Source organism: Bidens hawaiensis, unplaced genomic scaffold, assembly GCF_021521415.1.
Source record: "Bidens hawaiensis isolate Kalapana, Puna unplaced genomic scaffold, B.hawaiensis_p1.1 tig00022286_1, whole genome shotgun sequence".
Taxonomy (NCBI): domain Eukaryota; kingdom Viridiplantae; phylum Streptophyta; class Magnoliopsida; order Asterales; family Asteraceae; genus Bidens; species Bidens hawaiensis.
The window spans coordinates 9,843-81,931 of NW_027493455.1; the positions used below are offsets into that span (position 1 = coordinate 9,843).

Genomic DNA, 72,089 nt, shown 5'->3' on the forward strand with positions numbered 1-72,089 from the left:
TTTTTGTACTATCTTTCTTATCCTCTTCCTTGTTTCGGATAAGACCATTCATCAGATAACCAGCCAGTTCCATGGCGGAATCGGCTGTTTGCAGCAAATGAGACCTCACCATATCTCGAATCTCTCTCGGTAAACCCCAAATGTAGCGGGTTACCTTGCTTGATTAAGGTGTTACCAATTGTGGCACAAGCCTACAATACTCTTGAAACTTTGTATTGTAGTCCCTCAAATTAGTTCAGACCACCTTGTGGTTGAGGAACTTGGTTTGGATTAGGTCTGCCTCATGCATTGGACAGAATTTCTGTAGAACCAGATCTCTAAATTCTTCCCATGTAATTGGTACATGGTTTTTCTCCCCTTCATCATCAACAAAGTGTTCCACCACTCTAAAGCTTCCCCTTTAAACATTTGTGATGTGTACTGAATCTTCTCCTCCTCAGTACACTTGCTTATGATGACAATCGATTTCATCTCTTCAAACCACCTTATGGATGCTATGGCACCTTTGTCACCGTAAAACTCCTTCGGTCCACATGTCTTGAAGTCTTTGAATAAACAACCTTCAATTCTTAACTTCTTTTTAAAGGTTTGGTGGAACTCTTCACCATTAGTTGAACCTTGATCACTTTCTTCATTTTGAGGTGTAGGATTTGGACGGGATTTGGATTTGTCAGTTTTGCTGGACTGTTGGGTTTTACTTTGATGAAAAGATTTTTCTTTCATTGTTGGTAGCAATGTATTCATTGCATTTATCATCTCTTGCATTTTTGTTATCAGGTGCTCATGGTTTCCTTGAGCAGGCTCAGTTTTTGTTCGGCTGCTTCTTGCATCAAAAGCTTCTTTGTTTTGAGAAGGATTACTTTGTTTCGACATTCTGAAATTATAAAGAAATCGATTCAGAACCAAAGGCTTTATTTATATACCGGTGAACATAACATAATCAGGAATATATTACAACTACTACGGACTTAGAAACAACGATACAAGAACAAGTACTATGAACTATATTCGAACGAAACGGTAGAAATACAACAGGGTGGGATTCCTAATCTTTCATATAATTCTTGATCATTTTCTTCAGTTTACTATATTCTGTAGTAACTTGTTTCCCATCTTCTTTTTCTTGCTACCTACCGTAGCCACCTTTTTCCTCAACTCATCAGTTTCGTGGAATGTCTGGTCAAGATGTTCCTCTTGGGATTGAGGTATGACATTCGGATATCCGTATCGAGGTGGTGGATCTCAATATCCCTTCATAACAATGTCATAGTGGTTTCTTGGATACGGTGGTGGGGGACTTGATACAAATGGCAAGTTGTAGAAAGCTTCAGCAGTTTCTCCTTGTTGCCTTATCTCATCCGCTTGTTCTGATATGGTAGGAACAATGCCGGTATAAAGAGGAAAACTGCTTGAAAATCCTTGAACGTAAGGATCTTGTGGATCGTAACCAGATGAAATGTGAAACATCGGATGTTGACAGCCAATATTTGGTGGACAATCAAATCTTGGATTGTCTCCAACATTATGACATCCTTCATCGATACTTATTTTCTCCGAAGCTTCCTCTTCGGGATCTTCCTCTGATTCTTCCTATGGATTAGTTTCTTCTTCGAGATCTTCCTTAGATTTGTCACACCCCAACCTAAGGCGGAAATACCGGGGCGTGATCCGATTACTCACTGCTCGAAGATACTATCATATATAAAATGTGACAATATCTAATTAATTATTTACAAAAATTACACACATTATTCAAATATACAAAACAATTCAAATACACAAATATGAGTTCATATAACGATTATCTTGATTATATCCTAAGGTCTTGTCTACGTGTCCAACTTCAATCTTCAATGCAAGCAACCTGCATATGCGTAGAAAATGGAGTTTTGTCAACAAATATGTTGAGTGAGTTTACCACCAAGTTTTGACACAAAAAATAATGTTAATATAATAAATAAGCAAAACGTATTAAGTGCGGTAATGAAATCAAACCATAAGCAAGTAAGTTGTCGATTAACCCATTGCCAAGCGAATCGGGCGCCGATATATCAACTATGAGCAAATAATAAGAATAAGACCGTTGCCAAGCGAATCGGGCTGTGGTCAATGAGAAAGAGAACCCTCTCGAAGGGGATATATCAAGCGAATCAATACAATAACACATAAGCACATAACAAGTAGATTTGATTAATCACACACAATTACACATTTGCTATTTTGATATGTATGTATATATAGATATGTATATATAGTATTATATACGCATATGTCCCAAAAACTTTTATGAAAATCGAGTAAAATAGGGGAATGATAAAACTCACCTGATCGATTAAGCCAAACGGGAATGTTTACAACGAGAACGATAATTACGCCCTTCGAGAATTACCGACAATGATCCTAATTAAATAATGATATAAGTGAATTATAAATGATATAATATGTATAATGTATTTGGGATTTCGTTGTGATTTGAGTTACAATTATGATTTGTATGTTATGGATTGAACGATTGATTTCTACGAATTATTCTTTATTATTTAATTATAAAAATCATTGTTTGTCATAAAATCGGGTTTACAAATAATTAGTTTAAATAAATATGAGTCGATATTTACTATAAAAATATACGTTTAAATATATAATTATCGTAAAATTTATATCTTAAATTATTTAACGAAAGCCGCTGGTAAAAAATATATTTTAATACGTTTTATCATGATAAATACGTTTATTAGGATTTTGTTTAAAATACATAATACATACATATATATACATACATATATATATGTATATATATATATTTTTATATATATATATACATATATATAAAATATATATCTAATAATTATGAGCGAATTTATAAAGACGTTTTTACAACGAGCACATCAATTTTAGTGTCGGTTTTTAATAAAATAATAATGATTTATTATTATTAATAAGAGATATATATACACATACATACATACGAAAACTTGTAACGAGCATATTTGACATGAGACGTTTAACTCTAGGTTGTCAGTTTATAGAAAATATTGTTTAATTAATATTTAATATTAATTATAGTATAATATATATCATTAAAACAAGCTTTAAAATCCTTAAATAAAAAAAATATCAAAAACTTGGCTGCTGGGACTCAAACCCGCAACCTATTGACCAGCTCAAGACTTTAACACACACAGACACCAGCCAACTGGGCTGGTGCGTCAGTTGGTTAGAACCTGTAAACGTTTATTTATATACACAAGCTATTTAATCCCAATTTTGATTATGAAACCCTCGATCTGAAATCACTCAATCTGTTCACCGTTTGTTTAATTATTGTTAGGGATTATATTACCCGATGATAGACGATTATAATGCACGATTCAATTACCTCAAACGATGCTGGAAACAAGGAGAACGATCACTTAAGTTGCGGCGGCAAGGTTAGGTTCGAACAGAGGGTTTACGGCCACAATCGAGGCAATTAAGTTTAGGGGTTTTGATCGTTGGTTTATGATGTGCGTCGGATAACCCTATAATAATGACCCTCACAACTAAGCTTTAAATATAAAATGAAAATCCTAAAACCACACACAACCAGCAAGTGTACCGATCGCAAGTAGTATAGACCTAGGAAGTCCGAGTATCGAACACGTGGACACGTAAGACGCTAACGATTACTAACCCTAGACAAGACCTACCTTTTAAAAATATTTAATTGATTTTTGATTTTTAATTACTTAACTGAACTAACCTAACTGACTGACAAAACTTACCAAAAATAGAAAACTTAACGGGGAACTAACTGTGTTAACTTAGGATGGAGAAAAACGTCTACCTAGGTCTGAATCAAATTGTAGGCCTAACAAGCTAATGGATTGAATGATATCAAGACACCGGTTCCTAAATATGACACGACTAAGGATCGCTCGGGCTCACTGGATTACCTCTCGGTCTCACTCAATAAGCCTAAACTACTCAAAAACGGCTAAAACGACCAAACCGGGAAACAATTGTTAATGTATTCTAATGTTGACTCACCTCTCGGTCTCACCAACACTCGACCCTAATGGCAATGAATACTACACAACCAAGGATAGAAGAACAATTCAACTTAAACCAAAATAGATCAACTAGTCGCTTAAAACACCTAAACCTGACAAGAACGAACTCGCTCTCGCGCAATCCTTATTCTAGCATGCAAAGGCAATGAGACAAGCCTAACTTCTTATCACCTCTCGGTCTCAAAGAAGGTGCCTAACCGCTGTACTTTAACCTCAAATTCACGCAACAAAACCCTACGGTTGTACCTACCGCAAACAAACCATAAACACAAAGTCTAGAATCAAACAATGCATCGATCAATCAACACAAAATTAATTAACCGACACACGGGGTTTATGCAATGAATCACCAAAATTTCCAGCCCTTAAACACAACCTATTTCATGTCTAAATCAAACTTTACAATAACAATTAACATCTATCAATCAAACATTCCAACAAGCTCATCAAACACTAACAATTATCATCATTCCTAGGTAGAACTAACAAGTTTAGCCTCTCATATTATTTGGACAGCAGCAAACACTTAATAAAATCATCAATAAACTCATCCCAATCATCTTAACAATCATTCAATGATCAACAAATATCAATAACAAGTCAATATCTCAAGCAATTGCAAAACTACAAATCAATTGACAAGTATATTAAAGATGATGAACAATGTTATGAAAAGAAAGGATATGGATGAATTCCGGGCTGTTCTTGGCTGCTACAACTGATGAGAAACGTCCACGATGCTTGGTTCTTGTGCCTTCTTCCTTCCCTAGCCGTCACACGATCAAACCCTAGCCGAACAACACTTTTTTCTTTCTTTTTCCCCTGCTGCTGTTGCGATCGACAGTCACCCCCTTTCTTCGGTTTTTTTTCTTTTTTATATTATGATATAATATGAGGCTTGGGCTTTTTCATGTTGTAGACGGGCCGGGCTTTGAGTTTTACTTGAAAACGCATGCGTAAAAGGCTCGTAAACTGCTCCAAAAGTCCGGTTTTTCTTCTTTTCCACCCTTTGCCTACAAGATAAAGAAAAATATGTAAAACCTATCTAAAACAAGTTAGAATACATAAAATGTAATACAATACATAGATAAAAGGTGCTGAAAATACGTGTGTTTTACAACACATCAAATATCCCCACACTTAAGACTTTTTCGTCCCTGAAAAAGAATATTACACAGGATCATATCCGAGTTTAACCGACAACTCTTGGTTTTATTTATTCATTATTATTTTCAATATTTTTTTTCTTTTTAAAGTATTAGAAAAAGTGACCCGTTACCCAAATATTTCTTCCAACTTTCACCTAATAAGCTAGATCAGGTCGATTGCCGGTATTGCTGTCCACTTTAAACCCATGCCCCTAGTACTTAACGAGGCAAATAACGCGTGACAATTCTATTAATTTGGTAATACGAGTTTAGTTAGTTGAGAACTTATGAGATTTAAAGAGGAGTTAATTATAAATTTATAGCTTTTCAAGTTGGTGATTTTGAGATTAGATTAATTCGTTTAAGATGTTCTATAATATTATAATAGTTAATTATTAATTATAATGCGAAAATATACGTATTTGAATTAAATTGTTAATAGATTAAACAGGGACGCGGATATTCCCGAATCACCGAGATAGTCCTATTCCAGTTAAATCTTTAAAATTAGATAAAATATAAAGTAGGTAATTAAATTAGATTAATTTGGGAATTCATGTATTTTTCTTTTTTCATAAAATCGTTATAAATATTAGGAAGTAAGTAATTTGAATTATCAATAATGGAAATTTGAGTAAATAATAAATTCTAAATTAAAGTGAAGCATATAATAAATTAGATTAATGCAAGGCTAGAAATGCATGAACCACCATGACTATTCTAACACTACGAATTTATCATTTAAAACGTTCAAAGTTTTCAAAAAAATCAAAGTAGGTACTTGAAATATTTACGATGAAGGTTCAATCAAAAAGTCAATTTAATAATAAAAGTTAAAATTAATTAATGGAAAATTCTTCATTTAAAAATGGAAATTCAATTTAGAGAATACATAGTTTAGTTAAATAATAAAATTTACAATAATTGAATTTTAATAATAAATATTAATAAAGTGGAAAATAAGTTGTGAAACCATTATGATATTGAGGAAAACAAAAGATAATAAAATATTTATAATTTAAAGTTGAGGATAAGGGTTTAAATGTACTTAGGAATTTAGAGTTTGAGGATTACAGATATAAATAAGAAAATATAATAATATTTTAATGGATATGAGTTAGTATAAGATTTCTTGTTCGGTGTATTTTAGCTTTGTCGAGGTTGGCGATTGGTCGATTAATAGCATACAGCAGCACTCCTTGGTGATTCTAGTAGTCGAAATGGCAATTACGGAAAACAGATGAACGGCGTTGATTACAATGATTTCCTAGATAAGACCTTCTACGAGGACCAAGGATGAAATTTTAATGAAATGATGGGTAAGTTGTGGGAATGAGTTTATATGAAATAATCGGGATGCGTATGTATATGTATTAGTATTAGTGAAGACTCGAGGACGAGTCAAGAATTAAAATAATATTTAAGTAAATAATGTTTTATAGAATTTTCCAAAAATAAAATAACCAAGCATATCAAACGAGTTGACCTCCCATGAGCTTTCCATGGCAATTTGGATGGCCCAACTAAATAAACAACATAAAGTTTGTGAATTGGCCTCCCATGAGCATTCCATGGCATTTTGATGGCCTAATTCAAATAACGTGTAATAAACAATTGAGTTGGTCAGCCCATGAGCGTGTACATGGCATTTAACTGACCTAACTAATTAACGAATTATCGAATCAATGGAGTTGTTCGGACCATGAGCGTTACATGGCATTTAACCGACTCAACTAAATATCGAATCCAACGAATCGAATATAAGTAGTTGGTGTATCTCAGGAACCACTTCGGACGATACGTTCCAACCCAAAAATCAAATCGAAAATTTATTTAAGAAATGAATAGTTGGAGTGCCCATGGATTTCCATAGATTTTTCACCCAACTAAGCATCTAAAGTAATTTGAAAACACAATTTGGAAGTATAACCGTTTAGCCGGTTATGTTTACCACGCAACCGTTTAGCCGATTACGGGTACCACTTGAAGTTATGTGGTTGTACGAGATTTGTCGTACTCTCACACTTCAAGGTGAAAGAGCAAAATACGGGAATTCTTAAGGAATTTCTCACAATAAAATATAATCTACTAAAAATTAAGAGGATTTAAAAATATTTTGAAAGTTGAGGCATAACCTCGGAATTTGTGTGTGTGTGCAACAAATAAACAAGATAAATACAATTTAAATAATTAATCTAAGCAAGCTGTAAACAATTTATTAAATAGCACATAAAGCAGTTCAGATAAGCACGTATATGGTTCCTAACATTTGTCTAGGACAATTTCTAACGACCTATCCTATAACTTTCGGTTCTAATACCAATCTGTCACACCCCAACCTAAGGCGGAAATGTCAGGGCGTGATCCGATTGCTCACAGCTCGAAGATACTATCATATATAAAATGTGACAATATCTAATTAATTATTTACAAATATTACACACATTATTGAAATATACAAAACAATTCAAATACACAAATATGAGTTCATATAACGATTATCTTGATTATATCCTAAGGTCTTGTCTACGTGTCCAACTTCAATCTTCAATACAAGCAACCTGCATATGCATAGAAAATGGAGTTTTATCAACAAACATGTTGAGTGAGTTTATCACCAAGTTTTGACACAAAAAATAATGTTAATATAATAAATAAGCAAAACGTAATAAGTGCGGTAATGAAGTCAAACCATAAGCAAGTAAGTTGTCAATTAAACCATTGCCAAGCGAATCGGGCGCCGGTAAATCAATTATGAGCAAATAATGAGAATAAGACTGTTGTCAAACGAATCGGGCGGTGGTCAATGAGAATGAGAACCCTCTCCAAGGGGATATGTCAAGCAAATCAATACAATAACATATAAGCACATAACAAGTAGATTTGATTAATCACACACAATTACACGTTTGCTATTTTGATATGTATATATAGTATTATATACGCATATGTCCCCAAAACGTTTATGAAAATCGAGTAAAATAGGGGAATGATAAAACTCATCTGATCGATTAAGCCAAACGGGAATGTTTACAACGAGAACGATAATTACGCCATTCGAGAATTACCGACAATGATCCTAATTAAATAATGATATAAGTGAATTATAAATGATATAATATGTATAATGGATTTGGGATTTTGATGTGATTTGAGTACAATTATGATTTGTATGTTATGGGTTGAACGATTGATCTCTACGAATTATTCTTTATTATTTAATTATAAAAATAATTGTTTGTCATAAAATCGAGTTTACAAATAATTAGTTTAAATAAATATGAGTCGAGATTTACTATAAAAATATACATTTAAATATATAATTATCGTAAAATTTATACCTTAAATTATTTAACGAAAGCCGGTGGTAAAAAATATATATTAATACGTTTTATCATGTTAAAAACGTTTATCAGGATTTTGTTTAAAATACATAATACATACATATATATACATATATATATATATATATATATATATATATATATATAAACATATATATAAAATATATATCAAATAATTATGAGCGAATTTATAAAGACGTTTTTACAACGAGCACATCAATTTTAGTGCCGGTTTTTAATAAAATAATAATGACTTATTATTATTAATAAGATATATATATATATATATGTATATATATGTATGTATTATGTATGTATGTATTATATATATATATGTGTATATATGTATGTATTATGTATATAAAAAATACATATATATATGTATTATATATATATATATATATATACACACACACTCACACATATACGAAAACTGTAACGAGCTTATTTGACACGAGACGTTTAACTTTAGGTTGTCAGTTTAAAGAAAATATTGTTTAATTAATATTTAATATTAATTATAATATAATATATATCATTAAAACAAGCTTTAAAATCCTTAAATAAAAAAAATATCAAAAACTTGGCTGCTGGGACTCGAACCCGCGACCTAATGACCAGCTCAAGACTTTAACACACACACACCAGCCAACTGGGCTGGTGCGTCAGTTGGTTAGAACCTGTAAACGTTTATTTATATACACAAGCTATTTAATCCCAGTTTTGATTATGTAACCCTAGATCTAAAATCACTCAATCTGTTCACTGTTTGTTTAATTAATGTTAAGGCTTATATTACTCGATAATAGACGATTACATTACACGATTCAATTACCTCAAACGATGCTGGAAACAAGGAGAACGATCACTCTAGTTGTGGCGGCAAGGTTAGGATCGAACGAGGGTTTACGGCCACAATCGAGGCAATTAAGTTTAGGGGTTTTGATCGTTGGTTTATAAAGGAGGTGTAGACGTGTTTAATTTAACTATCATTATAATTAGATAACAATTCATGAGTTGGGCCTAAATTGGTTTCGTTTATTTTAGAATAAAAATTGATTTATGATACTATTACCTAATTATGTTAGGAATTAGGACGGTTTGAATTATAGGAACGATATAGGAAGATCAATTTTGATTATAGGACGAAGATTAAGGATCAAGTAACAATCGGGTCATAATCTTGGTAAACGGATACGGGTTACTGAATTGGATTATTGGATTTGGGTAAAAGATTAATAAAATCCAAATATAAAATAACAAATAAAGAACAAGAAAAACTATAATGTAATTAATTTAATAATTTTATTGATTAAATTTCCCAAAAACGAAAACGGGTTGGGAAATATGGGTATGTTTTATAATCGAAAAATCCAAGTTGTTACAAGATTCCTTTTCGGAATTAGTTTCCACATCATCTTTATTTAAATAAACCTGTATGGTCACCTTTTCGAAAGGTTGCATCACCCTCATTTTGGGCCTCCTTGATGGACCTGTAATAGAATCATTAGGGGAATCGGTTGGGTTATAGATTGGAGTTCCAGTATGCCATCGGCTTAGGTCAGAATGACATTGCATCCAACTTGAGTTTTCCTTCTCAGGTTTAGACTTAATTGGTTCATCAACCTCCATCTTATCAAAAAGACGATTCTTCGAAGTTGGTGGATCTCTTGGTATGAGAATCGGCATTTGCACTGTGCCGGGAAAATGAACGGGTTGACTTCCGTAGGGTACTACTGGTATAACTGGTCTGTCCTGGTTGAAGAAGTCGGAATAGTAGCTATCACTTTCATCACTAGGAGGAATAGCGGGTTCCGGACAATTCGCCCTTCTACGTTCTTGACGGAGGGTCTCCATATACTTCTTGAATGACGACATCTATTATGATTAGAGTAAGAGTAATGAGGGATAGGAAAGAATACCAACCTATCTTATCCATATAATATAATATAATATAATATAATATAATATAATATAATATAATATAATATAATATAATATAATATAATATAATATAATATAATATAATATAATATAATATAATATTGAAACTTATCTCTGATCAAAGCTTAGGTACGATTATATACCTAATTCGCTAAGATTGATAGCTCTGATACCAACCTGTCACACCCCAATCTAGGGCCTAGGCGTATGACCACAAGTTGGTACCTGTTTTGTAAATATATCAGAGTTTAAGGTAGTAAAGCGGAAGACTTGATTAAAATATTATTATATTCAAAAGACGGGTGTTAAACACTCGATTGTCGGTACAAAAGTGTTTGAAGTTAAGAAACCATAATTTACATGATTTTAATATGAAAACATCAACTGAGCCATCAGATCGTCTAACGGCTATCCATCATCTCCAAACACCTATTCTTCATTACATGTAAAACAGTTTATAAAATACGTCAGCAACACATGCTGGTGAACACATTGACACCAAATAATTTTTATACTCAATTATTCCCTCGAGACATCGTAGGCCTCGTCCCAACGTGGCTTAGGAAATAACCAAGTTCTGAAAGTCTGAATTACTATTATAAACATCCAGTTCTACTAGAAACCACTCAGCGATACCGCAACATCGAGGACTTAGCATCTACCAATATACACAAGATAATCCCCTCTCGGACATTACTTAGGTCCGACCCAACGTGGTAGAGGCATTAGCAAGTGTGGTGCGGTGTGCCCACCTTCTACCCACATATGTAAGGATCCAGACAAACGTATACGATAGTCTGAGGGCCAGCGATTACCTTTGCTTATAAAGTTTTAGGGATACTTAATACCATGCAAACAGTTTATTTGACACATAAAAGATTTAAGCGTATTAACCTTTCTTCTTGTTCAGTGTGTGTCACTGATTTGTATTTTCTTGTTAACTCGGACCTATAGGACGAGTATAACGTTTTATAAATACTAGATCAACAATCTAGCTTCAGAACTTTATTTTGTTTACACAACCTTTACCTTGATATTCGTTTCTTTTATATAAATCATAAGGACCTCTAGTCTTTCCTTTATTTATTATTTATAAACTACGTTTCTTCTTCATGAAGAAACGTATATATCAAGTTTCTTTTCTTATAAGAAACATTTATAAAATTCATTATAAAATAAAGAAATAATATTTCATCTATAACCTCCTCTTATAAAATCTATATTTTCCAGTTACATATAATCAAGGTATTGGCTATACCCCGACTAGGGTCTAACCCATTTGTAATATAATAATCGGGCAGAACTCCTACCTTGTACGGCCTGCTTATAAGAAATGCCTAGGCTTTACTCGGGCAACACTTCTACTTGTCGGTGGAAAATCGAGAGGATAACTCGGTAGGGTTCTAGGACGTGCTTCGAGACAACAATCGTCGGAGTGTCGGTATGTCGGGTTTGTGGCACGAATATTGAGGGTATATGTGTGTATAAGAGGTGATGTGTGATTGAGACTTCTCCCCATGGCCGCCTATTTATAAGCAGAAAAAGTCCTTCGCGCGTCGCGCGAAGTTCTAGTAAACCGCCTTTGATATTTCTTGTCCTTCGCGTCGCGCGAAGCATCCTTTGCGTCGCGCGAAGTAGACCTATAGCTTTGGTGATTTGACAACTAGGCTTGCCACATGTCGTCCATCTGTGCGATTACTTCATCGCTACTTCACGTCACGCGAAGTAGCTCTTCAATTCGTTCGTGTCGCGCGAAGGAACACAAATTATGATTTTTCATTTTTTAGTCCCTGGACTTTCGGTAGCTCATCACGACTTGGTCTTGCTTCCATTGTTCAAAAATACTAATGCGGCTCTCAAGCGGCGCCATCAAAGCGCCACATTGCGCCCATCGCCCTTCACCCATGCCCGTGCGCGTGCGCATCGGGTGCTTCGCACCCTCCGCTATGACTAACGAGAGTGGTTAGCCACATAAGAACATTACCATGGAAAATTCCTTCCTTATAAAGTGCTTTCATTTCTTTACCACTTTCCATGTGGGATAGAGTTTTCTTACTTTATTTCCTTAACATAAGATACTTCCATTTCTTTATCTTATTTTCCCCCTTACTTATGTCATGAATATTTTTGGTCCTTCATCTTTATATATTTGTCAAAATTGGAACGAAATTTTTAGGGTGTTACAACAATGTATTTTGCTTTGAAATAGAATTGTTATTATTACTGACATAGTTGGTAAATGATGATTTTAAATTCACATTAGAAACAAAAAGTGAATTTGACACTCTTTTCTTGTCAAAACCCATGTCACTTTCTACTGGCTCACTTTCTTTTACACAACCTGCTGAACAAGATGAATCACTATTATTACTAACATGCACAGGAATTGGATCAACAACTTTTTGGAACCTCAGGAACGAATATTTTAGGCTTTGGAGCATGGCCAATACCATATACCATTTCGTGTTCAGGTGCGGTGTTTAACTAAAGTGAGGTTGGGACGTATAATTATCATTAAAAGGTGGTGGAATTACGGCATGTTAATATCCCAAACCTGTCTTTTGTTTCACACCCATTTGTGCTCTAATAATACTATTTAACTTATCAAACACCATTTCAAACTTGTCTACAGATATTTTCCTTGTGAAAGATCTAATTCTAGAGTCACATTTTAGCATTTAATTCAACTATTTGTTTTTCGTGAAACTCAACCAGCAAATTAGACTTAAACAATTTTATATTCAAGTTTGCCATGTCATCATAATGAGTTTTAATTCTAGTAGTGTATATTTTGTCAGCCTTTTTGTATTCATCATTCTGATGTTTAAGCCCTAAGTTTTCTCTAATTAATGTGGCATTATGTGTTCTATAGTTTTCAACCTTATCTATGCATACTTGAGAACAGATATGTTTATGTACCTCGGGAGTGTCAGAGGTGTCTTAGTTTCTTCTTGTTGAAGAGATTGAAGATGCTTGACTTCCATTCATGAATGTCATTCGTGCAAAGTTCAATGGGTTCATTAGCTCACCAAATTGACCCTCCCAATTTTGTTCAGATGCTTCATTATACTGGGTGATCAGTGCCTAAGAGCTTGAGCTTGAGTTGCCTTTAGTTGAATTTCCTTGACTGATTCGTGGAATTCTTTGACCCGAAGAGCTATTTTGACCCATTGGTCTCTTGCCATTCTTCTTCACACTTTCACTGTCAGAGACTTCAGTGATCTTAACATCGTTCATAGGCTGTGTTGGGTTAGTACATTCCTTTGCAAAGTGCCCAATCTCATTAAAGTTGTAACAATAGAGCTTGTCCTTTTCAAACCCAATGCCTTTGCGGTTAGAGTCTCTAGCACTGCTATTTCCATACTCTTTCATGAAGATTGAGGCCCGGTGAACAACCATGGTCATTTGATACTTGATATCCATTTTCTTAAGATCTCTCTTGTTGATTTTCGTGATATCACCTTGTTGGAAAGAGGGGGCAACAATTTTCCTTGTAGTAACTCATCATGACTAGCCTGGAAGGCATTGATTAAGGCAATGCTGGAGTCATCAACTTGATAGGTGGGTTGGTTTGAGCTGCTGGTTTTACTGCTTGCAGACTTGGTTATCCCATGAGCCTTGAGAGCTAGTTCAACGGCTTTGTTAACTGCATCTTGTAATGAGCTTAAGTTTGATGAAACTGGCTGACTTGCTGATGACTTGAAGTCTTTGTTGTTATCGGGTTGAGCAGCATAAAGTTTCACACCATCAACGGGATGAACTGTTGGGTGTGATCGGCAGAGGAAGGCTGAGCTGATTCTAGAACCAGTAGAAACTTTGGCTTGATTCAGAGAGCTAACATGGTTGTTCAGTCTGAGGTTATCATCCATTTCAAATGGCTAGATAGTGGAGGTTAAGCCAAATGAAGTTGTAGTGTTCAGATTTGTTTTTCTTTAGATAGTGATTACACTACTGTTCCATGTGTAGGGCAATGAATTCAGCAACTTTTTTGTTGATTTCTGGCATGTCATGGTTGATTCCAAAGCTTCTCATTTTTGTGATCAACTTCTCAAATCTGTCGATGAGAGTTCCAACCGACTCACCTTGAATGTGATTGAACATGTTGAATTCTCCTCTTAACATTTCCTTTCAACTGCTTCTCATCTCCAGATTACCTTCAAACTTCTCAACCAAGGCATCCTAAAGTCCTTTAGCAGTTGTGTACTCCCTTAATGTTTGAGCTATATAAGCTAGCAGACACACACTGTACTCCGTAGGCCTTTTTATCATCAAAATTTAATTTCTTGTCATTTTCAAGGTAGCCTTCAGTAGGGGTATCAACTAGCCCCTCAGAAGATTCAGTCATAGGCTTGTGATTCTCAATGGATCTAAGAAGAGCGAAGTCAGTCATTCTCACATAGACCTTAAACCTCCATTTGAATTCCTCAAAGTTACTTTCAAATATTGTCATAAACTTAGGAGGTTTAGTTTTGGTTCCAGCCTCATTCTCAAGCATTAGGTAACTTTTTAACAACTCGGGATCGTGTGACATCTTGTTTATAAGATCAGAAAACTATACAGTCTTGAAAGTGTAGCAGATCATGTCAAAAGTCTCAAGTACAAATGAATCGAATCGACTAGGTGAAATGAATCGAATTGGATGTAAGAAACAAATCGAATCGAATGGATGAAATGAATCGAATCGAATTGATGAAACAAATCGAATAGAATTTTAATGAATCAAATCGAATATAGAGAATTCAATTCGATTAGATTTTATTTGATTCGATTCAAATTGAGTTCAATTTGATTGGAATTATGAAATTTGATTCGATTGAAATTTCAGAAACTCGATTCAATTAGCATTTCCAGAAATTCGACTCGATTAGAATTTCCAGAAAGTACGAACTCCACTTTTTGCGTATGGAACCTTATCCAAACATACTTTTACCCAGATTTTTGACTTCAAACACAACGAGAAACCCGAAGAACAACTTAACACCTTTAAACACAACTGTTAAACACTTTTCAAGCTTGCATACACACTTCTTGAGCCGAACACCTACTTGTAACACTTGAAAACATTTTATCTTTCCAGAACACACTTCACAAGCACTCGAACAAGACTAAAACCCAAGGTTGTGACCCAAGAAACTCAACTAGTAGAGCCGAAAGCTCTGATACCAATTGTAGGTCCTAAATACGGGATCAAATAACTATGTTCTTAGATCAATCTCAACTACTAGCTAGCGGAAATCACTAGTAGAGAGCCGAGATCTCGGATCTTGTGGTGTTTAGTTTATTTCTAAAAATGAAAAGAAAAGAAAGAGAGAGAGATGGATAGTTGGTAGAAAGTGAAGATAAGGTTTTCAAAAATGGGTATGCTCCACCTTATATAGGTGAGAGCATACCATGCACTATTCCATTATTCAAAGCCCAATGGGCTCGCTTTACATGGCCTCAGGCCTAAACATGCATAGCGTAAACGAAAGCTATTCAAATACAACATGAAATAATACAAAAGACTAAACAACAAAACATGGCCTAACAACCACGTTTGTATTATTTTAATCAAAGTGTATTGTTTTTTGAAATTCCATCCGACACGTTTAATAAAAAGAAGACAAATCATGGTTTGAAACCACGGTTACACCATTTGTGAAAAAGTTCAAAAACCAATACCATTTTTCAAACAACTTTTATAAAAGCACCATTTTCGAAAAATAACCCATGATTTATTCATTTTCTATTTTGACAGCCACCAATAAAGAAAAATTAGTAAAACAAAAATTCGTCTTCCACAGCTTATCAGAAAGAACGAAAATGAAAGGTAATTTAAATTTTTTTAGTTTTCTTATGCGATATATTAATTCTGCTAGCCATTTTATAAGTTTGTAAATGAAGTAATGTACTTTAACTAGGGTTTCAAACCTGGAGTTATGTTGACCTTTTACGTTAGTTGTTGATGTATCTCTCTCGCTCTCAAGCTTTCGGCTTCAAGGAATCATCGGGGATTTGTTCGTTCACTATTGCCCAACCACTGAAGCTATACACCTCAGTGGTCAACTTAGGTATCAATTTCCGCACTGCCTTCTTTTATCATTATATATAAATAATTTGTAGTGGTAGTGATAGTGGTTGTTCAGTCGTGGGTTCATTCGTCCTGGTGCCACTTCAAACCGTCTATGGCAACAACAGTGGTCGGTGCTTTATGTGTTTTTAGTTCTGCCATTTGGTGTGGCAACCTATGTTGTATCCATGGCAGATATTTGAGCCTCAAGTAATTTAATTTACATTTCGAGTGTTTTTATAGTTCGGAAATATATTTTTTTTCATTGTATTTGTGTTTTGAGTAGCGTCAACACTTTTAGATGTTTATGGGTTTGAGTCGATGGTGAAATTTGGTGGCCTGAGTCAATAATGATGACCATAACCTCTTTTGAGAACGGTTAACATGTTTACCATATTAGAAAAATACCCATACTTTTTATAAATTTTACGGAAGCGGATCGATATTTGGATTGTTTGTTAATGGGCCAACATGTTGTCAACTAATCAAGTTCATTTAAGTTGATGTTATGAGGGTATTTTCTAAAATTTTGATAGATTGTTTTGGTTAATAGCGGGTCAGGAAGTGATTTTGTTTTAGGTTAAAAGCTCAATTCCAGTTCGGGTATTTATGAACTAAATGGTTGTTGGCAAATTGATTTTTAGTTAGAGGCTGCAGGTTGTAGTGCATATTGAAGCCAAAGTCGGTTCTTTAGGAGAATCAGGTTACATTATTTTGTAAAGTTAGGCTATTAGAGCCAATATCCTTGTAACAAGATGATACAAGTAAGAACACTTAACCATAGTAAAACACGATCCACAACATCGCATGAAGTAACAGATTCAATGACTTCAATTTGTGTTTTTATGCCACTAATGTAACTATCAGTGAGTAATGTAAGTTTTGTGCCTCAATATGTGAGTGTATAACACATGCGTCGTATAACATATTCACCGCATATGTTATGCATAGTATATGACTTGTGTGTGTGTGTCTATATATATATATATAGGTTTCTTATTTCTTGTATTATAACTTTTCATTTTCTGAGATAATAAAATTTTCCTTGCTTCATTTCTTCTTTTCTTTTTGTGTCATCTTTCTTCAACGATTACATGGTATCAGAGCAATGTCCTTAATTCTGCTCTTTGTTTCAACCGGTTTCTCTCATTTTGCCGCTTTTCTCATATTCTTTGATCATTCTTGTGTTTTATTCAGGAATTAATGCTCTTTAATCAATTACATTCGTTTCATTCAATCTCTTTTGATTTTTCATCTCTTTTCTACCTATTTTCATCATTCAAGAAGTTTTGACTGTTCAAATCTCATCAAAAGTTCACAACTTGTCATACTCTTAGTTTTGAACAGTTTCTCAATGTGTCAGGTCATTTCATCTTCATTCTCACACAAAATCTTCTCAAAATGTTCTTGTTACACTTATACGCCGTATAAGTGTTCTATGTAACATACATGTCGTATACGTTATACGGCGCATATCTTATACGCCGTATAAGTTGCTCTTCTGTTTCTTCTTCTCGTGCGTTTGTTTCGTTTTGTTGTGTTCATTGATAGCCTCGAACAGTTCTGTTCCTTTGAATACGTCCATCGATTCCTCAAACCCTCTTTACCTTCATCTTTCTGATCATCCCGGGATGATCCTCGTTTTGAAATTTTTGGATGGTACTAGATTCGGAGCTTGGAAAAGAGCAATATGATTTCTCTTTCAGCTAAAAACAAGCTCGGTTTCATCAATAACACTTTAACCATGCTGGTTAACGAGCAACATCTTGCAATTTGGCAGCATTGTAATGACATGATGATCTCATGGATTCTTAATACTCTCACTCTTGACATCAGTGATAGTGTCTTATATGTTGAAACTGTTCAGATTATTTGGAATGAGCTTAATTCTCGCTATGGTCAAGCAAATGGGCTAAGTTTTATCAGTTGAAAAAGAACCTTTGCCAAATCATTCAGGGTAGCTGTGATATTTCCACCTACTTTTCTAAAATGAAATCAAATTTGGATGATCTGAATGCGCTTAATACCATTCCTTCATGCACTTGTGGAGCTGCTCATTCTTTTGCTAAGAGAGATGAAGATCAGAGGCTGATTCAATTTCTTGTTGGTCTTAATCCTAGTTATGACATAATCAGAAGTAACATTTTGAAGACGCAGCCTCTTCCTTCTATCAACGGTGCATATGGTATTCTCATGCAAGATGAGAAGCAAAAGGAAATTCACAACGTCACTGATTTCACTGTATCTTCTGCATCTATGAATGCAAGCAGTGGAGGTCCCACCGGTGGTAGAACAAGGAAGAATAGAAGAACTTTGGTGCGCACTCATTGCAAGAAGAATGGGCATTCAGTCAACAAATGCTATAAGCTGATTGGTTTTCCAAAGATTTCAAGTTCACTAAAGGAAAGAAGTTTACTAGCCTTGCTGAAGATTAAGGAAAAAGTGGTCAAAATCATTCTGAATAGCAGCAAGAGATAACTCAACAACAATACAATGATTTGATGGTTTTATTGTAACAATCTAAAGTTCAATAAGATGCTTTAACTACATATGCTGCTATCATGCCACAACCATCAATCAAGAATCTTTCTAATGTATAACGTCTTGCAGTTCTTCAAAACATTATTCCAAATGGATCATTGACACTGGTGCTAATGATCAATGTGCCATGATCAAAATCTGTTTTCAAACGTTTCTTTTCTTAAAAATCCTATTTTTATCACTCTTCCTAATGACACATCCATCACAGTCCATCAATATGGGACTGTTCCTTTGACTAATGGCATTTCTTTGTCAAATGTTTTTTTCGCAACATATTTTAAACAAAATCTTCTCTTTGTCTCAAGATTATGCATTGATACTCATGGTATTGTTCTTTTCTCTAAAAACACCTATGTTTTGTGGACCCCTTCTCTGAAGAGCCCATAGGTTCTTGGTGATATGCTCAATGGTCTTTACTTTCTCGAGGCCATTAAGAATTTTCATATCAATTCTTTTGTTTCAAATAATGTTTGTAATTCTGTTTTAAGTTGCGAAACTTGGCACAACAGACTTGGTCATTTACCAGACTATAAACTGAAACAATTACCTTTCATTTATAATGCTTCTTTGAAATATATTGAGCATTGTGATTGTCCTAAGGTACGACAACATAAACTGCCATTTCCTACTAGTACCACATCAACTACTAAAATTTTTGAGCTAATCCATATTGATGTTTGGGGGCATTATCATGCAACTACATACATTTTTAATCATAGTGGATGATTAAAGCATAACCACATGGACACATTTGCTTTCGACTAATAGCAATGCCTTTCCCATACTTCAGTCATTTGTTGAAATTAGCAATCAGTTTGGCACCACTATGAAATGCATCAGATCCGATAATGCTTTTGAACTGGGGTCTGGATCTGTACAAAGTGCATATTCGTTGAGTAAAGACATTGTTCATCAGACCACTTGTGTAGATGTCCCTCAACAAAACGACATTGTAGAAAGAAAGCATAAGCATTTGCTTGAAACCTCAAGAGCTCTTATGCTTCAATCTAAGCTGTTGGTTCAATTTTGGGGTGATTGTGTGTTAACTAAAACACATTTAATCAACCGGTTTCCTACCGTAATTCTTAGCAATAACACCCCTTATGAGGTTTAAATAGGAAAGGCTCCTTCATATGAAGTCTTTTGTCTATCTTGCTTATGCTTCCACCTTATCTCATGGCAAAGATAAATTCAAACTAAGGGTTGTGCCTTATGTTTTTCTGGGTTATCCTTTTGGTAAAAAGGCATACAAATTGTATAATTTTGGCACAAACAAAGTTTTCATGTCCCGAGACGTTCTTTAAAGCTTTATTTCCCTCTATCACTAAAACCAAATACAGCTTCATTTTTCCATCTATCAATCTCATCAATCAATGCTTTGATGATCCTTTGTCTACTCCTCCTACTGATTATGCTCTTAATCATGTTCCTAATCCTTCATCCTCTATTCCTATTCCTGATCCTGCTCGAAGATCTTTGAGACCATCTGTTTCGCTCTCATACTTAAATGACTATGTTCGCAACAAATCTGAATCATCTTATCATTGTTTCCACATTATCACTAATTCGTGCTCCTCTCCTATCTCTTGCTCTTCTTTTCATCTTCTTCCTTCCAACCAGTCTCTCACTCAAGTGATCTCTTATTTACATGAGCCTACTTCTTATAAGGAAGCTGTCGGCATTCCTGAATGGAAAGATGCCATGAAAAATGAATTTCAGTCTCTTGAAAACAATAAAACTTGGGCTGTCACTGATCTCCCCCTGGAAAGAACACTATTAAAAGCAAATGGGTGTTTAAAGTTAAACACAAAGTAGATGGGACAGTTGAACGTTGTAAAGCTAGATTTGTGGTGGTGAGAGCAGATACTCAAAGAAAGGGGATTGATTACAATAAAACTTTTTCTCCTGTTATCAAGATAGCCACTATCAGAAGCCTTGTAGCTATCACTACAAAGAGACTTTGGCCTCTATTTCAGCTGAATGCTAATAATGCATTTCTTCATTGAGATTTAGATGAAGATATCTATATGATGCCACCACCTGGTATGTAGCTTCCGGATAATCAAGGGATTAAGCTTCAGAAATCTTTATATGGTTTAAAATAGGCTTCTAGACAATGGTACGGAAATTATCTTCGGCATTAAAATCAAGAGGGTGTGTGGGTTCTCAGAATTAATCATTCTTTGTTATCAAAGAATATGGGATCCTCGGTGGTATATGTTGATGGCATATTATTTACTGGGAACAATTTGGAAGAAATCAATAATCTCAAGACATTCTTGGACTCAACTTTCAAAATTAAAGATCTGGGAAGTCTCAATTACTTTTTGGGTATGGAAGTTCTTTACACTATCAACGGTGTTCTCATGTGCGAAGGAAAGTTTGCTAAGGACATGCTTTTTGAATTTGATACTTCCAATCTTTTTGTCACAAACTCACTATGCCTCATCATTTACAACTTAAAGCTTATTAGGGACTTGTTCTTGGTGACTCTTTACAGTACAATAAGCTTGTTGGTAAACTTAATTACCTTACTCACACATGACCTGATCTTGCTTCTACTGTTCAATTTTTAACTCAGTTCATGCAAAATCTAGGGATTTCTTATTGGAATGCAGCGCTTCATAACCTCTCATATGTCAAAGGCACTTTATCTCAAAGATAATTTTCAATAATAATTCTTCATTTGATTTGCAAGCATTCTGTGATTCAGGCCGGGCAGCATGTCCTAATACTCGTCAATCGGTCAGTGATTTTTATGTTTCTCTTAGGGGGCTCTTCGATTTCTTGGAAGTCTAAAAAGCAACCAATTGTTACTTTGAGCTCGGCTGAAGCTGAGTACCGATCTCTTCGACGGGTGGCTGTTGAACTTTTGGCTAACCAGACTTCTCTTAGAGTTCAATGTTCCTAACATCACTCCTATCACGCTTAAATGTGATAGTCAGGCTACAATCTATATTGCCAAAAATCATGTGTTTCATGAGTGAACTAAACACATTGAGATTGGCTGTCATTTTGTTCGAGAGAGGTTACAAGAAGGACTAGTGACTTTGGTGCATACAAACACGAAGGATCGGCTTGCTGACATATTTACTAAAAGCTTACTAGGATCTTATTTTCACTCACTATTGTTCAAGTTGGGGTTTTCTCAACCTCCAACTTGAGGGAGGATGTGAGCATATAACATATGCCCCACATATGTTATGCGTAGTATAACATATGCGCCGTATGTGACTTGTGTGTATATATATAGGTTTCTTGTTTCTTGTATTGTAACTTTTTATTTCTGAGATAATAAAATTTTCCTTTCTTACTTCATTTCTTTTTTTCTTTCTGTGTCATCATTCTTCAACGATTACACAATATTTGATGGTTAATAAGAGTGAAGTATGTTTAGCATTACCCTAGCTAGAAGTTGTGGCAAATTCACATTATAAACACAAACCCTCAAAACACAGGTTATAAAACCTAGTTGTATAACTTAATTGGAAGTATTAGGTACGGGTATCGTACGAACTCATGTCCATCAAGTGCATAGACGGCACGTGAAAGCACATAAGATAATGAATGTAAGGTTTAGAGGTGGACTTATGTCAGTGTACAAGTCTAACAAGAACGTTTTTAGCTTCATATTTTCACATAGAGCTTTTTTCAATTCAAAATTAAGAAATTCTCATATGAGGCGCGTATCATATAAGGACTTAGTACTTATCAAGCTAAGTCCAATGATCTAATTTAGAAACGACAAATCATATAAGGCACTGATAAATATATACCCGAATTTTAAGGAAACATACCTTTCATTCTTCACTAAACTCTTTTTTGTTTTTTTTTGTTGTGTAATTTTCTATCATTTTTTCAATATAAGTAATTTAAAAGTTAAAACAATTACCTAACAACATAAAAAAAATTACCTTATGAGTTTAATTGTTCAACGACCATAAGACCATTTGAGGTCTCTCCCCCTTTGGTGCATGTTCCGCTCACGGAAATGAAAGCAACATCGCCTGCATTATCGACGTGGTGTTCCTTGGCAATGCAGGTATGCTGTGTATGCCAACACCCTTGCGGAGCTGCATAACTGATGGTCTAAGGTGACACGGGATGCCGGCCCAGCACCCCTTTGCCTCCTGTTTCGACATAATCACTAATTTCAAGTTTAAATGGCGGTTCCAATTTTTAATAGTTTTAGGATCCTAAATTTCTAATTCCTTTGTTAAGTGTGATGATACTATTAGATACTGCATACATGAATTTTTTTTAAAGTGTTGTTTATTTCAAACATTTTATCACAATGGGTGTTGGGTATTATTTTTAATAATAAGAGGGGTTTTTGGGGTTAGTATTGGCGAATGTGGGAACAATAGAGGTGTAGGAGAGATCAGAATTGTAAACCACTTATCCGCCACTGTCAATTGCAATTAACTCTTATTCCCCATTAACAATGGCAATTTAACTCTTATTCGCCACTAGCAATGGCAATTAACTCGTATTCGTCACTAGCAATGGCAATTTAACTCTAATTCGCCACTAGCCATAGCAATTAACTCTTACTTTGACATAAAGCTTTACATTCTATGACTACTCTCTTACTCGCTAGTACTAACCCCAAAACCCTCTCTTGCGATTAAAAATAATACCCAACACCCTTTGTGATCAAATGCTTGAAATAAACCCCACTTCTAAAAAATTCTGCATACATATATTTGACCGTGGGTCCTAATATTGTAGCGTGAGTGAATATCATTTGACGATGTTAATATACCATATACAAGTTAAAATTGTAGAAAAAAATTATTTTTGGTAATCGGGAAAATTCATTATCAAAAAACTCAAGAAACCCTACCAATATGATGCTAATAGGATAAGGTAAAAGCCTAGTTGTGGCCGGATTATAACACCAAAAAAGATATCATAACATGTTAAGAACGCTTTCAAGCTAGTGTCTAGAGCTTGCTTCACGAACACCCAACTTTTCGCTCCATCTCATCTCACACAGAGGAGCTTCATCTCCCGGATCCGTTTCACCATAAGACCTAAGACCATGTATTATGGGTTATTCTCCTCATTTTCTATCATTCTTCCCGTTTGCGTCACTTCGGTACCAACTTAATTTTTCCTCCATCATTCAACCTCACCACTCAACCCGTGCTATGGTTCGTTCACTCATTATATATATATTAATTCAAAAGTTACGGTTACTCACATAATGTAACTGTAGCTCACTTTAATATTTTTATTATACAAGCGTTAGTTATTACAGTTATATATTAATTATAGGTTGCTGGGTTGATGCTTGATTTTATGTCACGTCAAGAGACTGTTATTGACACTTACATCACACGTGTTCTCTTAATGCTTTTGGATTAAACAAACAGAGATGCATATTGAGGTAGAGAGAGGAGGTGTGATTGCGTCTTCTTCCTGTTCTCTTTCTCGATCATCATCAATCAAACAGAGATTCCAGTTCCACCATCACCAACTGATCAATCCTGGCACAATGATCGTTTACTTCTCGCTTCCACTGTTCCCAGAGGTAAAGAAAGACAAGGTAATCGAGAGAGTGCCGGAGGAGGTAGACGCTTAACAAAAGCGGCTGCACCGGCTTTCTTCTTCGTTTCGGCGTAATCTTGATTTTCAAAATTCTTCAATGACGAAGCGCGGCGCATTCAGAACTTGAAGGTAAAGACCAACATCCCAAAAGTATATATATTTCTGTTCGATTAACATTTTAGGTTCGTGTTTTTCTGAAAGGAGACGTGTTGTACGATTTATGTATTTGTGTTTGTTACATTTATTTCTCTCAGGTTCATCCTGTCAAATTGTTGGTCAACTATTGAAGTTCTTCTGGGAGCTGCTCATCAGGTAATTAGGTTATGCTGATTCAACTTAGCATAATGAACTTATATAACAATCAAAGTAAATAACAGTTTAGGTTAAGACTCGACTGTCAATTGACTGGCCCAAATAACATTGCAGCAACATAGGTTTCTACAAACACCCAAAATTTAATATATTTTTTTTATTGTCGTGTCATGTAGAGTTCAGATTGACATGTGAGAATGTAGAACATAGCAGAAAAAAATTTATGACGGGAGCTTCTTATTGTGACAAATTTTATATATGTGTTTCTTTATTTGGTTAACCAAATTCAGGTGGCATAGTAATCAGTTTGGGTGTCTCCAACTTACAACATTATGCGGAAGAAAAAAAATGTTATTTTATTATATTTTTTTTTACTTATCCTACTAATGTACAGCTCTCTTTGCCCCCCCTCAGAAATTATTAATGTATTGTCTATACTTACATTATGTAAAATTGTTTGCAGACTGCATCGGACGTGTCGAGGAGGTAGCCCCTGTACAAAACAGATCAGGCAAAATATTGAAAAAAATCACTCTACAAGATGACAGGTAAACAGCTTAAAATGCTAAACATCCAGTAACAGCATATAACACTTCATTTATGCAGGAAAAACATCATCGATATTACATTCAGGTACAAGGAGACTTACCGGTTGGGGAGTTTGGCAGAGTAACTGCAACCTTGGCCGCTAATTTTATAGGTACTCAATACATAGCTAAAACAACCAAAACACTCTTATTCGTCATATCTTTGTTTCATATCATTATTTGTATGAAAAGCCTATATGTAGGTGTAAATTGATGGCTTTTCAATGCAGCTACAAACAGGTTATTCTAACACATTTAAAATGTTACTATATTTTCGTACCAGTCAAATGAATAATTCTTAACCCAGATCCGAACTCCAAATGGAATTTATATTTGAGTTCACTTAGTAAGATAGGTGAAAAAAAGTCAATTTTTATACATTTATAAACTAACGTCTCGTTAAAATGGAACCAAACGGGTAATTTTCTTTACACATGAAAAATTGCTAATATGTTTTATGTCGGACAAATGGGCCATTGGTTGTGAGAATTTCAAAAGGATTAATCTTGAATACTTTAGAATTATTTTATGTCAAACATTGAAGGCAAGAAATTACAAAAATTGCAACATTTCAACCACAAACTAATATGCCTATAAATCTATAATAACACAAATGCAGGTATCCTTCAGCTACAACGCACTGCTGCAAAACCTCCAATTCCAAACCTTGACGAATACAAAAAATAGGTCACACAACTGTACTTCTATCAGCTTTTGAATAATATCAACTATATAACAAGTATGTAATTAATATATACACATGATCAAAATTCACTATTTGTGTTCTTTTGCAGGTCTTCTATTTGTACTTAATTTTTCTTCCAGGATGAATTCGTCTTTTGACAAGGTATTTTCTCTTTAAAGTGTATTTCGTTATGTTAAAGTCTTCGTTAGTGAATTATGAGTAGTAGTCTTTAGATATTGCATGTTTGGCGTTACATTAGCTTTAGACTTTCTTGACTTTTGCTGTTACTAAATATTGAAACTCTTTTTGGACATCCACAGGCCCCCTCATATAATCTAATCAAATCGTAGCTAAGGATTCGCCTAACTTTTTGGACAAACAACCAAACGTGGATAACAGGCAACCTTAACCTTTTGTAATGAAGTTTTTACATACATTATGCATCTAAATTATGTAAATCTTAACTAGGAAGTAAGCAGTAGGTTTTCTCCATGGCAAAGTCTGTGTGCAAAGGTTAGGATTGTATGTTTTCTCAAGATATTAATAGTAACTAACAAATCCAACAACTGTGAATTTCTCGCTCCCACTGCGAAGCGCGGGTAAACCAACTAGTTCTCCATAATTTCATTTTATTTAATAACAAAAAGAAATAAAAAGAAAAGGAAAAAAAAACAAACAATCTGATTGCGCGACTCGGTGTTTAAATGTAACACCCTTGAAGGATCATCATATCACATAGGACCCTTGAAGGGTGTGAAGAAGCACGAATCCAAACTGGACAGTCCAGATCTATGTTTCCACAAGTATGATACACTGATTGCCTGATGAGATTAGATTCCAGCTACTTCCCTGCAAAACAGACATCGTGAGTCTCGTCACGGGAAGGACAAGATGGGGGGTATTCTCGTAACCACCTTCCGGCGTGAGAATAAGTATTGTACCATGAATGAAGATTGAAGAAGTATGAACTACAAGTAATTGCTCTGGTTAAATGTGTGAATGAATAGCTCATGAAAATGTTTCGGGTATTTATAGCTAGGGATGGGAGGAAGGTGATTGGTGGAGTTGTCACTGTCAAGATATTTCATATCTACCTGAATGGACACGTGTCGCCCATCTATAGGATATGACAGCCTGTCCCCGTTTGGGATGGTTACCAGGTTGTCCAGCTGTTATCCTTTTATTGGTTGATGTCGCTAACCACAATCCTTCTTATCTACTCTATCAAGTTTACATTACTCGCTTCTCTTTCTACCTAAAGCTTTTTGTGGTGGTGTTATCACATCCAACATCAAGTATAGGGGGTTAAAATAGAAATAAATGGGCTTAAAAGCCCCCCCCTTCTTGCTCATAGTACCAGTGAGTACGTCATTCCGTTCCGTTTATAATAATAATAAAAATCCCCAATTCCAGAATCTATCTAGGGTTTCAGTGGTGTTTTAATCAACAACAAATTGAGGTTAGTTCTTTCTAAATTCACTCAATTACGCCATGACCTTGTGATTCTATAAAACTAGTCGTCAGTCAGTATGTTGATTGCAATCTGTTCCATCTCTTTATATATATTGTTGCCTTCATTAGTTAGATTTAGACGCGGCCACATTTCTTTTAGATTGCATTGTTTTCTGTGTAAGTTTAATGCAGTTGTATGCTATTTTAGGGTTCTGAACTTGAAGAAAATAGTTGGTTAATCCTCAATGCACCTTCTGTAGTCTGTTTCAATGATGTAAGCATTTGGTTCTATTGTTTAATCACATTTTTCATAAGAGATGACAAATTAAGTTAGGGCTTGTGGCGGGCGCAGCTTGTTGCCCGTTTGCCTTCTTCCTTGTGTAAACACTATATTTTATTAAATAATATTGATATTAAGTTACAGATGTTTAAATTTGGATCAACATGATCTTCTTTGTAGCACTTGCTTGTCACTTTTGAATTATAACCATCTGTTTGGTGTGTTGGATCTGCTAAATTCATTTTAGCAACTGACTCGTTGGGTGATGTCTTTAAGTTTCTTTATAATACATGAGTTATAAGTTTTTTATATCGGTTAGATGACTTTAATTAATAGTTATGTTAGCTGTTGATTATATTTAGAGGCGATTATTTGAATGATCTCTGAATATTTGAGTATTTTTTATGTCCAGTTTTCACTATGAGCTGGGACAGGAGCAGAAGTCCTGGTCTAGCCAAGCGGTCCCACAACAGAGACCGAGCTTCATACCGCGATGCACCCTACAAGAGGGACAAACCTGCATATCGGTAAGTTTTTTAACCTAATTTTCATTTTGTCAAATTTTGAAATTTCAGTTTTTTCTTTTGGTGACATTATTTTTTTGCAGGCAAGATTATCTGTGCAACAAGTGTAGGCGGCCTGGACACTTTGCACGAGACTGTCCAAATGTCACTGTCTGCAACAACTGTGGACATCCTGGGTAAAGATTCTCATTTGCTTAGCTTTCATTTTGTAAATAAGCTGGCAGTGGTTATTTGTTTCCATGCGGTTGTTTTTATCTCTCATATTCTTGTATTCTTAGTTCCCTAATTTAAAAAACTAAGGTTTCCTATAAACAAGAACCTTTTAGCCGAGATGATCATTTTGATCCATTTCTTATAAAAAGGGGTCAAATAAAAGGAGAACCAGTCAAACAGATTCGAAGTGTATTAATAGTACATGCAACCTATAAAATCTAGGCTTGTAAACGAACCGAACGTTCAGTGAACTGTTCATGAACCTTTTGGCAGGAAGTTCATTTATGTCCTTTTATTTTATAAACGAGAGAACATGAACATTGATTTTTGTTCGTTTAATTAAATGAGCGAACATGAATACATGTTTCGTTCGTTCATATATGTTTTCTTAAATATTAATAGAAAATTTCAAATATATGAATATATTTATATATTAATATCTTTATTATGTTATGTTTTTTTTTTAATCAAAACTTTAAATTACAAGCCCATATATCATTGTCCTTTTTGGTCTTCCACTTTTTCCATCCTTGTCCTTCTGTTTGAGGTCGACACATGTTTTATGCATTTAACTCGTTTATGACATGATTAAACCCATTTATGTTCGTTTGGGTTTGTTTACGTTTGTGAACTGTTCGTTTAGATTTTTAACAAACGGGCATGAAAATGTTGTTTTTCTTAACGAGCGAGCATGAACAAAAAGAATTGTTCAATTAATTGTTTGTGCTCTTGGTCGGTTAAAGTTAAATGAACGAACATAACATGCCCTAGTTGGTGTTTGGTATAAATTGAAATCTTTTTACTTAAAGATCTAGATTATTTTTAGAAGAATATTGTTTTTTGCAATAGCAATTAACGCATTTATTATGTATGATACAGAAAAAGTGTATGTGGGTCGATTTGACCCCTTCTAACCTAAAATCATTTCAAACCCGTAGCACAGCCCGCCCATCTTTACCACCTCCATTATTTTTTATTTCAACCCGTAAGACTAATATGTTACACATTATTACTTGTAGTCATGTTGCAGCTGAGTGCACATCAACCACCATGTGTTGGAACTGCAAGGAATCAGGACACGTGTCAAGCCAATGCCCCAATGAGTCCGTGTGCCACATGTGTGGTAAAGTCGGGCATTTGGCCCGTGATTGTCGTTCTCTAAATGTTTCCTCATACGATGCTCGTCTTTGCAACAACTGCTATAAAGCAGGCCACGTTGCAGCTGACTGTACCAACGAGAAAGCTTGCAATAACTGTTGGAAAACGGGGCACCTTGCTCGTGATTGTCGGAATGATCCAGTTTGCAACATTTGTAGTATATCTGGGCATCTAGCCCGTCAGTGTCCCAAGTCAGGCGCGTCTAGCGTGGCTGGCTTGATTAAATCTGGCCCGTCTGGCTCTCTGGGCCCGATTGGTTCGTCACTGAGGGATGACCCTTTTCGAGACATGGTGTGCCGGACTTGTGGTCGGCCCGGTCATATTAGTCGGGATTGTGTGCATATGGTCATGATTTGCACTAATTGTGGTGGTCGGGGACATGTGGATATTCAGTGCCCGTCTGACCGGGTGTATACCTTGTTTGACCCTGCTGTTGTTGACCCGCGTTTTCGTAGGTACTAAACGAGTTCTATGTTGACTCAGTGCATGCTACTAGAGTAGTGGAGATTATTGGTTTTTGTATTACCAGAGGTCTATGGTGTTTTACAAATGATTGTTTGTATTCGGCTGGATCTTTCTATGATATAGCCATAGTGATTCCTTTTATTTGAATGTAGTTTGGTACGATGAAATAAATACTAATAGATAAAGTAACAGCAATACAATATGTTTCTCTCTAATAGCTTATTTGAGTTTGATTTAAAAAACCAACTTTTCATCCAAACACTAATTTTAGACACCGAATATTCTTAGGGTGCGTGGTATCGTCCCGTTATCAAGTTGATGCATGACACACCACCAGGCGGCAGCCTTCTTGCTCTCTCACAACCAATGTGATTTTAAAACACTTTTGGTGGTATTTGAAGCAAATCATATTTATGAGCCCGATATCTCTCTTGTTTACATTTGATGTTGGATTTGCCAAGGGTGTTATTTCTAAGTAGAGGTGTACAAAAAAAAATCGGTTTGGCTCAAACCGGTTTTGACCCAACCCAACTTGCCTGTTCGTATACCAGTTTGTAGACTTGTTCTCTCAAACCGGTTTGAACCCAACCCGATTTATAAAGCATGCAGAAAACCGGTTGTTTTGTCTCAGACCCGTCAAAACCGGTTGTTTTGTCCCAAGCATTCTTGCATCCGAACTGGTTCCCAACCCGATTCTGTTAGAAACTATTGTGTAATAAGCCACAACTAATGAATATAATTACCAACTTATATGCACTCACTACCTATGCCTTTTAATCAATATAGCAAAATTAGGCAAAACCAGTTGGTAATTTAACCAATTCCAGATTTTAGATTATAATGTTGTACTGCCCAAAATATTGCAAATAGTTTACATGATTGCCGTATCAAAGTCCAAACTACAAGAAGGAACTAAAACAATTTTCGTTGACAAATTAATCCAATGAAAATGCTGACCATTCCACATGACGAATTCGTTCCATATCAACTTTGCGGGTTCATTTGTTTAAAAGGCAATTATTATCACATGTAAAAAACAGACTTAACTACATAATTGGTGCCTAATGTTTCATGAAAGTAACAACATTAAATATTAACATTTAAAAGTCACTTGTTTAAATATTCATCTTTCAATTTTGTAACAAAGTTTGATATTAAGTCTAGCATCCGTTAAAAACTTAACAGAATGGGGGTCATGTGAAAAAAAACTAACGGAAATCTTGTCATTACACCTTTAACCCATACTAACATATCAACTGCTTCTTCTTCACTCCATGTTTGTAATGCAGAGAAGACACAGAGACACGTTTAGGGCAAACAAAGAACAATGGGAACGTGGGCAATCAAGACAAAGTTTCAAAACTTTAAATTCGGCATGGCTTCCGTACGTAATTTTGGTAACGATATGCTATTTAGACCCTCTGTTTTCGATGATGAGATGAAATTGAAAACAGTATTTTTTTTATTTTTTGGTTCAGGCCTTAATCCAGAGCTTTTTTCTATCAAAATTCACCATGGTGTAGAATTTTCCAACACCAACTACCACAAAGTTTGTGAAAAGGGCAAGTTCAATTATGTGGATTTGTTGGACGTAAAAAAGTTTTGTATATTTTTTACTTCAATGACATATTAAAAAAGTTTGGTAATCTAATGAAAAGAATTGTAAATGTAACGAAAGTCATTGGTAAGTGTCATGGTATACTAACTTTTTCAATATGTCATTGAAATAAAAAATTATACAAAACCTTTCTACGTCCAACAAGTCCAACTAATGGAACTTGTCCCTTTCTGGAACTTTGCGGTAGTTGCTGATGGAAAATTCTACACGGTGAATTTTGATAGAAAAAAAGCTCTGGATGAAGGCCTGAACCAAAAAAATAAAAAGATACGGTTTTAAATTTCATCTAATTATCGAGAACAAACATGGAGTGAAGAAGAAGTAGTTGATACGTTAGTATAGGTTAAAGGTGTAATGATAAGATTTCCCTTAGTTTTTTTTTTTTTTTTTCACCTGACTCCCATTCTGTTAAGTTTTTAACAGATGTTAGATTTAATACCTAACTTTGTTACAAAATTGAAAGTTGAATATCTAAACAAGTGACTTTTAAATGTTAATACCCAATGTTGTTACTTTCATGAAACGTTAGGCGCCAATTGTGTAGTTAAGTAAAAAAAATAACATAAAGCTCGATTTTATATGTAAAAAATTAAGTGTAGCATAAACCTTTTTATAGCTTTTGTTTATAAATACATGTAGAAGACATTCCAATAAAAATATTTAATTTTGTAAAAAAAAATATTTGTTTTACCTTTTTTTAGCTGCATTTTTTAATTATTTTTTTTAATAAAAACGACTTCTATATATATTTATATGTAAAAGCTCTAAAAAGATTATGTAAAAATGTGTTTTTTACATGTAAAAATGAATTTTTTATTATTTTTTTAATGTAAAAGACATGGTTCCCTAGTTCCTCATTTTTTTGTGGTTCCCTTTTGAACCTGCCACTATACACACACACACACACACACACACAGATTAGATTCATTTCATAAGTGTTTTTAATGTGAGAAATCATTATAACCAATCATAATTTTTTTTTTTAATTTTATCTTTAATTTATGTTAAATGACATAGTTGTAATCTTTACAAATATGTGAATCTGGTAACTAGTAATTGTTGGAGGTTTCAAATAATATTTTATCTTTTATTTTCCTTAAACATTTGCAAGAGATTAGTGTACGTATTATTTAAAAATTCGCAAGTAATATTTTATTTTTTATTTTTCTTAAACATTTGAATATGGTAACTATTTTTTATTTAACTTTAATTACTGTACGTAATGTACGTATTCCTCATGTTAATATTAGTGCCCCACAATTCTTCAAATTGATGTTTTTTTGTACCAATCATTGTAACTGATAAACTATTTTGTATATTACGAATAAGCACTACATATCATACATGACAACATACTATGTTTTACCTACACATCCCATAAACATAAGTTTACATTTTTTTTACATGTGTTTACCATAATACTTCAAATAGTTTTTATAAAACAAAATTTTGCATCACACTAATTACTTAGTTTCGTCTACTGCTTGTATTTATGACTAGATATGTACGCACGGATGTATGCACGTATGTAGGTATGTTTGTAAGCAAGGTACATAGGTATGTGTAGGTGTGTATGTAAGTACATAGATATGTAGGCATGTAGATATGTGTAGGTATCTCAGGAGCCACCAGATTCCTGAACATGAACACATTCACTCCTTTGAACGTCGTCTTCCTCATATCTCCTACTATAATACAACAAAATACTAATGAATTGGCGCAATTGATTGATTAAATTAAATAATGTTCCTAACATCCAGATTCCATCACAGTAGATTAATTCATAATAACATCAATAATTAACTTGTAACTATAACAAATTTTAATCTGTAAGTTATATCATGTATGCATCAACTATACAATTAATATTATTATATATTAACCTCTAGGTTTAAATAAGGAACATGAGAAAAAGCATATAACTTTCAATTCAAGTTTCAGCTAAAAATGTATTACTGTTTCTTAACAATCCTAAATCTTCATGATACGACATAGAAGGTGTCTATTGAATGCATTTATGTTGGTCCTCTAGATGGATCTCACAACTTGCCACGGATCAATACGTGTTGTTGGTTAACGGAAATCACTGACAACACTTGGATCTTGAATCTTAGTTTGTTATTACAAAAGAGGGAAAAAGAGAAGTGGAGGGAGAAACTACTTTTATTTCCAAAAGTTGTGTTGAATGTAAGGGTTGTGTTTTTGAGTTATGGAGTTGTTAGAGAGATTGGAGAAATGGGTAGGTGACCCTTTTATAGGGTCTTCATTTCTCTAATACTTACAAAATAAACATACCGAGTACGTATTACACTGACTAAAAGCAAACTAAAACGACATATACAATCCTAAAAACAATATATAATATTGGCCCTACAATCTCCCTCTAGGATTGAGTATCTCGAGGAACCTTCATCAAGTTCTTTGCTTCGTCTTTACTTCTTAAAACTTAGTACTTGTCTTGATCCGGGATCTTGAACCAAATTGGATCTTGGACAAATCTTTATTTTCCGTTCTTATCTTATTTTCTGGGAAGGATCGGCAACAGCAAATTTTAGAAACATCAGATGAGGGAGGCTCGACATCTAATTTTCTCTTGTTGACTTTCTTGTGTCGATTGGTTTCTTTCCTTGTCTTCGGATGCAATCAGTTCATTTTTAGCTTCAATCACCAACTTTCACGTTCTCGTTTTCGTTTAAGCGCATCAGCATCTACAATTCCAAGCAGACTTGATCTTGATCTACCTATCCATGTACACCTGCACAAAACTTAGAACGAATAAGGTTTGTTCACAAGACCCTCTCGAGGGTCAAAGAAGAATTCATTCACAGGCCCTCCCAATTTCAGTCTCTCAACTTGTAAGTGATTTGTTTAAATCCCAGGTTTCCAATAAACTTTGCATGCAAAACACCTGATTTTGAATAAACAAGGTTTAATAAAATATGTACGAACATAATAAAAGTTTAAAATCTTTTTAGCATTTTCATATAGTTTAATATTACGAAAATATATACATAATATTTTGAAGTTGAAACTAAAATAAAACAAAAACAAAAATAAGGTAAGAGTAAAGATGAAATTAGTATTACATATCAAACATATTTACAAAATTTTCTCACGATTTTAATATTTTTGTGAGAAAGATCACAACATGGAATCACATTATCTGTTAACGTTCTAGATCACACTTCTATTTGGACATTATTATGCCAAAAACCCAAAGTCGATTGTAGATATAATTTGTCCACTTTAAACTTAACAAATATTTGGGTGTCAATGTGATATGTTAAGGTATGTGTTAGGCACAATGCTTGTGTGGTCCCATTTAATCTGACATGTTACAGGCTCCATCATACCCCGGGCTTAATTTGCTTTAACATGTCACCTCAACTTGACTTAAACCTTTCTTATTTGATCACAGTACACTTATTAACACTTTGGACACTTTTTCTTTGTACACTTGACTTTTTGTACAATTGACTCGATCTAGAAATATTAAAATAAAGCAGAAGTTCAGGCCATAACAATCAGGTCGGATAATACCATATTATCGCGCAGAGAAAGTCCAAGGCTTGAACAAAAGAAAGAAAATAAAACAAAGCTGAAGATTCGGGGCCTTAACAATCAGGTCGGATAATACCATATTATTGCGCAGGAGAAAGTCCAAGGCTTGAATCAAAATAAATGAAGAAATAAAGCAGAAGTTAAAATTCCTAGAACTGACTTTCCTTGACTCTTTTTCTTGATTTTTCTTTTTCTTTTCTGACTCCTTTTGTTTTTCTTTTCTTTTCTTTTCTTTTCTTGACGATTTTCTTGACTCAATAAAAATTAAAAATGACATTGATTTTCATAAGACAACTGTGATCAGGTAAAGAGAGGCTTGGGTATGACATGTTTAATTACATTTCGGCCTTCATGGATATGACTTTAACGGAATCATATAACCGCATCATAACATGTAACCACTAGCATAGGCAGATATTTAAGTTTATATCACTATGACACTTACTCATTTGTCAAGCCTATCTACACATGAAGCAATGATCTTGTTGGCTTTTGATCACTCTTTTCATGTGCCAGAATCGTTAGAGATAATTTCTTATCATTTTCCAATGGTCGGATCAATTTCTAAAAATTTGAAAATTTTAATTATCCGACTCTCTCTAAGCAAGAGCTTCCTCTAAACGTGACAATTCCTTTTAGATTTTCTTAAATGTAATATATATATATATATATATATATATATTTGGTAAATCAAATAATTTGTTTTTACTTTTCTTAAGATGAATTGAAAATCTTTTTGGTGAGTCATAAATAACTCAAGTTTCTCCCTATAAAATTGTGACATATTTTAAAAATATTTACAATTTTATATACAAAAAGATAGATAGATGTATCAAAATTGATCATGCCGAACTATTCGACCATAAATTCAAAACGAGCATGATCTATGGTTTTAGTGAAAATGTCAACAAAGTTGTTGTCAGATGGACTATCTTAAGCATGCATTATCACATTGTATAACAAAGTTGAAGAGATTCAAACCGAGATCCAACAGCTGAAGCTGGATCTATCACTTGAGAGAAGCAGTTGGACGAGGTTAGTTTGAGAAACGCTCGAAAAGTTGTTGTTGAACCATTTGAACAATGCTTCCCTTCCTTGAAGTTTGTCCTCCCATGTCGCTTATGAAAGACTCAAATCCGCCATCGAATGGTTTAGCATCAAATAGCAAGGGTTCGTCTCCCATCATATGCCGGGTGCAATCACTATCTAAGTACCTAATACTATTGATAGTCCTCCTTGATTGACCCTGCATGCACTAAGTGTTTAAATAGACATGGGTTCCCAGGATACTTTTGTCCCGGGAAGGTCAACCGAAAATCGATCAAACTTGATTTTATTTCCTGAAAACACTTTATTTCTTGGTGGAGCCTCACTTGATGAAGAACAGTCATTAGGAATCCAAGCAAAAACTTGTTCCTTGGTTTTGTCAATTTTGAACTTTTCTTTTCTTGATTTTGAAACTATTTTTGGTGAATCCTCAGACTTTACAGTCTTAGGATCCTTTTTGATTTTATCCTTTTTGGATTTCCAAAAGGGTTTCTTTTGTGTTTTACTTTATTAACTTTAGATCTCACATCCATTTCACTAGGTTCACTATTATCTTGATCAGTCCTTGAATCAAGGCTACTAAAAGCTCCTCTTTGGGACTGACTAAGCCGCCTTTGAATATCAAGCTGTTGCTTGAACCAGTGCTTGCAAGGTGAGAAGAGTGACCACACACAAAACAACACTTTCTCCTAGAAGTGTCATAGAACTCATCTGAACTATAATGTGGTTGGTGCGGTGGGAAAGGTGATCCTTGGAAAGAAACATGATTATAAAACACATTTGTGTAATATGGACAACAAAATTTTGTTAATAATGACCATAGTAGTTGTTATCACAGAAGTTGTATGACTGGGGCTTTCTTAATTGATTTGTTGTTTGAGAAAATGATCGTTTACTTGGTGGAACATATTTACACGAAGTACTTGCCTTTTTATTTTCAAAAACTTTATTTTCACTTGAATTATCCTTAGTCTCACAACTTGATGATGAACAACTTGATATGTTCACCTCAACAGGCCTACTTTCGTTGACACATTTTTCAACAAAAGTTTCATCACAAACGGTTTCATAATCACAACTCGTGTCCGTTTCCACCGACCCACTTTCTTCTACACAACCAGTTCAAAAGATACATTGATATTAGATTTATCAGATGATGGGATTGGAGCAGCAGTTTGATAAACTATAGGGACAAATTTCACAGATTTTGGTATTCTACCAACCCCATATGACATTTCTTCCTCGAGAGCAGTATTATAGCTGAAGTGGGGTAAGCTGGTATAATTATCATTTAAAGGTGGAGGTACAGCAGTATAATCATACCCCAGCCCCGCTTTCAGCTTAGTACTTCTCTAGGCTCCAATGATATCATTCAACTTCTCGGATGATGATTCAAATCCTTGGATTACTTTTTCTTCTTTTATTTTATTAGAAGCATTAAGTTTTAAGCTTTCAATTTTATCTTTCAATTTAGAAATTATGTTTTTATATTACTTCTTGCTTCTCTTGAAAAATTTTAATCCTCAGATTTGCAAGATCATCACGATGAGTTTCTATTTTCTCAACGTAAATCTTGTCAGTTTTTACATATTCAGCATTTAACTGTCGAAGTTTTGCATTTTCTTTTAAGACTTCATTTTGATGATATCTATAATATGTAACCTTGTCAATGCAAGCCTGCGTGCATAAGTTGTGGCTTACCTCATCACAAGGTGATGTGTCGGGAATGATAGGACATGCATGACTGCTTTCACCTGCAACACTTGTCCCAACTTTATTATTTGTCCCAACTTTATGTTCTTTGGACTGATTGTTTATTTGGAGCTTATCTTCCATTATTTCAAAAGACTTGATGGTAGAAGCCAACTCTAAGAGTGTTAGGGTATACAGGTTTGTGGTTCTCTTTATGGTAACAACATTGACGCACCATGAGTAAGGCAATGAATTCAATAGCTTCATATTGATCTCATACAAACCATTGATGATACTGACACTACTCATTTTAGAGAGGAGTGACTCAAATCTATTGATGAGACAGGCAATCGATTCTCCTTTAATATATGTAAACATGTCGAATTCTCCTTTTAATATTTTCTTTCGGCGTTCTCCCATATCCAGATTTCCTTCAAGCTCAGGTTCGTAAGACATTTTTTTTAACTCAGTTAGATTTTTTTTTTTGCTACAATACCGAGTTGCTACAGTGTTTCGCATGAGTTGCTAGAGTACCCGATGCGAAGCGATTGCTATAGTACCCGTGCGAAGCGAAACTATTGCTACAGAACCTCCCGTGTGAAGCAATTGCTACAGTACCTCGGCAATGCAATTGCTACAGTACCCCCCGCAATTTCTACAGTACCTCGAAAGCGAGTGCTACAGTACCGGATGCGAAATTTTTTTTTTTTTTTTGAGAATAACACCCAAACTTCCAAAAAGTCAAAAAAACTTTAGTCTAAAAATCAATAAATCGGCCTAGATCTGAGATTTTAAGCCGAATCTGAGCTTAGACACAAAAATTTAAAATACTAAAGACTTAGATTTGGTGATTCTCGTGTATTTCTAAGGTGAAAGGGACTCCAAAAGAGGTGAGTAACACGAAATCAACCTCAAATCCAACAAAAACTAAGATCAAAACCCGAAAAGTTTGACCCGAAAACCACAAAAAGTCGAGCCGAAAGCTCTGATACCACTTGTTGGTCCTCTAGATGGATCTCACAACTTGACTCGGATCAATCCGTATTGTTGGTTAGCGAAAATCACCGACAACACTCGGATCTTAGTTTGTTATTACTAAAGAGAGAAAAAGAGAAGTGGAGAGAGAAACTACTTTTATTTCCAAAAGTTGTGTTTAATGAAACGGTTGTGTTTTTGAGTTATGGAGTTGTTAGAGAGATTGGATAAATGGGTAGGTGATCCTTTTATAGGGTCTCCATTTCTCCAATACTTACAAAATAAAAGTACCGAGTACGTACTACACCGACTAAAAGCAAACTAAGACGACATATACAATCCTAAAAACAATATATAATATTGGCCATACAATTTAAAATATGTACATAAAATTAACTAACCTAAGTTGAGTAAGAAATTAAGAGTATAGCCCGTCACTTCCTGAGATAGTCTCATATATATCTCCAAGGGTTCCGGCTTCTTGAGAGAAACCAGCTGCACACAACTCATTAAACGAACTCAACCCTTTCATGAACCAATCTGGTTTATAAAATGAATAGTAGGAATATTCAATGCTTGCCATCTTTAACTGCAACTAACGGTACAGAAAAAAAAACAATTTGAATTTACCTTCACTACAATATCAGAATTTGCTTCGACAAGAGAATCTTCCTTTTCCTCCAGCAACATAATAACAGAACGATCTGTATTCTCATTACGTTGTGCTGCCTCCTCAGTAAACAATTAAATTTATAAAACTTATGCTAAACTTCTATAAATCAAATATGTGAAACTTAGGTTGCATGATCTAAATCAGTTACCAATCACACTTCTGGCCATGGGCTGTAGCATTAGAGTTGCAAATCCAAGATCACCGATCTTCACTTGCCTGTTGTTCTCGTTCATAAATGCGTTGTTACATTTTAAATCTCTGCATATATTAGGTGGTTCGTGACCGTGCAAATAAACCAAGCCTTGAAGGATTTGTTGGGCGCAATGTTCTTGACCTCCTTCAAATCCACACTCTTATGTTTCTTGTATTATCTAAACACAAATTTATACATAAACGCATAAGGTTAAATGCTATTTAAATAGTACCATTAAATGCAAGAACAATTGAAAAATAACTTAGGTCTCAAACCACTAGAGGTAAACAGTTCAGTTATCATGTTGATTGTTTTCTCCTTTTCTTCTACCCAAGAAACATATGACTAGATAATGTTGTCATGCATAACCAAAGATTAAATACTAAAACAATCTATAGACATTCTTATGAAAAAATAAAATAAAACCTAAAATGAATAAAAGGAAAAATAAAATGTGTATTTAAGAAAAAAAAATGAGTTTTACTTAATTTTAATTTAATTAAGCATGTTGTTTGATCATAAATTTCATTAGGCAACAACCCATTAAAATACACAGACGATATTGATCATTAGTCTCCGTAGCCAGTTTTGACGCGTTAGCAAGCCAACTACTTTTGAATCGTTAACATACCCAAAGAAAGCATATACAATTTACCTTTGCTAGCATTAAAAGAAAACATTTACATTTATAAATAACTAGTTTAAACATTGATGGCTGACTGGTTTCAAATGGGGAATACCTTTTATGGATTTTTAGCTCTAAAGCCTGAAAATGAAAATGAAAATGAAAATGAAAATGAAAAACAGAATCATGAGTTAGATGGGTACCAAGAGAGCAAATTGACTTTGAACTACAGTTTAATTGACAAATAGAGGAAAAGAAAGGTATATTTCCTATCCAAAGTTCCACTTAGCACCTTCATCGTATCATTATCTACAATGTCTCGCATTAGCTCTCCTTAGCCCAGCAACAAATCTTCATCTCAACAATTACACCAACCCAACATGTATATGAGCTCAATATTGCAAATTAACCTCAACACATAACAAACAAGTCAAATTAGAGTATATAAAATTACTAAAGTATAAATGCATAACTAACCATCCATCCAAGTTCATCAATACAAATTAGAATATATAAAAATCTTGTTACATTTGATGTTGATGATTTCTTGGTCCAACAATGAAATCATCATTAGATTACTTAATATTCCATTCAGAAAACTAAACTCTACATGCATTTAACGAACTAACATGAACACAAATATTTGTATAACTAAGTGTCCGTGTTCGTATAAAGTTAAATGAACGAACACGAACATACCATTGTTAAAACAAAATCTAAAAACTCACTTGCAGAACAGCTAATGAATGGTATTTCAGTTTCCCCCGCTACCGCTTTGCCAATAATGTCTTACCCGTCCCGGAAAGGCAACCTGCACAATACCCAAATCCGTTTCACATATTAATTTATGTATTCATGATTTTAGAGCGCTTTTATATTAGAAATTTATAAATAAACAATTTGAACTCACCAAGAGCACGCCTTGAGGAGGGCGTTTATGAGAATTTTCTAATTAAGTTGATTGACATGCAACAAAATGGTTAATTAGAAAGACACGTGAGTTGTAATATCTAACACTAAGAAGTCATGAACTTACAAAAATTTCTTCAAGTTCCTCTTTTTTGCTTTATCAACATCAGCGAATGTGATGACTTCACCTTGTTTAGAAACTTTTGACCCATTTCCTTAAACACTAAAAAATGCATATTACCGATGAATGTCTAACAATAAAACCGAAATCACGTGAAATTGAACTTGAAAATAAATGAAATACAACCGAGAAAAGAAGAAATCGACCCAGCAAAAGACGAAATCGAACAACTTTATAAAATTTACTTTTGTGCAGCCCTTTTCTGCGCAACTGCAGAAATCGACTCTTTTGACCACTTTACAATTTTTTCAGCTTCTGATGTTCTAACTTAAACTGTAGTAAACTTAAATAGCTTTCCAAGCACATAAAATACATATCTACTGGATTTTTTGAAGAACAGGAAATAACTTCAATTAGCATGCTGTGTATTCCGATTTTCCAAAAACCTCACATTGTATTCGTTGAATGCAAAATTTTGTTTCATATTCGTTGTTAAATGACAATATAAAGGAACTAATCGAGAAATCAGATAGCATACCTTGTTGCCGATTGATAGAATGGTGGATTGAAAGAAACTACGGTAGGGTGTTTCAGAAATTGATGGAGATAAAATTAGTGTTTTAGAATGTTTTTATTCTACCTGTTTAAGATTACCAAACCCGTAACCCAATCCAAGACCCGCGAATTTTCAAATTTAGGATCAATGAGAGGGCTTTATTCTCAAATGGAGTCACGTGGTGGCTGGAGAAAAAGGGGGGTGTGACGTGAGAGCTTGGAGCGTTTTGAATTATATATAATTATGATATGATATGCAATCTTGTATATCTATAAAATAAAAAGTGAATTGAACAACTTGAGCATGATGTTATCACTTTAAATAAATATAGGCATCTTAGTTGTATGTTATGCACTTATATAATTACTAAATATTTGCGTAATGGTGTCTTATGTGTGTTGGTGTAACACTGTGCCAAATGCTTGGAGTTAAAGATCTACGACAAAGCGATGTTCTTGATTAAGAGGGTAAATATAGCATTAATCCCTCATCATCAAAGTATAACGGGTATATAAGTATAGGGTCTACAGACTACAATTCCCAAACTGTACCCATGGGAATTTCCATGTACAAATGTCAAATTAGGTTAAGCATGAAAGGTCGTATCCCAAACGTACATACCTGTTCGTTATGTATATGGATCAATGGTTATGGCCAAAATCATCAGAATCATTGTAAATATTCAGATTCTATAAAGTTCTTGTTGATTACTATTCTGTATCATCAATCTATGAAAAAATAGCAATGTATGTAACTAGGAATGTATATCATTGGCAAGACATGGATGCAGAAATAGGATCAAATGAGTTTATTGACAGCATGTAACTAGGAATGTATATCATTGACTCTTTTTTATTAAATGAGCTTATTGTTTTGTTTTATCTCGAATGGGTATTTACCTAAGTGACGAGTGGTACACGGGGTTGATTCAGTTTTGAGCCCTAACCCAAGCGAAACATATATAGGATTTCTATATTGGTTCCGTTAATCGGTACAATTTGGTTAACCAAATCCATGTGAAGATGGACTTGGTTTGATTTTTTGATACTTCATTAACTAATTTAAACTTTTAACCACTCGCTGTGGGTGTTTATGTTAAAGAGCAATAGGATCATTAGTGATGTATGTCACACCCCGACCATGACGGAAACCTCGGGGCGCAACCGATTGTTCATCGCACACGACACTATTAAGTGACAATATTTAATCAACTCATTTAAACTCATAAAAACACAAAGAGTCACATAACTTGTTCATACAATAACCGAATTCAAATCATAGTAAATAATATAATGTTCATTTTGCTAATATCATAATAGCCTCGATAACGTTTTTTTCTTCGAGTCAACCTAAAGTCAAACCTGTAACATTGCATAAATAGATTTTGTCAACACAAAGGTTGGTGAGTCATTTCATAGCTTTTGAACAATAGATATATAATATGAAATTCCACAACTTGTATACAAAACAATAAATAATAGCAACAATTTAGATAAATGAAATCGTTAATAAGAATACATTAACGACACCTTTCTATAAGGGATGCCAAATAAACTCGGATTTTGTAAGAAATCATTAATAAGAATACATTAACGACACATTTCTATAAGGGGATGCCAGATATACTCGGATTTATGAATCAACCATCCAAAAGCGGTAAACACATTAGCACTCAAGCATATAAGCATATAATCACCAAATCGAGCATTTATTTAAGTAAAGTATACAATAAAGTTTGTGGTTTAAAGCTCAAGTATAAATCATTTGGATTTGAATAAGTTTGCAATGTCACCCCCAAAATATCATCATCATCATCATCGTACTCAGTATATCCCACCAATAGCAAAGCTATGGTAGGGTCTGAGGAGGGTAAGATGTAGACAGCCTTACCTCTACCCCATAAGGATAGAGAGGCTGCTTCCGGTGAGACCCCCGGCTCGATAGTAGTTTTGCATCAAGCCTTGGACATAAGGCACATAGCACTCAATCATCGGGACCGGCTGATCGGTGCATGTACCCTTGTCTTTCGGCTATCAACGCCACTACATGATGCCTGATTAACCGTCCGTCACTTTTAACGTTATTTTCACGAGATTAGTAAAATAACGTCAAAATTAGTGCAATTTCACTTTTGCCCACCCGAGGGTTCACACATATATACATCATATGTGCGCACCGCAAGCAGGGCTATCACCCCCAAAATATAAAAGAGTGAAAACGGGGGATGAAAGTACTCATATTCAAGTAATAAATTTGAAAGATTTGATGATTTGGAGATTAACCGGAACGATGAGTTTAACGAACGAAGCCTAAAGGAGAAGAAGTCTTGTATTAGAAAAGTTGTCTTGGAAGTCTTTAAACGAAAATAAATTATAAGAAATGTAAACAATTTAAAGTTTAAGGTTTAAAATGTAAATATTTAAGAAATTATAATAATAGTCCTTTAAAAATGTAAGTTTGCTCGAAACCGGGTTAAAGTATCTAGCCCTTAATTTTACTCAACCTATGTTAAGTAATAAGATGGGTAAAAATGCAAGAAAGCAAGTCCCTTTATAATATAGATACTAAAACGGGTTTTAACGAGTGTTCGGGTGGTCGGTTCGGGTCTTGGGACTTGACCAAACCCAAAGTCAACTTTCCAAAAATAATAAATGTACGAGATAACTCAATAAATCTTAAAGAGACTTAACAAAGTATGTAGTTCTATTGTTTTAGAACTAACAACGTCCGTTAAGCGAGTGTTCGGTTTAATCGCTCCAAACTTTGTTATAAGATCAAGTTGGATTCAACATTCCGAGTACTTTGTGAAAATAATTAAAATCAGTTTATAAAATATTTTTAAAGAAATATATAAGCTTTAATGGTTAAAAACACACTTGTGTGTCTTAAGCAAGTAAACTTGGTTTAGTTCGGTTTGGTTCGGTTTTTATCTTGGAATAAGGCCAAGAATGGTTACCACATGTTCAAACATCATAGAACTTGTAAAATAATTTATAAATAATAATACCAAAGTTTTACATACAAAAAGTCAACAACAAAGTCTTTAAACGAAAGTTCGGTTTCCGGTTCGGATCTTGTTTCGGGATAAGACCGAGGTTAGATTCTACAAACCCATAACCATGGAACTAATTAAAATGATTTTAGAAACTCAAATCTTACATAAAACATGTTTATACAACTATTTAAACAAACTAGTAAACAAGAGTTCGGCTTCCGGTTTGGAGCTATTTACGGAATAACCGAGGCTAGTCTCTACAAACCCATAACCATGGAACTCAAAATGAAAATAGAACTAAGATGAGCAGAAGTTAAACAAGTATAACAAGTTTGATAGTTAGATGCGGAAATATATATAATCAAGGACTACTACGAGTCCTCCATGTAGCTTTGTCTTATGGGCCGGACACTTAACCGACCGAGAGCGGCGAAATGCCCACCGAAGGTACAAAGGGTGCTATTATATATATGTTGTATAACAATCTTCAAGTATAAATAAGTGTTAACAAGTTGATTATAATGTAAGACTATGGTCATTTTGACTTTGGAAGTCAAACTGCCCAAAAAAAATATGAAGAACACCTTTAAATGCTTGAGAATTGGAAGAGAAAGAGATGAATGAGCAAGGATTAATGAAGGGGATAGGGGTGTATATATAGGGTGGGTTGAAAGGGTCAAGCATGGGGTGTGATATCAAGGTTTGCATGCAAGAGAGGTCAAGACAAGTCACAAAACAACAAAAAAAAACAAAAAAAAAACAAAAAAATAAAAAAAACAAAAATGGGGCTGCTGCTGATCTGCTGCTGGCCAGCACGTCGGTCGCGTCCGGAAGTTCGTTTTTGATGTATCTTGAGCGTTTTAAGTCCGTTTTCGAATCCGTAAAAGGGGTTTTTCAAATTAGACAAGCGGGAATGTTTTAGTAGCATAAAATTCAATATTTTATATATTTGAAATGTTCGGGATAATAATCGGGTCGGTTTACAACATAAAAACAAATACAAAATAAATACCATTTGACCCGAAATCGAGAGATGTCACAATGTATTACTGAGTTAGGGTTATTATCTGCAACAATGGAGGTACTATGAAACATTGAAACCTGTTTTAATTCCAATGAGGTCATCTTATTTGGAATGCAGGTCCTAAATTGGCTAATTCTCAACAGAAGTGTTGTATCATGTAAAATATAGCCTTATTAGACTATGCAACAGCATCTCACACTTGATAATTCAATCATGAAAACCAATTACTAATTAACGAATTCGTTGTAGTATGTATCAGATTCAAGTAATCACTAATTAACGAATAGATCGATGATGTTTAGAAATAATGATAATTCTATCATGAAAACCAAAACATTTAAGACGGTGCATTATCACATTAAACAGTAACCTTAACAGTTTTTACAAATAAAAATTACTGAAATCTTGGTTTTGATCGATCGAGAGTAACTTTACATAATAGATACCAGAAAGCTAAACATGTACTTATCAAATGATAAAAAACGCATGTATAACTAATTAAACTGTAAAATAAAATACCTTTTAGAAAAGAGTGTGACTGACTTTAGTAACAAAGGGCATCCGGCGAGTGGTGGTGTTACTGATCGTTGTTTCTAGGATAGCAACAAAGGACATCTTCTACATCTTCAACCCTTCTGTTTTCATCACCACTACAGTGATCGATTAAAATATTCAAACTTTACCGGCAGCATGCGCACCTTTCCAGCATTTTATTGCATATTTCAAACATAGGAACTTAAGTTGGGAACAATAACGTTTTCTAGCAAAACCTAACATTGTTGCAACTGTATCAACATTAATTTCTTCGCCTAATTTCGCTTCACACAACTGTTTTAACCTATCTATACCAAATCGATCTGCAGCAGCCAACAGTTGTTCAGTTATGTGTGTTGATGTGGTGGACATTGTATCAGGAAGTGTATCTGAGTAAATAAACAAAAGCATAGTCTGCAACCCAAAAAAAACATCTCTATGATTAATTAACCTTAAGTCAATGAGAATAACAGGCATGCATTCCGTGTTTATTACTTTAAAAATGGAGGGTTCTACTTCCTTCAACTCTAGTTCATCTATGTTAGGGTTTCCAAGAAGCCCCAAAAATTGGGCTCTAAATACATCTGAGTGAGCTGCGAATATCACTTTGTGGGCCTTGAAAGTCTTGTCACCAACACGGAGAACAACATCACAACCCATTTCAGTTTCCAACAAGTACTTGAGATTCTGGCCCATGTGAGATGGTGTAGAAATGATGAAATGTCTAACAACGCTAATTTTGCAATGCATTGAAAGACAATCATCCTTTAGATAATCAGATGCTTCCAAACTAGCCCTTCTCAAGAAACGTTCCTGACCCCTGAAATATCAAGGAAAATAATCTACTAAACCAAGCACAGATTCATCAAATTATAGCACTAATTCATCAAAGTAGAAGATAAATAATGAGCCTTGTGACTTATTGTATTATACAAAGTGTGGTTGTTTATATTCTTCTTCTAATATTGTGTTTGATCATATTATGTGGTTGATCAATTCTTATATGGTATCAAAGCTCATCTCTTGATCCTGCAACCATCAGTCTCCTTTCTTCTTTCTCTATTCAAGTGATATCCCCTACTATCACAATATTACTCCTTCAAACGCCACCACCCTCTTCCACCTACAATCAAAATTCTAGCCATCTTGTTCTTCTAAAAAAAAATAAAGAAAAGACATCTACCTACATTATCATTGCAATGCTAAGTTCTTCAAACACAACTACTACTTTGTCTAAATCAGCAGTTAGGTTTTGCAACACCTATGATCTTATCATCGCCGCCACCATCATTTTTTTTGGCGAACTCCGCAAAATATATATTCTTTTGCGTCATCTATGTTTACATCTTCAACTTCTCTTTCTTAAATACCGCAATCATCAACTTGTATATATGTTTGTAATTATATGCATATCTTATTGTAATATATATATACAAAGTATGGTTGTTTATATTCTTCTTCTAATATTTTCTAATATTGTGTTTGATCATCTTCCAAACATACTGCATCTCTTTGAATTCTCTATATATATTATATTAAAGATTTGGGTGTACCAACAAAATCATATAATATGAAAGTGATTGGTACACAGTTTAGAGAGATAAAACTTACAAGAATAAAACATATAACATCATGTTCGTGATGGGCTAGCGTTTGGTTTAATTCATTCACATTATACTAACAAAAAGTTTTGCCCAAGTTTTTTGTTCAATAGCGTTGGATCCACTCAATACCCTAGTGAGCCTTCCTGATATGGGATATAAACCGTCCATACTGATTTTAACGCTATAGGCCTCACTCACCCAATAACACCATTAAAGAGAAACCCTTGAGTCAGGTTTTGAACCTCATACCTCAAGGATCACAAGGCTTAACCATGACACCACCCATACCATTGAGCTAGAAGGCCAGTTGCCAAGTGATCACATAACATTAATTATAGGATAGATAATAAATCTTGATTAATTAAATTCAAAGTAAACATGCATTAGAATCTCATACCACATACTTCCTTTGCACTTGAGAGTGTAAGGTTCGGTGTGACTATGAACCTGGTGTTGTCCTTTGCCACTCTGATCCAACAAAGCAAGGTCAAACAATGCCCGCACTTCGGAACCGTAGCTGGCCAAAACCATGAACACCGAAACGTAAATGGAATTATCCTCCGAATTCTTTCCATCCGGGTAAAAGGCGATTATCCAATCGTATCCACCCACCCTAAAGGTGTCGCTTGCTATGTATTTACCAGCACCCATTCCTTTAGCGAGGGAGTAGCCTCCAAATTTGAAAACATGAGACCCAATCACCAATTGGATTGTCGCTTCAGAACCCCTCCCGTGATCGAAAAGCATTTCCTTTCTAACAAGTAGTTCAGATTAATATATAAAAAGTTATATAAATAAATTTGATGCTAATGATCTTGGTTTGATAGACAGATTTGGTTGAGAAGGTACGGCAGGACGGGTGCGGTGGGAGGTTTTATAGGAAAAGATGGTATGCAATCTCTATTCTTTTTATGAGATTTGATATTATTTTTTTTAACAACAAAGAGAAACACCTAACCTAGCCGTACAAATTCTTTAAACGTTTCTATATTACGGGTATGTTTGGCAAAACTAGCCGGTGGTTAGTAGCTGGAAGCTAGTGACCGGTAGCTGGAAGCCGTAGCTTTTAGATATATTTAAGTGTTTGGTAGAGTAGATGGAGCTTTTAATAAAATGTATAAATGACCAAAATGGGCATAACTAAAAACAATAATATTAAATGTAATTATTTTGAAAGGTTATTTAAGTAAATAAAATACTAAAAGCTTGTAGCTCTTTCTAAACGCTACTAGTTGGAGCTTTAAGCTGGAGCTTTAAGCTGTTTCTCATGACCTAAAAGCTTCAAGCTCCTTCAACCAAACAAGACTTTTAATTGAGTATGAGTTTTTTCTTAAAAGTTTAAAGCTTGAAGCCCTTAAAAGCTCTTAAAAGCTCCTTGCCAAACATACCCTATCTCTGGTTTCAGAAAAATCTCATTCGCCCTAAGGCCTACTGATGATAAAACCCGAACTCTCTTAGAATTGAACCGGAGATCACAAAGATCCCGGTCTTCCTTTATTAAGCCACTCATGTCTTCTCCAAAGTGTTGTCTGTGAGGATCAAACTTGAGTCTCCATTAAAGAACACAGACTTCCTATCACTACATCACATTGGAAAGGACATGTGGTTTGATTTTTTATTTTAAAATTTTAAATAATACCACATGGACAGACTAAAAAATATAGTGTTAACTAAAATATGCTTTTACATGTGATACTAGTGATCTGTGTACACAGGCTGAAATTAGAAAATTCTTTCGCTAACATATATAAGTATACTAGGTTGAGTATTGCGTGTTACGGGGGTTTTATTTTGGTTTTTGTTTATAATCGTTTTGCTATTTACAATTTTATAATGAATTGTTTTATTTTTAACGTAATTTTGTTTTGATTTAATACATATGATTAGTCTGTTACATTTATTATTATATTTTTTAACATTTGGTCTCTTTCAATTGAGATGTGTAGGTTTTGTTAGATTTTTAAGGAATGAACACGAACATGTTGATTTTTTAAACAAACAAACATGACACAAATATTTGTCGTATGAAACATGGACGGTTGATGCATGAGAGAGAGGTTGACGACGGTGGGTGGTAATTGGAAGTTAACCGGTGATGGAGAAAATATACCGATGACAGAGAATATGTAGAGGGGAGAAATTAAATTAGGGTTTGATGATGAAAGGGTTTCACAAATAAATGAGATGTTATAACCCGTTTAAGGGCTATCCGGGTCTGGTGAGACCCATGGCCTACAAATATTATTATTGGATGATTAAGGGATTATTTCACAAATAAATGAGATGTTATAACTCATTTAAGAGCTATCTGGGTTTTGTGAGACCCATGACCCGTGAGAGTTATTGTTCGATTATGGAAGGTTTTGAAAATAAATGAGATGTTATAACCCATTTAAGGACTATCCAGGTTTGGTGAGATCCATACCCGCGAATTCGGGTCAAATGTATGATAAGCCTCAAATTACAAAACAAACAATCTGGTGGTTTGACAGATGGTGGGGAGTAACCAAAGAGTGACACGTAGGATTTTTTTTATAGGCATTTAGATATATAGATAGATAGATAGATAGATAGATAGATAGATAGATAGATAAAGAAAATATAAATATATATATTCATGCGAACAATTTGAGAAAGTTATGAGAAGTATGGGTTAAGTTGTTGTAAGCCCCGAATCCGGATGCCCTACTTTGGCATTGGATTTACTCATAAACATAGTCTAAACATCATAGTGAATTAAAACTTTTCGTGGAATAATTAAAAGTCAACCATATATTACATAATATTCAAATCTTGTCTTAATCAATACCCAAACTAGTCTTAAAACAAAACATGAAATAACATAAACTCTTCTTTCCTTCAATGCCATACCTTCTTCATATGCCATGTGTCCCTCTCAAGCCAGCTAGCTCATTCTATTTGCCTGCATTTATACTAAAAGCCAGTTACGCTGAGTGAGTTCTAGTTAATCAGGCAACATACGTTACATTCACATACTTACACATACGCATCCGAAGATACATTTTACATACTTAACCTGCTTACCTTTCATCCATACATACTTACATACATCATTCTTTATTCCTTTCATACTTTCATATTTTCATACTTACATTCTTTCTTGCTTTAACTTACTAATGCATACATAATTATCTCTATGTTTTAAAGAACATTTCGTCATACTTCCTCGGTATTATTAGGGTTCGGTCCCTGCTTCCTCGGATATTACTAGGGTCAGGTCCCTTCTTCCTAGGATATTATTAGAGTCCGGTCCCTTCTTCCTCGGATATTATTAGGGCCCGGTCCCTTCTTACTCAGATATTATTAGGGTACGGTCCCTTCTTCCTCGGATATTATTAGGGCTCGGTCTCTTCTTTTCGTACCATACAACCATACATACTTTACCATACAATCATACATACTTTTGGTTATATATTTTCATATACATCTACGTACATACCCTTAACTCTTTATATATCATTCAAGTATCATTTATAAACATTCATATAGCATACACTTACCACTTAAGGTAAGTGTAGTAACTAAACACATAGGAGTATGAACACATCCACGAAAAACATAGCAGAGAAAGGGGCTAGAAACTCACCTGAATCATGTTTCTCTCGGAGCTTATGGTCACACCTCTCTTTAGCTGGGCATGACTAATTGTGTAACAATTACAAGCATCACTTAACTTCTCCTAACCAGATCATATTTCTAGGTTAGCGAAGCACCTAACGAACAAGGGTCTGAGGGGCAGCGCCCCTGGTTGTGGGGTCCTAGGGGCGGCAGCCCCTAGCAGGGTCCAAGGGGTAGAGCTTCTATTAAGGTTAATAAGGCTTGGAAAGATTTTATTTTCATTACTAAGGATTTATTAAAAATTCACTAGAAAAATTAATTTTATGATTATGTCACACTTAATCACAAGCATAATCATAAGTATTCATTAAAGTATTTCCAACATCTTAATCGCATTCGCATTTCATTAAACGATTCGAATCGACTTTGAGCAATCCAGTCGAATTGAATTTGAACCAATCGAATCAGATTTAGGCAAACAAATCGAATCGAATTTAGGAAATGAATCGAATCGAATTTAGGCAAACGAATAGAATCAAATTTAGGCAATCGAATCGAATTTGAACAAATCAAATCGAATTTAGGCAAACGAATCGAATTGAATTTGAACCAATCGAATCAAATTCTTATAAATACGATTCGAACCGGGTTTTGATCAGTAACCAGGTGGTTCATCATCTTGTAATGTACCTGCCTGGGGGGCCGAGTGGGAAGGAGATAGTTGTTTATCATGATTCAACTAAAGTACAACCCGCTAATACGTTGAGATTGAATATGGTTTTATTTGTTGAAGAAACTCGGGTTGTTATAAGCATGGTTAATGCTGATGAGATAGAAGAATGCGAATTTGTTGATCATTGTTTGACTAAAGAACAAATCGCTATGCTTATTAACTTAAACAAAGAGCATGTGGAAGAATTGGAAAGACAGGAAGATGTGAGGTAGAGTACACCGAGGAAGTCAGATTTGATAAAAGTGTTCCACAGGGAATACTAATTATGATGATGTGGAGATAGAAGACGTGACGTCTGAGAAATACCTGGATATGTATACTCAGTTTAATTCTGATGATGGGATTCCGTTTTTACGACATAACACTTTGAAGCAGTCGAAGAGCGTCTGAGAAAGAAGAAAGAGAAAGATAAAGGAAAAGAGAAAGTGACAGAACCCGAGACTACACAAGATTCGGATGATATGTTTAATTATAATGTAAAGAAGATGAAGAAGATGATTGAGACGTTGTGGTATGCGGAAACAGAAGATTATTTGCAATCGAAGGCCCGCTTTTCTATATATCAAATGAAGAAGTTTGTAGCTGTGAAGACTGTTAAGGTAATATCGTCTCATGGATGCACGAACTGGAGGTTAAGGTATGTATCGTGAAGTGGGAGAACGGTATGAAGTATTTTCAGCATATTACTAATGTTCTTACCATGCCATGATGGGATGCTCGTATGTTGGAAAACAAACCATTTATGAACCGTGGGGATAATCAATTGACGGGATGCTTCTGTCATCCTCTTTTGCACGAGGTAAGGTATGGTTTTAAGTTCTTCAAGCCACATGTGCCGACCAGGAAATATGTTGATGAGATCGACGCGCATCAGCTGGAGGAAATTGGTGCTTAATGTAAAGCGCCGTGAACATTGAAGAAAGTCCCTTTAAAGACTTTTCCGCAAAGCCTTTATAAGAGATTCAGTCAGTGGTACTACGATGACAAGACTGGTGAAGAAGTAATCGTATTGGATTCTGGTTTGAGGATAGAGTTTATTCGGATAATCGATCTGATGTGGCTGGTCAATCTGTCTGAGTCTAACAACGATATTTTATTTTATAGTCAGATCGGATGGGCACATAGTAAAGATAATGAGCTGGCTATGCAATCCCAACGAGTCATTTGAGTATGTCTTGTATTTGGAATTCATAGCTGTGCAGATTGAAAGACCAGAAAATTTAATGTATCAAGACAACAAAGCTCAAGACGAGGGGGGTTTGTTGATACATTGTTTTGTCGTCTCGGTCTTTGTTTAACGCATTTGGATATTAGTTTAATGTATAGGGGTATTTTGGTAAATGTATGTAAGGCTCATTCGCCATGTTATGATAGTGAAAGAGACCTGTGTGTTTTGGACCTCATTCGTTAAAGGTGTTTAATGAATGAGAGTTAACATACGTAGTGTCATTCGTTATGATATGTATAACGAATGACTTAGCAAATGGGAGGCTCATTCATTAGGCATGTCTAACGAATGACCCATAGCCTATATATACCTCTTGTAACTTATTCTAATTAACAGAGTTCTTATTCTTTCATGAATTGCCTCGTTACTCTGTCCAAAAATTTTCTCAACACACACACTACATACAGCTAACGTATTCGAGCATTAACGCAATCATATCACCGACTAAATCATGAACAGACGAATCAACCGTGGATTCTTAAAACTCAAACCTAACCTTCAATATTCATCTTCCACTCAATTTCTGGGTAATTTGTAATTGTTATTAGTTCCTTATCATACTTAACTCGAAACACCCCAATCAAATCCATTGATTTAAGGTGTTTCGAGGTTCAAGTTTACCAATTCAATATTCTAGGGTCCATGTTCAAGATAAGATACTTTGCCTAGAATTTTCCGTTGAACTGAGTTACGTCAGTCACCTCGTTTAAGAGTTTGTTTTACTCATTGTCATCGCTTTTGTTTTTAAGGTGAGTATATCATAATGTGACATTCGTCAAATTTTGAATTTGTATATGTTTACCTGAACAGGGCTTGTAATTCAGATCCTTGATCAATAATAAAAGCACATTTATTAGTATTTATTAGCGTATTGTATTATTATGTCATGTGTACTCGTTAAACCAAAGTTCAGGGGCTTAAAGTGTCAAAAATTAATCATCTTCTCCCTGTGCTTCACTGCGGGTGAAAATTTATCCCTCGCGAAGCATGAGGGATCAAGATTTCCAATCTTAGCCAACACCTTCGCGTGTCACGGAGACTTAGGTTGATTCCCCCCATGACGTATGGCATTGTTTTCTTTATAAGTCAATTTTAATCATTTTAACACACGGTCCCTCGCACCACCAATATTGTCCGTTTTGCCTACGAAGAGATCACGAATTTGTTTTTGGTTGCCCAGATTAAGACTTCCGCATTGTAACATACGGCCCCTCGTACCATCAAATTGTCCGCTTTTCCCACAAAGAGATCACGAATTTGTTTTTGGTTGCCCTGATTAAGACTTCCCCAAAGGTCACCCAACCTACTACTGCTCCCACCTGAGCACGATTAACTGTGGATTTCTCCTCTCGTCCACTAACATTAAGCCCAAAGCGCGTTGGTGATTTAAGAGGTAGGGCATTCACTTATGTACCAATAATCTATCATGTCCACGGTCGATGTGTGATTCTCCTAGGGTGTTACAAACACCTCTTTTTGGACTCATCGTCCTTGGTTTAGGCGTGCCATCCTTGCGCAAGGGCCATGCTAATCTTTTATGTATCATTCCCGGTGAGGGCGGTGGACCCCTAAGGGGGGTGGATTGTAACATCTCACATCGGTTGGGAAGGAGACACAAGCCTTCTTTATAAGGGGGTGGGTACTTTCCCCATCATAACGCATTTGGGCGCTTAATGGTAGTGGATGAGAGGAGAACTCCACAGTTAAACATGCTCAGGTGGAAGTAGTATTAGGATGGGTGACCTCCTAGGAAGTCTCCACTTGTGCAACCAAAAACAAATCCGTGAGGCGATGGTGGTACGCCCTTGCCAAAGTGGACAATATTATGTGTGGTAGTAGCTGGGCTTTTATAGATGATATCAGAGTCAGGACCGGTAGTGCCAGGTCTCGCGAGGATGCTGAACCCCTAAGAGGGTGGATTATGACATCCCACATTGGTTGGGGAGGAGAACAAAGCATTCTCTATAAGAAGTTGGATACCTTTCCTATCATAACGCGTTTTGGGCGCTTAATGGTAGTGATGAGAGGAGAACTACACAGTTAAGCGTGCTCATGTGGGAGTACTATCTAGATGGATGACCTCCTGGGAAGTCTTCACCTAGGCAACCAAAAGAAAATCCGTGAGGCGATGGTGGCACGCCCCAGCTAAAGCGGACAATATTATGGTGCGGAGGTAACTGACCTGTTACACCGATTTCGTGTATTTTTATTTTGAAACGATTTGAATATGCCTTAGCATAAATCCTAGCATATTCAACCAAACACTTGGAGTTGGGAACAAGAGTTCCGTTATTTTCGTTAACATTTTGATGTTTTCGGGAATTTTCAATTAATGCTCTTGATAAACATTTTCTTCTTCTCCAAGATTATGGAGGCCTATATAAGCAATGCTTATCAGCCTTTAATCGTTGCTCAACCCTCTTCTTTAATCTAATCACCCTAATTGGTGTTCTTGGCCATTTTGTCTTTCAAAAGTAATCTTGAGTCTATTATTCTTTTCTACTTTAATTCCGAGTAAACTGTTACTAGTTTTATGTAATTAAAAACCTATGGATGGAAACCCCTTTCTCAATAAAATTTGATTGATGTGTTTCAATGTCTAATTGCAATCATTTAGTTTTAGGGTTCACGTCAAGTCTAAATTTGGGTTTTAACGACTTAACGAACTAAACTCGCTTTAATGATCTGACTTTTCATGTTTTTATCAGTTATAATTTATATTGGTCGTTTCGGTCCCGAATACGATCTCATATCGATATTCAGACCTAACTCTAACTGAACACTCGTTTAAACTCGTTACTATCACCTTAATTAAATAGGATCGCATATTCTTGATCGAGCCAATTTTGTTAGTCAAATTTATTAATAAGAATTGTTAAGTAAAAAAAATTAGTTTAATGATGAACTTTAAAAGTGATGAATTATAGAGTAAATATATATTTTTCTAAAAGAAGTTTAAAACCCCAAACATAACTAAAACTCTATACATGTTTTACCATTTTATGGTGTAAGTAATATTTCACTAAAGTTAGTTTATTTTATCATTTAGGGATGTTTGGTTGTTACGATCATGTTGGCTTGCTTATACTTCAAGTTCTTATTTTGTTTGCACGCCTACTTCTAAGGTGAGTCTTATACACCCCTTTTTACCTTTTATTTTGGGAGTAACATTGCGTACACAACCTCATGTTTATATCATCGAGTCCTCAACCACAATTCATAATCATGTATTTGTGTTAGTTGCTTATTATTGATTTATTGTTATATGACTATGTGCTTCTTTATTATTTGGGTTGACCACAATTCATAATCATGTGTTTGTGTACTTGAGTATTATGAAATAAAATAATAATTATTGTCACTTTTAAATTAGTGTCTTGAACTTTTGCACAATCTAAGTTACGCCCGGCATATTGCGCATTTGATCGGGGTGTGACACATACCCCTTTTTATCTTTTTCATTATTTTTGGTGTCTGGCATGTATCATTCAAAACTTTCTAATAATTATTTCATGATTTACAATTTAGTTATGATTCATGCTATAGTCAAAGTGTGTTGTCTTGTCATAAATTGTTATGCTCTATATGTTACTTTCTACATGTTAATTGTTTACGGGTTTTTTGTTGTAATGATGGAAAGTCTTAACGCAAACACAACTTTAGTAGTTTGTTGGGTTCGTAGGCCTTGTTGGCCCGGTTTATTATATGAAGTCAAAAGAGGAGACGGGTGTGGGCGGTCGGGCCCAAGCCCGGCCCGGTTTAGATTTCTTGCATAATAATTTACTAACCCTAGTTCAGTCTCTATATAAACAACATTATGTACTTGTAATATTTGTCACTCAATAAAGATATACCTAGTTGCCACCCGTGGACGTAGGTCAGTTTAGACCGAACCACGTTAAATCCTCGTGTTCGTTTACTGCTTTCGTGTGTGTGTTCAGTTTCGTGTGTGCGTTTAATCCTAACAAGTGGTATCTAGAGTTTAGGTTCGGATCACACGAAGAACACGGTGAACCAGTTCCGCGTGTCGCCGCCGCACCAGTGATCGGGGCTAGGGTTCCGCCGCGTTACCGCTAACTGCTGCTAGGGTTTCGCTGCCACCAGTTGCCACAGGTCAAATTCAGGTTGTCGATCTAGGTTTTCGGTGTTGGCAGCTAGCCGACGTATCCAGCGATCGACCGGAAGGTTGAAAAGGTCAGCGCTAGTTTTTTTTTGGGGTTTCGTAAAAATAAGGTGTTTGGGAATTTGGTGCTACGTGAGATTATACATAGGCAGATAACATAGCCGCCACCCACCTTTGCAATTGGCTTCATATATTGGTTTTCACAACAGAAAAAGACAAAAGGACACAGTATGTATATATTTTTTTGGTTGCTGTGTTTCATTGTCAAGGCAGAAAGTAATATATTTGATTACTTTGCTTGTGTTCACACCAATAAAAGAAGGCAGAAGTTTTGCGAGTCGAGATCCTACTTTGCAAAGTACGAGCAAAGAACCAGCGAATCAAGATCCTGTTTTCGTTGAAGAACAGTTTCAAGTCAGAAGAAATTTAAAGAAACTTAGAACCAGTGCCAACCACGTTTGTCAGGTTTATCGTTTCAGTTTAAAGTTTCGGTTTCTGATTTACAGTTCGTTATTCCGCTGCACGTTAAATAGGTTGATTGTTTAACAGAGTTCAGTTGAACAGTCGTTAAGTTCAGGCTCGTGTTGCTGTGTCTGTCTCTGTTTTTTATCCAGTTTTTCGTTTTAGTCATTGTTATGGCAGAAGACGGAAAGTTTTCGATACAGAAGTTTGACGGACAGAAGTTCGGTTGGTGGAAGATGCAGATTGAGGCACTACTTTGTCAGAAAGACTTGGATGTAGTGCTTGAGGATGAAAAACCAGAAAAGCTGTCAGAAGCAGATTGGAAGAAGTTAGACAAGAAAGCTAGGGCTTGTATTACATTGTCGTTGTCGGAAGATGTGGCGTTTAACGTCATGAAAGAAACCACAGCCCGTGGTATGATGGACGCACTATCCAACATGTATGAGAAGCCTTCGGCAGCGAATAAAGTCTATCTTATCCGAGAGCTAGTGACAACAAGAATGAAAGAGGGTGGGTCAGTTACAACTCATATCAATAATCTTAATTCTATCTTGTCCCGCTTAGTGTCAGTTGACATTAAGTTTGATGATGAAGTTCAAGGTCTCTTGTTATTATCCTCTTTGCCCGACAGTTGGTCGCAAACAGTGACTGCAGTTTGTAGTTCGTCTACAAATATTACTTTCGATGGGATTCGAGATCTGATTCTGGGAGAAGATTCAAGACGCAGAAGTTCAGGTGAATCATCAGGCAATATGTTAGTCACAGAAGGTAGAGGCAGGAGAAAACAGCGAGGCAGTGGGAGCAGGAAGAGGAGTCAGTCTAAGACTCGTAAGGATATTGAATGTTGGGGTTGTAAAGAGAAAGGACACTTCAGGAATCAGTGTCCGAATGGTAAGAAAGAGGTGAACGTTACAGAAGACGACATAGATGACGGGGTCAGTAGTGATGAGGCTTTGGTTTGTAGTGTTGAGAGTAGCGTTGATGCTTGGGTGATGGATTCTGGTGCATCGTTTCATGCCACTCACTGTAGTGAAACGATGAAGAATCTTAAATTTGGGGATTTTGGAAAGGTTCGACTAGCGAATGATGATATTTTAGAGGTTACGGGTATGGGAGACGTTGATTTGATAACTTCAGCCGGTACTTCTTGACTTTGAAAGACGTGAGGGTTATTCCAAGTTTGAAGAAACGTTTGATTTCAGTTGGGCAGTTGGATGACCAAGGGCACGATGTTAAGTTCGGGAATGGGCAGTGGAAAGTAGTCAAAGGGAATCTTGTGGTTGCTCGTGGCAAGAAAATGGGTTCGTTGTATATGGTCGATATGTCACCGAAAGGAGTGGATCCAGTTTTGGTGAAAGACAAAATCCGGTTCACAGAATCTCGTGGGCAGAAGAAGGTTCGTTTTGCAAGTAACAAACCCAGAGCCAAAGTGAAGATTCAGGATGAACGAGCTAGGAAGGTTAAATCAGTTGGGGGACATCGTGACAGTGGGAGCACAGGTCGTGTTTCAGTTACAGTTCCAGGTCGACAATGGATTAAGAAAACCAGTATTCCAGCTGTAAAAGTCTCTCCAATGAATTACTTGCTGAATATGGAGAGTGTTTGTTCTCAGGTTATCTCAGGATCCGGTAGTTCGTTACAGTGGGAGCCGGTAGGGACAGAGAACGGGTCAGGGGCAGTTTCAGCCATGACTGACGTGTTGGAGCTCCGGGGAGCTTCAACGGGCCTTCAGGTTAATTGATGAGAAGGCGGTGGCAACTAGAAGAAGTTTAATGTTCAGATTACAGAAGTACAATCAGGAGTGCAGACGAGAGTACTCAAGGCCTCCGAGTGGGAGATTGTTGGGTTCGTAGGCCTTGTTGGCCCGGTTTATTATATGAAGTCAAAAGAGGAGACGGGTGTGGGCGGTCGGGCCCAAGCCCGGCCCGGTTTAGATTTCTTGCATAATAAGGGTTCAGTCTCTATATAAACAACATTATGTACTTGTAATATTTGTCACTCAATAAAGATATACCTAGTTGCCACCCGTGGACGTAGGTCAGTTTAGACCGAACCACGTTAAATCCTCGTGTTCGTTTACTGCTTTCGTGTGTGTGTTCAGTTTCGTGTGTGCGTTTAATCCTAACAGTAGTTTGGGTTTGTGCTAAATCTGACGGGAATAGTCTACAGTCTATTTATCAGTCTATGCATTTCATTTATTTTGGATTCTCACTTGATACATGATTCGCATTTTTACAATAATTACTATATAAAATTTTATGATTGCTCACCAACATTCGTGTTGATCAAAATTATATTTTATACATGCTGCAGGTTAATGTTGCTCAGGATTTGAAGCTCACCTAGTTTGGTCTATAGGATATCTAGTTAACTAAATTCGTCTGGATGTTTTGTTTAGATTGTTGTTTGCATTATTCGAATTATTGTAATGCGATGAATTGGTTTCATAATATAAATAAATTCATTTGCCAATTTAATTAGTGTCATTGAGCTTCCGAACAATCAATATATCACTCCGACATATCCCGCCTTAGGTTGGGTGTTACAGTGAAGAATTAGCTGATCAATCTGAAGCTTCTAGAAGTGAACCAAGTATAAGCACAAGCTCAAGTACCAGGAACAATACTCAGAGTTTACAGTATCCAGAACAAGAAGAAACATTGTCCTCCTGCAAGGTATAGAACAAATGAAGGCATATCCGCTTTTGTCTTGAATGATGCAGAGTTTGAAAGTGTGTGTTCTTGAATGCTGTGGAGATTGAAAGTGTGTGAGAGCCACTGCCTTATAAAGAAGCAGTGCAATCTTATCTTAAAGAAAAATGGATTGATGCTATGAAATTAGAGACGTAATCATTACACATTACATGAGAATGACACTTGGGAATTGGTGGAAAGGCCAAAAGATCAGAAACTAGTGAGCTGCAAGTGGGTCTATAAGTGGAAAGAAGGTTTCCGGAGATTGAAGCACCTAGATTCAAAGCCAAATTAGTAGCTAAGGGATTCACTCAAAGAGTAGGAGTGGATTACAACAAGATATTTTCTCATGTGGTAAAGCATTAATCTATAAGGGTATTATTGTCATTCCTGTTAATGACTATGAGTTTGAGCAGTTAAATGTAAACATTGCCTTTTCACATGAAAAATTATTAGAAGAGAAGATGTACTTGGCTTAACCAGTTGGGATTGAGATGGAGGGTAATGAAGATAAAGTGTGTTTGTTGAAGAAATCACTTTATGGATTAAAACAGTCTCCTAGGCAATGGTATAAGAGATTTGATGAATATATGGTAAATTATGGATTTAAAAGAAGTTTGTATGATAGCTGTGTCTATTATAGAGAATACACATGAGGGGAGTTGGTGTATTTGCTTCTTATGTTGATGACATGCTTTTGGCATGTAAGGACAACGAAGTGTTAAGTGCAACCAAGGCCTTATTACAAAAGGAATTTGATATGAAGGAGTTAGGCAGTGCTAAGAAGATGCTTGGTATGGAAATAACCAAGTATAGGGCTAACAGGATTATCAAGTTATCTCAAAGTCTTATTGGGGAAAGGTACTTAACTCTTATTCTATGCTTAACACTAAATCGGTGTTAACTCATATTGGTCAACAATTCAATTTGTTAAGACTGATGATTAAATAGCAGAAATGGTGAGTGTCCCAAATTCAAGTGTAGTAGGGAGTTTAATGTATTTGATGGTTTGTACCAGACCTGATTTAGCTTATGTAGTTGGCATAGTAAGCAAGTTCTTAAGTAATCAAGGAAAAAAACATTGGGAGGTTGTAAAATGGATATTAAGATACCTAAATGGTACAAAAGGAGTTGGATTATTGTTTGCGAAAGAAAGTAATCCAGATGTGATGATAAAAAGGATATGCAGATACTGATTTTGCAAAGGATCTTGATAAGGGTAGATCTATCACAGGTTATGTTTTAAAAGTATAGGGAAGCTTGGTAAGTTGGAAATCTACATTGCAAAAAGTTGTTGCATTATCAATAATTGAGTCTTGAGTACATAGCATTGACTGAGGCAATTCAAGAGGCTATATGGCTTAAAGGGTTTGTTAGTGAACTAGAGGTAAAAGTGGAAAAGACATTGGTACTTTGTGACAATCAAAGTGCTATACATTTGTTCAAGAACCCAATGTTTCATGAAAGGAGAAAACACATAAATGTGAAGCTGCATTTCATAAGGGAAGTTATACAAGCCAAGGAGGTGTTGGTGGAGTATGTTGATACTCAAGAAAATGCAAGCAAGCAGATTTTCTTACAAAATTTGTTACTGGAACAAAGTTTGATCTAAGCTTAGATCTGATTCATGTTGGAAGATAAGTGTTGAATTTGATTTCTGCACCAAGGTGGAGATTGTTAGATGTGGTGCAAAGTTCAAATAACTCGAACAGTTTAATCATTTAACTCGAACAGAATAGATAAGGTCTATGTCACGAACAGTTAAGGTCTTCTCGAACAACTAGAGTATAGGGGCTTTTTGGTAATTACATGAAAGATAGTTTATACTGGTGAAGAGGATTAGGCTGAAAGTGTCTAATAGGTTAAAGGTCATGGTCGAACTTAACATTGTGTCTGATATCTTATTTATTGACCACTGGTCTCGAGTAGTATAGAAGTTAGGGTTCTAGTTTGCGTAAACTAGTTCAGTAAATTCTCTTTCGTTTCTTATCCATTTTCGTTCGTTCTTGATTCCTTGTAACCCAGTTTTGTTGATTGTTGATCAATTCTATTTCTTTGAGTTCTTATAAGTTGGTGTTAATTGATTGAATTTCCTCTAAATCATTAGCAATATAGACAGGGTAATTTATAAAAATTCATACATTGTAGGATTTCAAATATCTAGGAATTAAATTATAACGACCTCAAACATCCAGAGATCAAAATAACAGATTCCATAAAGTTCAGAAAGAAAAACAGAAGTATATTAAATGGTAAAATATACTAAAATTAAACAATAAAATGAAATACTTATGGAATTCAATGTGCAACTTCATACTCCCTAGCCAATGATTTAACTATGTCTAGGACATAATTTGGCCCTTCTTTGTTCATCACCCCTACAAACAAAAATACAACATCAAAATTTATCAACAAACGTTCAACTTAGATTCTAACTTCCTCACAACAATTAATAAAAATACTAAAATTTAGTGGAGATGGAGTCGTATGCGGCTGGTCCCAGCCATGGATATGGTGAACAATCCATCCGGATCGGGTCTTCTCAGCGATTGCATACCGCAACAAATCCACCTCAAAGGTCATATACTCATTTAAAGAAGACTATGCTTTTCTTTTAAAGAAGTCAACACCCACCTTGTGGGTTTTCACATACAAATTCCTGACAAATGAGCTTAAGTTGAGAACAACGGTGAAGATCAGCAAAAGATAAAACTGTTGCAACTGTATCAACATTAACTTGTTCATGTAATTTTGCTTCACACAAATGTTTTAACCCATCTAGACCAAATTGATCAGCAGCAGTAAACACATGTTGAAGAATGCTTGTTGGCAATGGATCTGTAAGTGTATCTGAGTAAATAAACAAAAGCATAGCCTGCCATGCAAAAACATATTAATTAATTAATTGAAAATAAATCAATCAGAAAATTTTCGTTACCTTAAAAACGGAGGGTTCAATGTCCTCCACCGTTACTTGATCACCACCACCCGCCATGTTTCCAAAAAACTGGGCTCTAAATACAGTCGACCGAGCCGCGAGTATGGATTTGTGGGCCTTGGAAGTCTGGCCACCAACACGAAGAACAACATCGCAGCCCATTTCAGTTTCCAGCAGGTACTTGAGATTTAGTCCCGTGTCACATGGGGCTACATTCTGGGATCCCTCGACGCAAACGGCAACTGAGCAATGCATTGAGAGGCCATCATCCTTTAGATAATCGGATGTTTCCAATGCTGCCCTTGTCAACAAACGTTGGAAACCCCTGGTAACAATTTATAAGTAACATAGCATAACATAATATCGATCGATGATTCTAATTGGAAGAAGAATGTGATCATACCACATACTTCTTACGCCCTCTAGAGTAAGAGGTAATCCGTGCATATGAACTTTATGCTTTCCTTTGCCGCTTTGATCCAACAGCATAAGCTCAAACAACGCCCTCACACGGGAATCTCATCTTCACTGAGCAAAGCTATGAACACCGAACATAAACCGAGTTATCGTCCAGATTCTGTCCATCCGGGTAAAACCTGATTGCCCAATCGTATCCGCCTGCCCTGAAAGTGTCGCTTGCTATGTATCTACCGGCACCCATTCCTTTAGCGAGCGAGTAGCCTCTAACTGTGAAAGCATGACGGCATTTCATCCAACAACCCGATTCATTGCCCAACATGTTAAACCCCAATAGAGAAGAATCTGAGATTGAATTTCTATCCCGGCCGGATAAACAAATCGATTTGAAGGGACGTTCGAATTTTAAAAGGAAACAGAATAAATCATATGATGATTTACTTCCACTTTCCGTCCGTCTTTTCAATATATTCTTTTTTTATATATATTAAATTATTAAATATAAACGAGAAAGATAAAACTTTTGAAATTTTTATATTCGATCATCAATACATAACTACGAAATTTAACACAGCATGTTCATTGTTCATCGACTCTGATTAAGTGAGTGCTCACGAATATTGTGGCTTACCAATAATTTATAGTTTTAAACAAACAATTAATGATGTTATATGAATATAAATGTGAGCAAAATTTTAGCATATATGTTAGTGTTTTAAAATATTTGCATAGTATATTTTACGACTATGAAGCCATTAACAAGACACTCTTATCAACAATATCCTATCGTCTTCCTCCAATCATGTGAAATGGGGTTTTTTTATAACTGCGCGTCAAGTGTTCGATGAAATGTCTTTTTAAGTTTTAGTATCATTTTGTCATATTTTATGACAACTCATTCTTCTACTTTGAACGGCTCATGGCCGTGCCCGTTCCGTGCGTTTCATTGTTGTTCGAATGGTGAAGCAGGAAATAAGGGGATTTCTCGTTTGATCTCTCATCTCAAGAGTGTGCACCTTACTAAAGAAGAACGTAAAAGTGTGTTGCGGGAGGTGATCTCTACAGACCATGGCTTGTTTTTGAAAGTGGATGAAACATTGAAGGTGTTGGATCAATGGTTGTGTGGGGATTGCATGAACCTTCAGAGTTTGAAACGTGCTTGTCATCACCCTGATGGCATTGTGAAGTTTAATGATCGTGTAATTGACTCGGATACACACATTATTGGGATTTCGAAACCTTTTATCAAGGGCCCCGAGACAACTGTTCATGAGTCCTTCGTGTTGGATGTCTCCCTCCTTGATCGTGTACTTAAGGCACCTATCGTTACCGTCAAAAGTATCCCTCTTAGTTGTCGGATGGCCTTTTCGCAAGCTTTGAAAACAACACTCTATAAGGTGGTTGCTCAACCTGATTCTGTTGATGCGTGGGTTAGGCTGTTACTTCTTCCTTGTTGCACTTTACAGGTGTTCAGACCCAAAAATAGGCACGAAAGCTGGTCCGGGAATAGGAAAGCCATGCAACATCATTCAATAATGAATTCTTTAGCCATATGGGGGAAAGTAGACGGTATTACCATGTTAATTAAAAATCTGTTAAATGGTTCTGGTTCGAGGTCCTTAGGCGAAGGTGACATGGATATTCAAAAGGAAGGGGATCTTGTCAACAATAAAGTTAAACAGTGTCTTCGAAAAGTTGCGGACAGTCACTTTACTACTGCAGTAAAGGTGTTATGCTCATCTGGTGTTGCACCATACAATTCTGATACCACAAAGGCTTTAGAGGCTAAACACCCGTACAAGAAACCGCCGGCTATGCCGAACATGACTTATTCCGAGCCTCCTCTTGTGGTGGAGGTTGATAGTGTCCTTGGTTGCATTAAATCGTTTCCCAAAGGAACTTCGTGTGGGAGGGACGGTTTGAGAGCGCAACATATTTTGGATGCTCTTTGTGGAGAAGGGTCGACTATTGCCACTGACCTCATATGTGCTATCACTGCAGTGGTTAATTTATGGTTAGGAGGGAGATGTCCATCTACTTTAGCAGAGTTTGTCGCGTCTGCTCCTCTTACACTGCTTTTAAAACCCGACAACGGGATTCGACCTATTGCAGTGGGTACTATATGGAGGCATTTGGTTTCTAAGGTGGCTATGAAAGGGGTTGGCAAAGAAATGACCAAATACCTTAATGATTTTCAGTTTAGGGTTGGTGTGTCGTGTGACATCTGCCCTGATCCGACCCGACCCAGGTACCCGTTTCTCTGATCCGATCTCTTTCTTTTGTGATTTAATATTTATTTATACTTATATTTTACTTTTAATAATAATAATATATTTTCCTTCCCGCCTCTTTCTCTCTCTTTCTTGTCGCCGTCCCGCCCTTAAGCCTTGTTTCCCTCTTTCTTCCAACTCTTTCCTTGTCCTTTGTTTCTTCCCGCCTAAGGTTGTCTGCGCAGCTCCACGCGCCAGACTTCTTTCAAGGAAGCCTGCGTGAAGACCATCTGTTCCAGCGATGCGCGAGACGAACTCTTCTCGCAGCGCGCTAAGAATTGTAATTCTTCTCGCAGCGCGCGAAGAACGGTAGTTCTTCCCGCGACGCGCTAAGGATTTGTAGTTCTTCTCGCAGCGCGCTAAGAATCGTAGTTCATCCCTCGACGCGCGAAGAATTATAGTTCTTCCCGCGGCGCGCTAGGAATTATAGTTCCTCCCGCGGCGCGCTAAGAAATGTGATTCTTCCCGCGGCGCGCCTTAGCCTTCTCGCGCTAAACCCTTTGAGTTTTCTTCTGTTTAATCTAGCCGTTTGCTTTTGTGATGTCTTATCTTTTGAGCCGTTGACCTAATCTGCTTTATGTCTGAAAAGTTACTTTCGGCGCAGCATGCGCACCAACCCCATTGGTTGGCAGAAAAAGTGACTGACATTATCTTTTGAGATCTGCTTTTTCCATGCTTGACCAGTACCTTTATCTGAACCGCCCATGCCTTTTTACTGTTCCCTGTCAGCCTTTTTCTCTTTTTCCCTGCTGCCATATCTTTTGATATCTTTTACTTTCTAAACTTGCTTTTGATATCTTTTGTTATCTTTTGTTTTGTCTTGTTCTGTTTGTCTTGGAATCTTTTCCCCTTTTTCTGGATTCATGTCTCCTAGGGTTTCCCTATAAATAATAATCTTATTTTTCTTAACACTACACACACAAACACTTATTATCTCTCTTCCTTTGCTCTCTGCCGATTGTCCTTCTGCCGCCTCCTCTCTTGCCTCCGTCTTCCTTCCTGTTCTGCCCTGCTTTTCCGGTAATATATATTATATATAATAACTTACTTATTAATTATGCAAACTTATAATCAAGACTTAAAACAAATCATTAAAACAATAATCTTATTTATAGGTTAACTTGTGCTTGTTTAAAGTTGGTTCTTGCTTTATCTTACACCGCATCGTTTATCAAGTGAGTAATCTCGTACCTAATCCCTTTTTGCTTTTAATGTTTTGGGATGTTCATGTGTTCATACAAACTTAGAGTCTTAAACTGTTTATGAACTTTAGTCGCGCAGTATCCCATGTGTTGAGGACGTAGACTTGGCTGTTTATTTGTATGTGTGGATCATTAACCGTCTTGTCGGTCTATTCCGCAGTTCTCATGGTACCATTAGATGAACACGGGAGAACTATCGTTTATGATTTTCTCTTTTGTTTGCACATGCACAGTTTGTCTTGTTTGTGAGCTCAATTGTGAGCACTGGCAGTCTATGAATCTTAGAGTTGGTCCCGATCAGATTACACCCTTGTTGAAAACCAGACATACACATGTTGCGCGCAGATTTATTGTTATCTATGTATTGTACTAAACTTGATTTCTCACCAACACGCAAGTGTTTGACGTTTATTTTAACACATGTTCAGGTTTGCAGTAGCTGTTTTGGAGCTTGTGGACACATAGGAAGTTTTCTTTATTTTGGACCTAGATTAAAATGTATCAAGACAAGTTTTTGCTGTTCGAATATTATGATTTATAATATATTGATTTATGATGATTTATGTTATCTTGTGTTTACCCTGCGCGTGCGCGAATGAATGTATTTATTAAATATTGACACCCAATAGTGTCACGAGTAATGAAACAATATGTGGCGCCCCGATGTATAATCCGCCTTTGGTCGGGGTGTTACAGATTGGTATCAGAGCTCGTTGACTTTAGGATAGGTGGTTAGACGTAACGGCCTAGAATACCTAAGAGTCCCTTCTCGCGCATGAGAGAAATCTCATGTTTGCGCGCTTATTGTTAATTACTCGTTATTTATGAATATGCTCGCGCTTGCGCAGTATATGATTTTATGTTTTATTTCGCGATATTTCGATTTTTGTTGAATTTCGATTTTTACTGATTTTATTTACATATTCGTTTGTTGGATTTGAAAATCCGAAAAGTCATGGTGATACATGAATAGTTGATTTTCAATTTCCATTTACGATTATGTTCTGAGGTTGGAGACTTGAAAAGTCATGGTGATGCATGAATTGTCAACCTCCAATACTCATTTTCTTGTACATTTTATATTGAAGATTGAAAAGTCATGGTGATACATGAATCGTCAATCTCCAATACTCGTTTGCTCGTATATTTTAAATTGGGAATTCGGAAAGTCATGGTGATACATGAATTGTCGATTCTTGATTCGAATTCGTTACCTTTATTAAGTCTGCATTTAGGGTCATTTATTTTACTTTAACTTTTGACAGTAACTGACTCCGTGAAACCAAGCTTTTCGAGGTTATACTTTGCGCTAAAACCAAGATATTAACTAAAATTAAAACTTTTATAGAATGCCTCCGCTATCTCGTCGCCATCTCAAGAAGAAGGAAGCCGCGCGCAGACGTTCTCAGCAACGTTCTCAGGAAATGGCCGCCGCAATAGCCCAAGCTTTGAGCCAAAACAATACCAACACCTCTGGTTACAACATTAAGTCCTTTAACGCGGGTAACCCTCCAAAGTTCACAGGTCTTGAAGGAGCCACCGTGATGCTCCAGTGGCTTGAGAAAATAGAAAACACACCCAATGCCCCTCAGACAGACGAACCTTGTATGCTTCCAGTGTCCTGGAATCTAGAGCGCTTACATGGTGGAATGGAGTAGCTCATGCGCGTGGCGCAGAAGCTGCTTCTAGCATGCTCTGGGAGGAATTTAAGGAAATTCTGACGCGAGAATTCTGCCCTCCCAACGAAGTTAAGCGCCTGGAGGAAGAATTTTGGAATCTTAAGCAATACAGCGGTGAAGCGCGCGAGTACGCGACGCGCTTCCATGAACTAAGCCTGCTTGTCCCTCACCTTGTTACCCCTTCCCGCCGAGCCATAGAGAAATTCCTTGGGGGTCTCCCCATGGAAATTCAAGATTCTGTATGGGCCAGAAACCCAGTAACCCTCTCTGACGCCATCGAGTTGGCCGCTGTACTCAGCGACAACCATGTCAGAGCAGGAACCCTGTTCCTGCGGGGAACAGAAAAGACCAAACTCACCAAAACTGCCCCTGAACCCGCAGAAACCAAACCAGAACCCTCAAACCATAACCAGAAACGTAGGCGCAGACAAGCTTACGCGCTTACCAGCCCACCCATAGTCCAGCAACCCGCATACCAACCTCCAGTTTATGCGCCTAACCCTCTGTCAGCCTACCCAACTCCCCCTATAGTCCACAACTATGCCTTGACCAATTCAGCACTCCCTGCCCCGCCACCTAAGAAACCTTACACAGGAAACCACCCCTTTTGCCCAACCTGTAGACTTCACCACCCACCTCAAGTCCCATGTCGACTTTGTACCCGATGTGGCCGCGCTGGTCACATTGCAGAAAACTGTAGAGTCCTTCCCGCCAATCCAATTGCGCCAACACCACCAGTCTACCCGCAAAACCCTCAACCAACCTACCAAAACCCACGACCCAGATCGTGCTTTAACTGCGGTGATCCCAGTCATTTCCGGAACGCGTGCCCGAGACTACAAGTGCAAATCACGCAAGCGAATCCGGTGAACCAGATTTCGAACCAGGCGACACGTGGACGAGCTTTTAATATAACCGCGCACCAAGCGCAAGCGAATAATGACGTAGTTAATGGTACATTTCTGCTTAACGGATTTTATGCTTCTGTACTTTTTGATACTGGCGCCGATCGAAGTTTTATTTCTCGCGCGTTTGAGCAGAAGCTTGCGCGACCGCGCGATAACTTAAAAGAAAATTTTTCAGTTGAATTGGCTAATGGCGAAACTGTTTTAATAAACTCAGTGATTAAAGATTGCACGCTTAACCTTAACGAAAACGATTTTCTGATCGACCTCATCCCCATGCCTCTTGGAAGCTTTGATGTTATCATTGGTATGGACTGGCTTTCGCATAATCGCGCCGAAGTTATTTGCGCCAAGAAGATGATTCGCATTCCTCGAGAAAATGGTGATCTTCACATCTACGGCGAGAAACCCTCCCGCGGTCTTAAGCTTATGTCTTGCGCCGAAGCCCGTAGGCTCATGCGGAAGAAGTGTATTGCATTTCTAGCCCATGTGGTTAAACCTGCTGAAAAGAAGAAGCTTCGCGATATCCCTGTTGTGCGTGATTTTCCTGAAGTTTTTCCTGATGATCTTCCTGGTATCCCTCCCGCTCGTGAAGTCGAGTTTCGTATTGATCTTGTCCCTGGTGCTTCCCCCGTAGCTAAATCTCCTTACCGTCTTGCGCCCGCTGAGATGCAAGAATTGGCAAGCCAACTTCAAGAGTTGACTGCTAAAGGATTCATTCGCCCTAGCTCTTCGCCCTGGGGTGCTCCGGTGTTGTTCGTTAAAAAGAAAGATGGATCGTTTCGCATGTGTATTGATTACCGCGAGTTGAACAAACTCACCATTAAAAACCGGTATCCCTTACCGCGTATTGACGACCTCTTTGATCAACTCCAAGGTGCCTCTTGTTTTTCCAAGATTGATCTCCGCTCTGGCTATCACCAGTTGCGCATCCGCGATGAAGATGTTCCGAAGACTGCTTTTCGAACTCGTTATGGCCATTTTGAATTCTTGGTCATGTCCTTCGGTTTAACCAACGCACCCGCCGTTTTCATGGATCTAATGAATCGGGTGTGTAGGCCTTTCTTGGATAAATTCGTGATTGTGTTTATCGATGATGTTCTGGTGTATTCTAAGACCAAGGCCGAGCATGAGCAACATCTTCGGTTGGTGTTGCAGAAGCTTAGAGCTGAGCAACTCTATGCTAAGCTTTCCAAGTGTGAATTTTGGTCGGATGAAGTACAGTTTCTTGGCCATGTTGTTAACGAGATGGGTATTCATGTCGACCCATCCAAAATTGAAGCAATCAAGAACTGGATTACGCCATCCACTCCTTCTGAGATCCGCTCCTTTCTGGGCTTAGCTGGTTATTACCGGCGCTTCATTTCGAACTTCTCGAAGATCGCTTTGCCTTTAACAGCTCTAACGCACAAAGGTAAACCGTATA

General features: G+C 36.0%; 1 protein-coding gene and 3 pseudogenes across 1 annotated transcript; 1 reads left to right on the forward strand and 3 right to left on the reverse strand.

Annotated features, from left to right (window-relative positions):
• Positions 1 to 27,633: 27,633 nt before the first annotated feature.
• On the forward strand, positions 27,634 to 30,465 carry LOC143565087 (uncharacterized). Its single transcript, XM_077052173.1, has 4 exons — positions 27,634 to 27,674; positions 28,360 to 28,474; positions 28,555 to 28,647; positions 29,704 to 30,465. Exons 2-4 carry the CDS (start codon positions 28,368 to 28,370, stop codon positions 30,302 to 30,304), a joined length of 801 nt encoding a protein of 266 aa, XP_076908288.1. The 5' UTR covers positions 27,634 to 27,674; positions 28,360 to 28,367; the 3' UTR covers positions 30,305 to 30,465.
• A 16,503-nt stretch (positions 30,466 to 46,968) lies between these two features.
• LOC143565092 (BTB/POZ and MATH domain-containing protein 3 pseudogene) lies at positions 46,969 to 49,181 on the reverse strand (annotated as a pseudogene).
• Positions 49,182 to 55,438: 6,257 nt separating this feature from the next.
• On the reverse strand, positions 55,439 to 55,553 carry LOC143565098 (U6 spliceosomal RNA; annotated as a pseudogene).
• Positions 55,554 to 63,550: 7,997 nt separating this feature from the next.
• LOC143565094 (BTB/POZ and MATH domain-containing protein 3-like) lies at positions 63,551 to 64,929 on the reverse strand (annotated as a pseudogene).
• Positions 64,930 to 72,089: the final 7,160 nt, after the last annotated feature.

Excerpts from the sequence above, each read along its gene's own strand:
- LOC143565087 (XM_077052173.1), top strand. The coding sequence starts at position 28,368 with ATGAGCTGGGACAGGAGCAGAAGTCCTGGTCTAGCCAAGCGGTCCCAC. Across the intron at positions 28,475-28,554 it reads AGGGACAAACCTGCATATCG|GCAAGATTATCTGTGCAACA; the intron begins GTAAGTTTTTTA and ends ATTTTTTTGCAG. Across the intron at positions 28,648-29,703 it reads AACAACTGTGGACATCCTGG|TCATGTTGCAGCTGAGTGCA; the intron begins GTAAAGATTCTC and ends TATTACTTGTAG.